The 72,089-nt window shown below is 33.9% G+C and overlaps 2 protein-coding genes, 1 long non-coding RNA gene and 1 pseudogene across 5 annotated transcripts in view; 3 read left to right on the forward strand and 1 right to left on the reverse strand.

Moving 5' to 3' along the window:
- The first annotated feature begins 13,674 nt into the window (after positions 1 to 13,674).
- Positions 13,675 to 14,638, forward strand: LOC114376230 (annotated as a pseudogene).
- Positions 14,639 to 25,620: 10,982 nt separating this feature from the next.
- On the forward strand, positions 25,621 to 26,467 carry LOC114371681. The gene is made up of 2 exons (XR_003658069.1): positions 25,621 to 25,811; positions 25,998 to 26,467. It is a non-coding gene; the product is annotated as an uncharacterized LOC114371681 (long non-coding RNA).
- Positions 26,468 to 34,853: 8,386 nt separating this feature from the next.
- LOC114394144 (pentatricopeptide repeat-containing protein At1g08070, chloroplastic-like) lies at positions 34,854 to 38,614 on the reverse strand. Of its 3 annotated transcripts, none has more exons than XR_003662649.1 (2): positions 36,574 to 38,614; positions 34,854 to 35,549 (listed from the first exon to the last, which is right to left on the reverse strand). XR_003662649.1 is itself a non-coding variant. In XM_028355755.1 (1 exon), exon 1 carries the CDS (start codon positions 38,413 to 38,415, stop codon positions 36,694 to 36,696), a length of 1,722 nt encoding a protein of 573 aa, XP_028211556.1. In that variant the 5' UTR covers positions 38,416 to 38,614; the 3' UTR covers positions 36,517 to 36,693. The 3 variants fall into 3 exon arrangements, 1 of the variants encoding a protein (XP_028211556.1); XR_003662648.1 differs by having other exon boundaries at positions 34,855 to 35,549; positions 36,542 to 38,614; XM_028355755.1 differs by lacking the exon at positions 34,854 to 35,549 and having other exon boundaries at positions 36,517 to 38,614.
- Positions 38,615 to 70,827: 32,213 nt separating this feature from the next.
- LOC114394153 overlaps positions 70,828 to 72,089 on the forward strand; it is a 4,370-nt gene continuing 3,108 nt past the window's right edge. The window contains exon 1 of the mRNA XM_028355772.1: positions 70,828 to 71,620. Within this exon, the coding sequence (XP_028211573.1) occupies positions 70,892 to 71,620 (729 nt within the window). The 5' untranslated portion in view covers positions 70,828 to 70,891. The remainder of the gene's footprint in view (positions 71,621 to 72,089) is intronic.

A 72,089-nucleotide genomic window follows, 5' to 3' on the forward strand; every position in this document is an offset into this window, starting at 1 on the left:
CCTTTCCCTCTGCCATAGACGCGACCTCCCTCCTCCTCCCCTTCCCGCAACCTCCTCCTCCCGCGACCTTCGTTCTTGTTTTTTCTTTTTAATTTTCCATTGTTTTTTTGTTGTTCCCAGGGGTTGGTTGTTGGTTAATTGGTTCTGTTTGTAATTTTTTATTTTTTCTAACATTGTGTAAAGATCTTCAAGATTCTTCTACAAGAACCCATTCTCCCACCCCAGAGATCTCAACATTATCTTTATTGCAAGATCTTTGCAAGACTAGATCTTGAGCACAAGATCTTTGCTCAAGATCTGCCATTCTCTTAGAAGAATTAATTTTGAATTGTTAAATGTGATTAGGATATATATCTAATTAATCTCGGTCAAATAGGAACTTAGACCTATTAATTGCAATTTAATTGTACTCAAAATATTTTTTAATTTAACTCATCTAGTGATATAAAAAGTACATATAAAAGGACAAGTTGGGAAAATATGAATATATATATATATATATATATATATATATATATATATATATATATATATATATAATTTACTCATTATTATATAATTAGCATGAAATGGGGGGTGAGGTTTGCACATACCAAACTCTGGAGAGAGAGCTTTTTATTATTGGCTAAATCCACATCCACAAAGCCTGCAAATGATGGCTTGTACGATTCTCTCTTCGAAGAGGAACTATCGAGAAGTGTAAAATTAAAGTTAATTAGAAAACATGCACATAATTTTGAAAAAGCAATTGGAATAATATATATGGAAGCCCTCACCCCCATTTTAGTTACTCGACTAAATACCTTCTTGCATTGGAGCACATGAGAACCACATGCTTATTTGGAGCTTTGAAAATTCTGAAGAAACTGGAGTAAACTCCAATTTTTCTGAAGCCTAAGTCAAAAGCCCAAATGGCCCAACCCCACCTTGGACCTTTGAACCCTTTTGTGCATATAGATCTTGTGTGTTCGCCCACCTAGAATCAAATGGCTCTGCCTTGTCCAAGCTTGAGAGTTAGAAGGTAACTTCCACATCAGCCTGCAATACATATTATGTGCATATTATCTTAGCATAAATTATAAAGAAGAAAAAAATTAAAAAGTATATGTATTGTATATTGTAATTCCATTACAATTTATTATATATGATATGTTTTTATAATAATAATTTTTGATTATTTAATTAAGTCTATTTTTTTTTATCAAAGAACAATCCATAAAAATTAAACTCAACAATAGCCAATTAATTAGGAAGTTGACCTGAGCTGTAGTAGTCCCCTTAACTTCAACATAATGTCCCTTCTTAAGCTTTTGGTTGCTTATTTTAACTTCTTTCTCTCTGAGACGGTTTAATTCTTCAACAGGCCATTGCACCAACACTACTACAAAAACAACATTCTATGTCGGTTATGGACGACATTCTACGTCGGTTAATGACCGTCATCGTCTCCGACATCGTCAAAAGTAATGACGATATCAACGACGGTCGTCCGTAACCATCGTAGACAACAACAACTTCTAAGACGGTCACCTGGACACACCCGTCTTAGAATGCAGCGAAGTCTACGACGGTCATGGGGACAACACCGTCGTCAACTTCGTTGGATTCTACGACGGGCTTGTCCAGATGCCCGTCTTAGACTTTGCTGCATTCTACGGCGGTCTTGTCCCCATGACCGTCGTAGACTTCTTTGCATTCTACGAGTATCTCGTCCCCATGACCGTCGTAGACTATGTTGCATTCTACGACGGTCTCGTCCCCATGACCGTCGTAGACTATGTTGCGTTCTACGACGGTCGTCGAAAGAATCATCGTAGAATGATGATTTTTTTTATACAACTATTTAGAATGGTGGTTTTTCATTCAAAAAATCTGGAACATATAATAAATACGCTACATACAAAGCAATATCACAAGCTTCAGTCAAAAGCATTGACAATCCAATGCACAATTAGGTAGGTTGTAAAGCTCAAGCAAATAACACATCAATGTCAAAATTTGAAGACGATTAATTAGGTTGTAAAGCACAATCATTCAATTAATGCATCAGAAGTGCTTTATCCAATACCTAGCTTGAATCATCAAAACACCAAATAAAGCCATAAACACAATCCAATTCAATTGCAAATTAAAAGGTGTCACAAGCTTGTGTTGTATGACAAACCAAACATACAAAGCAATATCCAAGCCAAAGTTGATGGCTATTGAAGGAGTAAGTGCACCTTTGTCCTTGAATACATATAAAGATCACCCTAAAAAAGGAAACAAATATACATTTAGTAAAAGTTAATGTTAAGATTGCATAACTTGAGAGCATGAGAACCTAGATGTGTAGTTATATGCAAGCATTCACAAAGTTTGTTAAGAAGTATATAAAAATTTTACAACATGGCCACAAGTCTAGGGTGATAAACCTACAATCAGTCCTCTCTTTAATTAAATACTATACCCGTATACTTATCAGAATAGAACAATGAATAATCACTTCAGCTAATTTGTCATTATATTTTCATATTTTCATTTTTTCATTATCTTATAATCAAGTGATATAGCATAAGAATACTACTTAGCTAGTAAGAATAATAAGAGCATTAACTAAAAGAATTGCATAAAGGATAAACTCATTTTAAATCTTACAAATTTTTTCTGATTAAACCTTCGTTCTATGCTTTTGAAATGTTTAAATATTAAATGTATTTTCCTTTTATTTTATATATTTTTATAAATACTAGAAAAAAAATTTATAAGGATTATAGGATAATTAACATTACTCACCATCACTCAACTTTTGGGTTAGGGATCAATTCAAGCTTTTGACTACCTGTAAGATGGGACACCACCTTGCATTGGTTTCTTATTAGTCCGAATAAGAACTACAACAAGCACAAGATGGTGCCCTTGTTGTTTATGCATGTTAATTAATAGATATTTTCTTGTAGATTTAAATTTTAGGTGGCTTTGAAATTGAAGGTTAGTCATAAGCTTATGCTTATGCTTCATTCACTACAGAAAAGCCGCTTCTATGTTTGGTTCTGTTTGTTGTTATGATTGCATTACACTATACGTGCTCAATACGAATCATGATTCTTAGTAACTTAGTTTTTTTTTTGTAATTCTATCAAAATTTCAGAAGACTCATTTCCATTTTCAACTAAAACATCAACATGCACCTCAATTGTATTGGCCAATTTCGTTTCGGATATTTATGGATGCAGTTATAATAACCAAAATTATCGCAACCTCTTCAAAACTGAATGTTAAATACTGAATCAACTTTTCCTTTCTTTTTTAAGATTAACATTGCATCATACAAAATAAATTATGGATGAAAATGTCTTATCTATTTGAGCACTGGCCAATGTTCTTTTCTTCTAACGCTGCATCAAGATCCATTTTAGAATCAGAGACTAAGTCATTCATTTTAATATATACTAAATTTAATTACTCATTTGATTTCTATAATTTTTAAATTTATTCTTTTTAGTTCATATAGTTAATAAATGGATGTTTTAGTCCCTAAAGTTTAATAAGAGAATTTTGTAGTTCCTATGATTTATATTTTAATTTTCAAAAGATATATGCGATTAAATTTTTTTAACTTTGTTAGTGAAATTTTTTTAATGGTAGGAACCTTTACTGTAATGGGAGACAACCACTAACCTCAGGACCAAATAGAGAGAATATGCAAACCACACTACCTAGAGGAATGTGTGACCAGTGCCAATAACAAACGCTGACCTGGAATCCTCTCATTGGTCAAAGGTAATTCTGTTGCTGGCTAGGAATCATGGTCCAATACCATTCTGTTATTTTCCCTTTCGTGCACCTTAGGACCTGTAGAGGACATGCAATAACAGATTTTGCATTTCATTGCTTATATATATGATCGACATTGTAATGAAATGCAAGCAATGTAATGAGAAAAGTTCCTCTCCTTAATTCCCCCCTTTTCTAGAGGTACATAGACCTCAAAAGCTAGGATCCTTATGACTAGAATTTGTGCTCATAACAAACTATAAATCTGCGTACAAAATAGGAGTAGAGTAAATACTTATCAATGCTCATAAAACAGAACATCACTGATCCATAGTTTGATGCACTTTAGCTGTTCTGTTACAAAGAAATAGCAGCAAATAAGGGGAAACTACTATTTAATTATTACTACACATACTGTTTACCTGTGACTAGCTTCTCTTTTTGCTTTCCTTGCTGTGACTGGTTGCTTGCTCTATTGGATTGGCTGTCTTCTCTCTATGACTTGTGCAATCTTGCATGTGTTCCGCATCTGAATTTTGTTACATTTCTGAGTTTTGGATGCTATCTGTAGTGAAACAATTGAGAAGGATTTGGTTATCCTTCTCTATAGAAAATAATACTTAATAATTAATAACATCATCAGATCCTATTCGTGAATTGTTAAACCAAGAAAAATACAAAGTCTATTAGGAAATGAAAATGTTCTTACCCTGCATTGATCTATAAGAAATGACAAACATATGTAGTGCTTCAAGATGCATTGATGTATAAGAAATGACAAAACAGGTAGCATTTCATGGATTCTACCAAATGGATGGTTGGTTGTGAAGTTCTCAGGAATGCTCCTTTTCGGCAAGGAACCAAGCACCTGGTTGGCCGATTCCTCCGAGGTTGAAGTGGTTGAGTTGAAGACATGTCCTCCGATGATATTTGAAGTACCAACATGTAGAGGATCATCAGTGGGCATCACTGGGCAATTAGACCTGTTGTAATTGCAATTGGTCTATTCAGTATTGTCAAACTAAGCATATCACTTGGAAATAAAGTGAGGATCCATGGTTACAACTAATGGCACAACACAAAACAATGCAGAACAAGAACCACGCATAATCAAATGTGCAGAGCAACAAAAAGCAGGAACAGACCCAAATTCAAAAGCAATTCAAGAAGCAGAATGAAAGCCAAAAACATGGACCAGTAAAGAAGAAACAAGAACAAATGAAGAAATTACCATTCAGCGTACCTAAAGGATTTTCTGGAAAAATGAGCTGGCATGAGTGGTGCTCAGCAACGTCGCAATGCAACAAGTACGAAGCTGATTTTATTTTTGTTTTGTCCTTTCCTCTAAGCCAATATGCCAAAAGAATCATTACAACTTGCTAGTGGATCAAGCAATAATACAAACAGAACAATAGATAGAACAATGTATCTAATGGCAGAAATTCTATATAAAGAGGAACATTGTATCTCAAAACAGTTACATAATAATTAAACATGAATCTGTAATTCAATTGGATATATGAAAAATTATGAAGCTTCTTCCTCCTATTCCTGTTCCTTACGTTGTGTTTATCATTATGGTGGAACTGGCCTCCATTCCAGTGTTATGCTAACATTCATGCTCATAACCAGGACACCAAATCACAGGTTCTGAAACGCATTCCAGCTGTTGAAACCAGGACACAAATGCATTCCAGATGCTGAAACCAGGACACCAAATGACAGGTGTGGACAACAAACACGTTGAGCCATAAACATATGCAAGCAGGATGAACGAATGACCTGAAATAAGTTGGCCAAGATCATGAAGGTTGCAACTTTAGTGCAGGATAAGAAATGAATGACAGTGTTCATGCTTACCACAAATTGTACTGATCATGATGATGTTCCCTGCAGTGACCATATGCATTGTATCTGTAAAAAGCACAAGTAGAGTACAACAACAATTGTATATCCATTGGTTAGTTATTTGTATAGTTAATTCACTCCTGTGCTACATTGCTCTATTTCAAATGCAGCTTACATAGAGCCATTTAGTAGCTTATAAATCAATTTGGATATGGAAATAATGAATCATGATGTAATGTATTGTTCAAAGATATACACGCCCATAACATAGGGAACTCTTGAAAATTGGTTCCATGAACTCAACTTTAATCATAAAATAGCTATGAATGACGAAAATGTCATAATGAGTAAAAAAAAAGTTTTTTCCTTCAAAGAAAAATGTTCCTAAGTTAGCTAAATTTTTCTAAGTTCTGAGTTCTTCATTTGGAGAAAATATCCCGCCCATTTATGCTGCAGTGTTGTCATGTTCTCTGTTGTTAGCGTTGTTCCATCAGAAAACCATTGCACATTTGTAAATATCAAATTAGTAATTGACATACAAACAAGTCAATTAGTGAAGTCTAATGACATTAACAAGTAAATGAATAATAATAAACTTACGCGAATCCATTCATCCTTCAATCCGGCACTTACGATGCACCATATCCAGTGCATTACATAGTATCCACACTCGTAATTTCCCGTTTGAACATGACTCTACAGGGAAGACGTCCACATAAGGTTGTTATTTCATACAACCACAAATCATAGAAAGATATATATATCGATATGTTATTTTATTATAACGACGTACCTTTGCTTTAATCCACTGAGGCACAGGTTGGGGTGGCTTTCCCTCTGCACTTTTGGTTACTAGTTTCATTGCACTATTTTAAATTCAAATGCCATTAGAAATAATCATTGTTGGTGTGATGTACCATTGCATTAGGTGAGTTAATATGGCAGAGGCAACACTAACCTGTTGACTACAGCCTTGATGGCAGCATCAGGCTTCTTTTGCAAAGAACAAAACCAAACCACTGTATTCTCAGCTGGGCACAGAACAAGAAGTTGCCAATGGGCCCTGAAGACATAAAGGAACTTCATTAAGCTAATATGTTTGAGCTAACTGTAGTTCAACAACATTAAGTCAACTTACTCATTTAAATATGATGCTATGTAAAGTTGTTTTTGTGATTCCTTTATCCATCTTCCAATGTAATTTTCACAATCTTCACGTCTAGTCTTTGCATTGTGGATACATTGAGGTTCAGCGAAACCATATAGTGCTCCATAATCTATGTTTGCAGCCCAATCATGCATAAACCTGTTTCAAACATTCGACATAAAAGTAGTTAGTGGGTTATTTTAACTAACTTACTGGTGCAGTGTACATATGTTTGACCTAATAAACATATTTTACTTACATAAGCCACAGTTGTAGAATGGAGATGTTCAAACACTTGTCACCTAAAATTATCTCAGTGACATCAGCGTGTGTGACGAAAAAGCCATCTTTGACATTATGGATCCCAAATTTAGTGCCATCCCATGGCAACTCAATCGACTTTTGGTAAATTTCAAACAAGTTCTTCACCAACTCTCCAAATGGATCAACTGGCACCAATGCGTTGTCCTCCTCAGCAGCCTTCAAAGATGAGCTCACGAGCTTCTCTGGATCCTACAGGGATAACAAAACACAAACAATTGGTACGTAAGTAACAATTTTACAAACTCAATAATAATATTATCCATGACTATCATAATTACCTTATCCAATACAGGTCTCACCAAATATGTCGGTCATTCCACAAAACTCCCAACAACTTCTCCAACAAACTTTATTTCTGATGTTGGGAATGGGACCTGGGCATCACCTTCTAAAACTTTGACAACACTGACCTGAACCACATCATCAGCATAAGCCACGTTGTGGATGGTGCCAAAATTGTCGAATTGTTTGCCCAATGCCAATAATTTGGTAGACTTATCGGCAATTACATGCAGCTCGATGCTATCACCATGCATATCAGAGGTTGTTTTACCTATTGCATTTGTCTCCGGTGCTGCACAACTCCCCTTGGTGCTTACCCTTGCTGCTAATAGTTGTATATCATGTGCTTGAAGTGGGGGTGACTGTTGTGATGCAATTTGTAATAACTCCAACTTTATTGCTTGTTTTAGTTCTCCTTTAATTGTGTCCATAGTGCGTTGTTTTTCCTCTTCTACCCTCCTCAACCACGCCTCATCTCTTTTTATGTTTTCTTCTTCTACCTATCTTCACCATTCTTGCTGTAAGTTATCAATGATTTCAGCCAACTGTTCTAGAGTGATCGAGTTAGACAAAGTTGTAGAGTAACGTAATGTTGGACCAAAGTACTGGCTAATTGTGACACCTGTCCCAGCCACACGTACACGACCTGGATGCTCTGGTTTTCCAATAGCTGTGTTCAAAATATCATCACGTCCTGAAGGCACAAAGCTGCCCTGTGTGCTCTACTCTTCCAAAGAGTCCTGTTGAAAAAACACAAAAAAGTGAAAAAGGTACAAAGGAACTTGTTATTGGAAATAATTATTTAATTGTCACAAATTACATCACTAAGTTAGTTGCTTACAATTTTGTCAGCTATTTCTTTGGCGGCTGTAGACGGCATCTGCCCATATTGCTTTGTGCGGGCCATCTTCCACTTGGTGTGTCTAGAAATTGGGGATGGTGGGAGGTACAATGAAGGGTCCTCAGTGAATTGTGCTTGTTCTTCTGGTAACTTTCTTTTTTCATCCATTAATTTTTTTTTTCTAGCAGCTCATACCCTCCCCTTGACAACAAGTGCGGAGAGTCATTGTATTTTTGAATCTCTTGTGCCTTTTTTCGTATCCCCTTTGAAAAAAAATGAGCAATTGTCAATGATTAACAAAATCATTTGTTCAAAACAATTTAAGAGGATGTTTATACAACAATATAAGTAGTGAAATAAACTTGCCAACTAGGGGTTTGTCGGGTTTTTTCAAATTCAACCCAATCTTTTGCATCAATGCCATATTTAACCGAAGGATCATCTTTTGGTTGCCCTTCACTATTACCATAGACATATTTTGTTGTCAGCGAGGACTTAAATTGCCTCCATCACGTTGCCACCGTTGACATGACCTTTTTTTTTACATTATCACCCTCGGGGATGTCGAATTTCGCCTACAAAACATTTGTGTAAAAATAACATGATGTAACATATCAATGTTTGTAACAAATATTATATGCCCAAGAAAACGGACTTACCAAAATGTCACCCCATATCATGTTCTTTAGAGTTTCTAGTACATTATTCCAGCTAGAGTGCAAAATTGGAATCTTGTCTCCTACCACAACTCTAAGATAACTATGAAACTTATCTTTATGAGGTCCTGATCCTCTCTAGTGGCTAGACTGACGTTAACTGTTGGTCTTGGCTGATCCAAGCTTCTTGTAGTCAACCTTCTGAGCTGAGTGGATTGTCTAGTTTTCCTAGACGTGCCATCGAAAGGGATCTCGACCTGTGTAGGTGACGGTGGGGGTGTCGTCATTCTGTGCACACAACTAAAACAACCAAAATTGAGCACAACAATCAATAAGAGTAACATAAATGTTGGTTACACTCAGTATATGACATTTAGTAATCCACACAGACATTTAATAATGTTAAATGACAATTTTATCATATTCAAAAAACATAAATTTATTACTATCATGCATTTAGAGTGATGCATTACCAGAAAAATTCGAAGCAGGTAACTTCGTTATTCTCCCATAACCCTTCATGATAATCATGTCTAGTTGCATGTTCAACATCATCTTCATCGGTGGCCGAGATCACGAGTATTTGTGTAGTGATAGGTGGCATGCCAGTGACAGCAAATGTTTCACCATCACTATACTCGGTGATTTCAAATTTATGCCTTGTACAACCATTAACCATTTCGGGTCACACGGATCTTGGACATAAAAAACTTGTCTAGCTTGCACTGCCATAATGAATGGGTCGTCATTGTAACCACCCTTTTCGAGGTCAACTAAAGTAAACCCCATCTTGTCTTTGCGTACCCCGCTATTTGCATTAACCCATCGACAATTGAACATAGGAACTCTAAATTGATTGTAATCAAGCTCCCAAATATCTTCAATCACTCCATAGTACAACATTGATGCGTTAATCAGATTGTTATCACAAACACTAGTAAAGTGATCTGACTCACCGTCAACACTAACCCCACTATTATGCACGGTACTTCTTGCATCCTATGATTTTGTATAGAAAGCATAGTCATTGATTTCATATCCCTGCCACATGGGCACATTCATATTTGGCCCAATAGCTAACAATCGTAGCGTATTAGAAACAGTGTCATCAACAAAAATGGAGTGCTTGAACCACTTAACGAAAGTTCTATTGTGTTCCTGCAACAACCTCATCTTGTTCATTTTTAGGTTCTTTCAACCAAATGTTCTTTGTGAGAATATATGTACGACATAACCTCTGCTGTGTTGTTTAGGACATATAAATGAGCTTGGGACAGATGTTGTCAATCCATGGTTACAAAATTAAATCCTCGAGTTCCCCTACCTTGAGTCGTGGTCTGATGACGACTTTGCGGAACCACGACCGGCTGTGCGTTACTTATATAATCTAAGCAAAACTCTATTGCTTCTTCAACAACATATCTTTCAACAATGGTTGCTTCTGGACAATATTGATTCTTTGTATATCCTTTTAGCACCTTCATGAACCTCTCAACCAGATACATCCATCGTAAATAAATCAGGCCACACAATCGTATCTCGCGAACTAGATGAACAATTAAGTGAATCATTATGTCAAAGAATGCGGGGGGAAAATACATCTCCAATTGACAAATGATTATGACGGCTTCATTCTCTAGGTTATCCAATTGTGATGGGTCAATAACCTTGCTGCAGATAACATTAAAGAAAAAACACAACCGAGTGATGGCAGTATGAACTTTTTCAGGCAAGATTCCACGAATGGCCACTGGTAACAGTTGTTACATTAGTACGTGGCAGTCATGGGATTTCAGGCCAATCAATTTCAATTCCTTAATTGACACAAGACTCTTGATATTTGAAGAGTATCCTTAAGGAACTTTCACATTTACTAGACAATGACAAAAACTTTTTTTCTCAACCGTTGACATTGTGTAACATGCTGGGGGCAAATATGTTCGAGTACCATGTAAAATTGGATGTAGTTGCTCTCGTATACTCAACTCGACCAAATCCAGACGAGATTTTACACCATCTTTTGTCTTGTCCTTAATGTTAAGAAGGGTGCCAATCAAACTATCACACACATTTTTCTCCACATGCATAACGTCCAAACAATGTCGAACATCTAGATTGCACCAATATGGGAGATCAAAGAATATCAACTTCTTTTTCCATATGTTCTTCGCAAACAAGTCTTTTTTTTGTGTCTTACCAAAGGTAGTTACTATGTCTCTAACTCGATGATAAACATAATGTCCACGTAATGGTTCAGGTGCACTTTCAATCTCATTATCTCCATTAAATGCCTTTTTCAAACGCCTATATGGGTGATTACGACTTAAAAATCTTTTGCGCCTTGTATAGACTGTCTTCTTCCCATGGGTTAGTTGGACGTAACAAGTATTTTTTTCACAAATAGGATATGCGTGGTGTCCTTTGACACTATATCCGCTCAAATTACCATAAGCGGGAAAATCGTTAACAGTACAAAAGACCATAGCACGTAGGTTGAATGAATGTTTTTCATTTGCATCATAGACTTCAACCCCGTCTACCCACAATTTTCTTAGGTCTTCAATTAAAGGAGCCAAATAGATGTCAATATTATTTCGAGGTTGTTTTGGATCGGCTATCATCATGGACAATAACATGTATTTTCGCTTCATGCACAACCACGGAGAAAGGTTGTAAATCATTAATAATATGAGCCACGAACTATGATTGGTGGTCAAGTTACCAAAAGGATTCATTCCATTTGAAGCTAGCGCAAACCTTAGGGTTTCTAGGCTCCTGAGCAAAAGTTGGATACAAGGAATCAAATGTCTTCCATTGTGTACAATCAGCGGGATGTCTGATCAGCCCATCCATTCTTCTTTCATCTACATGCCTCCTTGAGTTTTTTGAATCTTGCACACTGGCAAAAAATCACTTCAACCTAGGTATTATTGGCAAATACCAACAAACCTTTGCTGGATGAGTACTGCTTGTGCCCGAACCTTCACTGCCTTCCCCATCGTTGGCCTTGTATCGCGAAACTCCGCACGTGGGGCAGAATTGCATGTCAGCTAACTCATTTCGGTACAGAATGCAGTCATTCGGACATGCATGGATTCTTTGGTACTCCATGCCAATGGGACATAATATCTTCTTTGCTTCGTAGTGACTCTTGGGTAAGGTGTTATCTTCAGGAAGCATATTTTTCAACAACAAAACCAACTCAGTGAAGCTTTTGTCACTCCACCCAAATCTAGCCTTCAAGTTAACCAAAGCTAACACAGTTGATAACCTACTGAAGCTTTTGCATCCAACATACAATGGCGTCTGCGCATCTGTTTGAAGATCATCATAAATATGTGCATGAAAATCCTGAAAGCCCTCTTGCCCAAGATCATGTATCATGTCTTCCATTCGATCTCCGCTTTCTACCTGAATCGGCTCAGGTTGAGATGTTGTTGTATGACCATGCAATTCACCATGCCATATCCATTTTGTGTAAGTCGGGCTAAACCCATCACATATCAGATGCGATCTAATGTCATTCAAGGACTGCCGCCTCCCGTTGACACATTTAACACAAGGGCATAAATACTTTGCATCTATAGCTGGTGCATTTACTTGGGCAAATGCCAAAAACTCTTCAACCCTGTTTTCATACGCTTTGTTTATGCGAGGTGCTGTAATCCAACTTCGATCCATGGTCGATGTTCTGTAATACTACCTACGTCATACTTAATGCATGCCAATCTCTTTTTTTTTTGTCATTCAAAGGTGTGGTCCTATCCCATTCAGGAACACTTTATTTTTTTTACTCATTTTTATGTACAAGTTAAGTACGATATGGTAAATTTGATTAAATTTTGGCAACATTTTGCATTGGTCTCCAAGTGCACAAAATGAAACAGGTCATGTGAGTTGACCATGTTTAAGTATGCACCCGGAGAACAAAGCCATATGCAGTCAACCGAAACTTAATCAAATATACCAAGACATACATAACATGTAACTGTGAATGAAGTAAAAAATATAGATGCTCCCAAACTGTCCAAACGAACAGTTCAAGATCCAATAAAGTGATTAATCCAAATTGTCCGTATTAATCCCTTTTTTGAATCTTGAACGGGAAACTAAGGGTCTCTCAGCATGCACTACAAATTACTAATCCACAACTTAGATAATGGTATAACAATATAATTAGCTTATGAACATAAGTATGACATACATACCTGGAAAGATACGTGTAAGAATCCTAGAACTGCGATGATGGGAGGGAGTAGAGCACCAGCTTATTACCAGAAAACCGCCTAAAATTCCTTCTTTGCAAAACAATTTCCTACAACGAATCAAAACAGAACCAATATTTTTAACAAATGCACAAAAGGTTAAACAATATCAAGGTTCAAATTATAATAGCAAATGATAAGCATGTATTGGACATCTGTTTTATTTGCTGCTATGACATCAGTGTTTTCCTATAGGACTATTTTAAATTTTCTGCCCAGTTGATGTTCAGGTTTTTCTTAAAGCTAGGCGGGCAAAAATCCAGATACCAAGCATACATATATAGATGACTCCAAAGCACAGTAGCTAGTAATAGCCTGCTAAGGTAGTTTTGAAGGGGATAAACACAAGCTTATGTGAATGTCATTGACCTACTGTCATCTACATTGCCAATTCTAGCGCACGTTAAATTAACTCTTTATGAAGCTCAATATATTTTCAGTTGAACTTAATTTAAACATTATCGTCATGACAGCAGTGGGAAAGTGTTTGGAGGGAGAAAATAACGTAGCATTGCTAGCATTGGTAGAACCTGCCAGTTTATTACAATTGTCATAATGAGCTGGCTTGGGAGGAGAGATGCCTTGGACTAGATGCCATTTTGTGGTTGCTCCATAGGAGTTGTTGATGGTTGCATCTATGCATTAGAAGGATTTTCAAGATCTTCAACAATTAAATATGTTTGGCAGTATGATCCCATTAAAAACTCTTGGGCTGAGGCTAGTCCAATGTCAGTTGGCAGAGCCTATTGCAAGACAGGTATATTAAATAATAAGCTTTATGTTGTTGGAGGGGTTACTAGGGGTCGTGGTGGACTAATCCCTCTGCAATCTGCAGAAGTATATGACCCTCATACATGCATGTGGTCCCTGTTACCTAGCATGCATTTTGCAAGAGCTCAAGTGTTGCCAACTGTTGTTTTGGCTGACTTACTGAAGCCTATTGCTGGCTTCATACAAAGGAAGGTTATTCGTTCCTCAAAGTTTGTATTGCTGGCCATTTTTTGTTGATGTTGGGGGTGAAGTTTATGATCCAAATTTAAATTCATGGCTTGAAATGCCAATTGATATGGGTGAAGGCTGGCCTGCAAGGCAAGCTGGAACGAAATCGAGTGTTACGGTCGATGATGATCTATATGCACTTGATCCTTCAAATTCTGTTGACAGTGCAAAGATCAAGGTATGTGATTATGAAGGTGATACTTGGAAAGTTGCAGCAGGAGATGTTCCTATTCATGATTTCACCGAATTGGAATCTACTTATCTCTTCACTAGATTACTTGAAAAACTTCATGTAATAACTAAAGATGCTAATCACAACATTATGGTGTTGCAGGATGACATGCAAAATGAACATGTTGAGTCAGCTTTCTCTCAATGAATATTGTCATCACCAGATAACTCATTCAGTGAAGATGCTGAATCTTCTGCAGAAACACAGGGAGAATTTTGGAAGGTTGTTGCTTCTCCCCCAGCCTGGTTTTTAATTTCTAGACCATCTCTGGTATTTTCCAGTACCTAAGATTGTTGCTTCTCATCTTGGACCCACACTAGTAGATCTAGATCAAGTCTTAGTTGGAACTCTTTGAGAATTGCCACCGTGTTGCACTTGGATGGTCCCCTTTCCACCCAAACCACCAAATAAATGCACATGTCCTCACATAGCCTTTCCAATCAGCTATATATTTTCTTCCTTGGTTATTCCTGTGGCCTCAAATTAATACTACACATTAATCAGCCACATTCAGCCTTGTTTTGCTTAAGAGTTCTAGAATTAGCTCAAGTTTTAATACCCACAACTTCAACATTGGGGTTCTCATACCAGCTGACACAAACACCTGGTATCTTTGAAAAAAATAAAGGACTTTCCCCCTGAATACAGAGCCTAATTGCAGAACTTGGAGGGTCTGCACCTCCCAATGCCCAAAAGGCCCAACCCTCTAAAATGAATAGATATCTCTCCCTCTCAACCTTTTGTTATTAATAATTGTCAAAATCCGAAAATAGCAACCCAGAAATTTGTGTTCTACTGCTAGAAAATTCTCATATAGTATTTAATTACAAGCCGACATGCTAATTGTTGCCCAAATTATTAGCTATTGACATGATTTTGGGAATAACAAAACTGATGATCCAGTCCATGACTTTTGAGCATCTTTTACAGCCTATTTAGAATGCTAATTTTTGCTCTACCTTTTCTTTTTGTGCAAAACCAGACTCCCAAAAATACCCTAGAAGTTTGTCTTATTTACCCGTATACTCAAGTTTAGAGATCAATTTACTAACTGAAATAGTGGAACCTTATACCTGAAGCCCATGCCATTGTTTCACTGTGAAATTATTTGTTAACAGATTATTCATGACAAATCTCTAATTAAGAAATACCAGAAACAAATTTCAGTCCTCAAACTAGAACTTGATCAACTAAGGAAGGGGATGCTAGTTGGTCTCAATCATGAGGAAATTTTGACCTTAAAGCAAAAGGTTTTTAGCCTTCTCTTATATTCATTTGAAGATTGTTGTTGTTAGTTGTTACACATGCTTTCTGTGATTGTGTAACCATATTTGCTTCTGTATTATATAATATAAGAGTAGTTAGAAGAAGGTCAACTGAAAATGCAATCAACATTGGAAGAAGAAGAGGAAGCCAAGGCTGGTCTTATGAGTAGGATCCAAAGGCTAACCAAACTCATTATGGTTTCATCAAACAATGCAGTGAGATTGACACTAGCTGTAACAACTTTTTTTTACTAAATCAGCCCCGTATGAAGGCAACCCCTAAGGAAATATCTAGCTTTACAAGACCTGGGTACAACAGGTTACATATTGTCGAACAATATTCAAATATCATCAACTAAGTCTTGAAACTAGACCTAGGTCCCAATATCAGATTGTCGAACAATAACCAAAGTAACAAGCACAATAATAGAAGACAACAACATCAACCTTTGAACTGTGCACAAAGTCATAAAAAACTACAATGTTATAGACGTTACCTTTAATGGGGTGCAGCTTCACAACAATGTGTGGCCGAGACGTAGTAGACCACCAACAAGAACTAACAACCTGAGATGAGAACAAAGCAGAATTAATGAATGAAGGAATATAAGCAATGCAAATGAAGCTATATACAAACATTACCTAAATGCGGCCTGAGCTTTGTCGGTGGCGACTGCAAACGGAAGAAGAAGCAACGCAGAGCTCTTTGTCGGAGACGATGCTCTAGGGCACGGAGTTCCTCTGTAGGTAGGGCACGTAGTTGTGAGTTCTGTGGTAATCAACCTTACTAGCGCACGACAATGTTAGAAAGGAAAAAGCACGTGCCCGCAACATGAAACCATTTAGGATACAAAGACGGGTCTTAGTCAAGACCGTCTTTGTATGGCAATAAAGTGGAACTCCGCTACGTGTGCCCAGCAAACATACAAAGACGAGTCTGAGTATAAGACCATCTTTGTATTTCAAAGGCTCAAATCACGTGGCCTCCACGTGAAACCACCAACGATATAAAGACGGGTCTTTGTATCCCAATGACGAAAATGATGACGTGTCTGCACCCTCAAATCATTAATGATACAAAGACGGGTTTGAGGATAAAATCGTCTTTGTATTTTAAAGCCTTAGATCATGTGGCCGCCACGTGAAACTACTAACGATACAAAGATGGTCTCACGACACGACCGTCTTCGTATAGTTGTCGGGTCACTCACGTGTTGGGCACGTGTAACCACTAACGATACAAAGACGGTTCTCACCAAGAGACCGTCTTTATATGTTAACCACATAATTACAATTTGCCACGACGTCTGAATGTCTACGACGGGTATCTGCAAATGACGTGATTCTGTTGCTTTTAATTACGAATATGCCATTGCCTCACCTTCTAAGAAGGTTGTCTACAGCCGTCATTGAATCAGCGATGTAGAAAGCACGTTTTGTAGTAGTGCAACTGTCTCCCACCAGAATCAAGCTACTGTTCTTGGAATTGACTGAAATTTTAATATACACAACATAAAATAAGTACACAAAAAAAAGTTGTGTACACATGCAAGTTATGATGTTAAAAAGAAGTAACAAGTAATAAATCATTAGGATAAAGATCAAATCAAAATATATAAAACAAAAACGTATAAATTTAATTCCATGCACATAAAGTACCTGAATCCCTGCCCATCCTTTCTTAACATCGTTTTCTTGGAAATTTGATTCGTTTGCCCAAGCCCACAAGATCCTTCGATTCTTGCTTGGGTCAAAGAATGACTTGAAAGCATAAAAGTTACCATAATCATATCTAAGTCCACCCCAACCATCCTCTGAAGTGTTGTTATCTGGGATATACTTACCCTTATTTTTGAAGTATGTTCCAACCGTATAGTACTCATACCTAGTAAAGTCAAGGCTATTCTTGAGAACATGCTTAATACTACTCCTAACTACGGATTTGTTTTCAGGTATGGCATACAATTGGACCTAATTGCTTTGCTTGTCAATGATTCCATCAGTATAAAGGATCACAGGTCCTTTACCTGGGAGTACAGTGGCTCACCCAGACCAACACCCGCATTTGTCAAAGGGTTTTGATGGGTATAGAGCAGGTTCAAGTTCTTTTCAATTGATGAGGTCCTTTGATACTGCATGCCCCCACACTATGTTGCCCCAAACTGCTCCTTTTGGGTTATACTGGTAAAATAGATGGTAGACTCCATTGTAGTACATGGGCACTGTGGTATTGGCATTGAAAGGGGTTATTGCATGCATGGTACAAGAGAAAGACATGAAGAATATTAAGAATTAAATTTGTACATTTTCTATTGATGTAAAAAGCTGTGCAATAAAAATGAGATAATTAGAAGAGAAGAGAGAAAATTATGAATAAAATGATGGATGTAATGAGAAAAAATATAAAAAATTAATTGTTGTATAAATAATATAACTCAATGAATATTGATCATTTGAAGATTCAAAGCAAATACAAAAGGGAAGACAAAATCAAAGTCAAGGGAGAACTCACTCACCATTTGGATCTGCATGTGGCGATGATTTATATCCGATCCACTGGACAGTACCGTGAAGGAATCTGAAAGCAAAGAATATCAGAACTCAATCATGAAGGAAAAAGGTTTGTTATGAATTTTAACAGAAATAAAGACTCAATCCTAAGATGAGGAGTGGACATAAATAAGAAATTAGAGTTATAATTATATTAATTAGAAAATTAACAGATAGATAACAATTTAATTATTTGTCATACATATATATGCACATTTTGTCACAAAGTTCAGCTATCAATTTTCATGCAATACCGAGTTTTCAACAAAAAAGGGTTAGTTTTCTTAACCTATAACTCAAGTATATATTATAGTGCGTTCGAGAGAAATTCTTCAATGTGTGTGACTTATAATTGTTGCAAATTTAAATAATATAACCTGTCACATGTTAGATGATTAATTGGAGGTTCTTAATATATTTTATCGATTACTTATCTCAATTTTTTGGTCGGTTACTTTCTTGTATGGACTTGTGTATACAAGTTATGTGGACTTTTATTTTTACCTCCTCTTATGAGACTCTAACTATTTAAAAATTACTTTCCCAATAATTATTATGAGATTAAATAAATGAACTCGTTTGTAAAGATTGTTAATATCTCTTTTCTTCAGTTTTTTTATCGGGCTCTTTTCTTCATTTTCACAATACTTAAATCCGACATAACTATTTAAAGGAACCGAATTCTTTTTTACCTATAGACCCACAAAGTTTATTACTAATGAAAACTAATTGACAATATACATATCATTATCTTAAATAATTACATGCACCCTTAGGTCATATAATTACTTTACATTTTAAGTGATAATGTGTTTGTAATTGATTTAATTAGTTTAATCAATTCATGTGGTCAATGTTGTTATCTTTTATAATATGAGAATATTTATTTTTTAGAGTAAAAAAATAGTAGAATAACTAGTTTTTATTTTTAAAATTAATCGTGGCTGAATTTTGTTATCTGCACTAATTACTTTTAGAATGACGTTCACTTGGGCTAACTATATTTATCAACGTGATATCAAATTAATTATCAACTATCAATTGTAAGGTTTAAACTACCCAATTATAATTAGATTTCATCAGAAAAAGAAAACGAAAACTAAGAAAATTCAGGGTTTGCTTCAGAAAATGGTTTTAATTAGTTTAATTTTATTTTTTTTATAATTTTTAAAACAAAAATAAAGTGAAATAAATTGACATTTTTATAACTTTTCCAAAATAGAAAATATTTTCTCAAAACCAAATAAATCTTTATATACACAATGCTATATTTATATTTGTAAAGAATAAAATAATCTTAGATCTTTTAATATAAAAAAAAGAAGAAGTAGGAATATGATAAAAATAAACAAATTAAAGTGTTTTGAATAAGAAAAAATTTATGTTAAAGGAGAATAAATTGTGAACCAGGACTATTTGCGTTTCTCATCACTGAGAAAAGGCACTGCATGTGCCCTGAGTCGTCCAAAATCAACACGTACGTTTGTATGCACTTCCATATGTTGTTTCGAATACAATATGATAACAAAGCAAATAAGTTCGAAAACGCAAATCGTAAGACTGAGGTAACATTTCAAATGACCAACATATATGTTTGTGAGGCAAGTTATGACAAAGCATATGGTGTTATTTTTCCATATATATTAATGCAAGTTAGTCCTTCATCTACATTTGTGAGTGGTCCATGACTTCAAAAAAACATTGGGAACATGGGGGCTATGGAACTAATTAAAGACAAGAAGGTTACAACCACTTGAGAGAGGAATAGGGTGAAATAGGCCACTCTTATTTCTATTTAAACATTGCATTTTGGAATTTTGGTCACTCCCATCCTAGTGTTATTGGGATTTATAATTACTTTTTTTTAAGGAGAGATTCATAATTACTGTGAAGTTGGTTTCTATATTAGCACAAAAATGCACAAAGATAGGAAAAGGTGTTACATGCACTAAGTGCATGCAATATGAAAAGATAACAAAGGGCAAAGAAGAGAAATTATTATTTATTATATAGTCTCAAATGACTATGTTTTTAACTATTTTTTTACGTGGCATATAGTCTAATTTATTTATTTTTTAAAATTAACTACGTATCATGTAAAAATTAATTGAAATCATGAATATGTGATAGTCCAAAATTACATGATAATTTCTACCTAACCATACCTCTCGTCAATTAAAAAAGGTAGCCCCAAAACCCCTTACTTTTTCAATTTTTTCAAGCACCTGACTAGATAGGTGCAAAAGAGTCCAATTACTATATCAGTGTCACTATCTTCATTTTCCCAACAAAGTCTGGGATGCCACTACAACCTATTTCATGAAAAATACATATTGTCCCCAGATACTCAAATCTACACCGCACTAAAACACAACTACACAAGTTAGCTTGATGTATATATAAAAGAGTTCCGCTTTCATGATTGTGGAATCAACTAGAAGTTCATGCAGAAGTTATATATATTATGAGCTTATTAGCCTCATATATTTTTAATCCGGCCGATAATATGTGTTTCTTCATTACTAAGTGTTAAGGTGTTAATAATTGGAATGTAAACAACGTGATCGAGCGAGGGAGAAGAGAGAGATCAGAAAGAATTTAGAGAGTGTGGATTTTTTTCATAATTAATGAATCAGAGTTGTCCTCATTTATACATAATTACAGTATTTATAGAGGCGCAAGAGATCTATTGACGGGTAAGTTTGTTATGCCACATCTACACCTATTATTCGTGTTATATAGCCTACACCTTTAGTTATATATACATATGTCGGTTTCTCATCATACTTCAGCGTAGTTTTTTCAGACCCCGACCTATTGTGCTTATCTTTGGGATAATCCCATAAGAGTAAGCAAAATTATCTTAAGCCTAATTATACTAAGCAAAAGGTACTAAGTACTAACGATATTGTTTGGGCAGTGTATTATACTGTTATAGTCATAGTTGTAAGACAGTTATAATTAACAAACTATATAGAGAGAACAAGAATCATAGCGAGGAAAATTAATTGTACTATTATTCGGGTTAGGGAGGTGGAAAAACTGCATGAGTAAGAAATTAACTGAAAACGTTACCATATATTGATCCAGTTCTTACGAGGTTGAAAATGGTATCCAGTTCTGTGAAGTTTGCTCACTGAAGGCGCTGAAATGGATTGAAGATCCGCGTATATGTAATGAAACGCTTCAACGCCATTGTTACAATTAATCACACAACAAAGGGTGAAAATTGCCATAACGGTGAGATAAATTGGAAGAGCCATTAATTAGAATGAACCACGAAACAACAATATTATATGAAAACGGAACGGGAGATTGTGAAGGAAGAGAGGGACCAATTGCTGTTATTTATAGAGTGTAAAAGGTATAGGATAAAGGTAGTAGATAAAAATTAGGCCATATGTGTATACGTACGTTTTATTTGGTATTATTAAAATTAATTTTTTTATATATGGTTTGAATTAATTTTATATGATTAGAAATTAATTCTCATGTGTAGGTTTTATTAGACAAATCTACTACTATGTTATTAAGTCAGTGACTCCATCAAGCTAAATACCTCATGGCACCGAAATCAGATTTAAGAAGTAAACTATATATTCATTTATTATTTTTTTAAAGATATTTTCTTCAAAAATTGAGATTATTCTTATTGGTCACTAAGGTTGTTTCTTCTCATGAACACTTTCTTAGCATTAGAGAATTTAGTTGTTTGTAACTTACAAAAATATTGTAAATTTAAGTGATTTTATTTTTATAACAACACTATAGCTAGTTTTGTTGATAATTAATTTTGTTGGAAAACATTATCACTTTTAGTGATATTTTTTTAATTACGTTTTTTTTTTCATTTATAAAATTTGATTTGAGGCTTTACTTAAGAAATCTGAATTTATTTTTACTTAGATCAATGAAGTGTTAGTTAAATTTAAGTGATTCAATTTTTAAAAGTGAATAATTTGTGGTAAATGTTTATTTTTTAAATAGTAAAAATACATTTGTAAATCATTAGTAATATGATTAAGGCATGTTAATTTTTAAAAGAAAACGATGAGAATGGTGACAATAAAAAGCATAACAATGCTATTTATTGTTTTTTGTTTTTTAAGATCATATAATTGTTGGGTTTTTTAAGCTTCCTTCCACATACCCAAGTGAGAAGACCTATTTTGTCTCACTTATTTATGTGAAGAGGGATCACATTAAGTTGAAAGAAATTCATTTGTAAGGAGAAAACAGTTACAAAATCATTGAGAGAGAAATGAGAGGGAAAATTATTATGATTTTTGCACACTCACCAGAGAGTGTTTTCAGATTGTAACTACAGATTCGTTCACCGTTGGATCGGGTTATTGGACAACAGGTTCTACACACGTGATACTTCTTATTCTCTGCTCTGCATTTTGAGGTTTCATCTTCTTGTCTCTTTATTGTAAGCATTGGTACTCTGTTTTGATTTTACTGTTTGTAACATATTTCATTGTACTTGTTGGAGATTCTCTTGTACCTTTATTGATTATAATGCAGTTATTTCTTTAGTTTGGACGATCCTGATTTTTACCTGGCATTAAGGGATTTTCTACTTTAATAAATTGTGTCTTTCGTATACTCTTGATTTCTATTTTGCGTTTTATTTTTATTGGTGCTCCTCATATGTTTTTACAAGTTTTGAAAAATTTATTTTCGTTGCCTATTAATCTGTTATTGAATTTGTTATTGTATTCACCTTTTTTTCCCATCAAGAATTTATAGAGAACATCAAAAGATAACATTGTTATTTGAATTTAAATGTCAATATAAAAATCGCACATGAAAAGACAGTCCTTACAAGTAGCATGTGATGATAGTATTAGTATGTACAAAAATTGTCTTCAGAAGTAAAATTGACAAAGTTGTACATATTAACAAGGGATTTTGCTATTTTTGAAGGGAATGAGAGTAAAATAAATAGTTTCAATTGTTGATGGGAGAGATCAAGTTAATGTAATATATAGTGAGAGAATAACAAATATAAGTGCTTTTAATAATTAATTGGTCTAAATCACTGTATTTTCACTAATTAAAAAATTTAATAAGAGTAATTGGTTCAATAATTAATTATTGATTATAATTTGTTATATATATATATATATATATATATATATTTATTGTGCGAGAGAGATTAACAAATAACTCCAAAAATAATTCTTCATAAATAAGTTACTATGTTCAATAATTCTTTTTATATATTAAATTTTATTAATTTAAACGTTAAATGTTTTGATATTACGTTAACAATATCTGTACACCAATAAAAAATCTCAGTGATATGACTTCATGCGAACATTCATTTTTATCTGGTGGAGGACTAAACGGCTTTCTGGTTAAACTAACCACGTATTTGTTTTTCGTTTCCTTCTTTCATCTTACGAATTCATGCATCCCCTATTCCATATGTGTTGATCAGTCTGTGGCTGCAGTGTGTCAATGTCATTTAAGAGATGAAACAGCCTTTGCCAAAAGCAAGATATTGTGTAATACAAGTTTGGAAAAAGCAACATAATGTGAGGTTTTTATCATTTAGTCTTATACACTATGAACATATTAATATTTGTTAGTAGTATTTGTGTGAACACAATATATAAGGTAATACTTTATTGAATATATTTAATTTATCATATAATATATGCTTAATTTTTTTAAAGTATAAGTAAAGGTCGTTTATAAAATTACATAGTTATAGATATTTGATTTATCAAAAATTCAGTATGCATGATCGTTGAGTTAATATAAAATATTTAATAATTAGATTAATAAAAATTAATAATACAATTCTTTTTAAAATGTAACTTTAATTTGATGAGTTACAATTGGAGTAACTTAGTTTTATCAAGCCTATGTGATAACTTATAAGGATTCTCATGCTGAAGTTATTGAATATAGAAATGATAGAGAATAAAATGAGAGTAAATGTATATTTTTTTTTAATTATCTCTTATGTTTGTCCTATATGGTTAATTTCATGTGACGTTAGAGTTGACAATTTGAATTTGACCTGATGCATACATGAACAGCCAACAAATAAGATTGGATTTCAAAAAAGGTGACCTAAAAAGAAATGGACTTTCTTGGCTCAGCTCAACACACATATTAGATTGACTTGCCAATCGAGCATGGACTAAGTTGATCCAGTGTTTTTCAAACTAACTCAATCTCTCCTTGATCATAGGAGAATTTAAGTAAAAATATAACCATAATTATACAAATCTTATGTTACCAAAAATATCTCTATCAATGTAATTAAACGTATATCAATAGCACTCAAGTTGGTACATGGATGTCACACATTTCTAACTTGATCAGATATTCATTAAGCATCGATTTACTATTCCTTTAGTAAGAATATCAACTAACTATTATAATGTTTAGATCTCAAAGCAAAAGACAATTGTTTCAACTTCAAACTTCTCCTTGATGAAATGTCTAATAATTTCCATATACTTATCCAATCTTGTCAGACTAGATGATGAACAAGCTATGTAATTGTTGTACTATCACAATACAAACTCATAGCCTCTCAAGGTTCAAAACCTAAGTCTAATAGCCCAAGTCTCATAACCGATGTAAAAAGATGTCCTTGTTAAGATATATGATCGATGTTTTTATTTAGAAATGACTTGTTTAATATTATTGTATTGACAACATATGTAAAAATATTTATTTACAAAACTTATGTTAATCAAACTAACGGAGTTGATGGAAAGAATATGATTATTGTGTTTTTAATAATTAGAAGACCTTATAAAAAATTTTCATGATTGAGGAATCCAATTAAACTTTTACAAAGAAATAAGGAATCAGATATACACTTAAGCCTTATTCTTTTCTCCTTTAATTTACACGATTCTCTCCTATGTGCAAAGGTGAAGTATCCAGATGTGGAGGATTACTGTGATAAAAAATAATTCATGCTCATGCAATGTGATCATCCATATATATATATATAAAGAGAGAGAGAGAGAGAGATTTTTTCCTCTTATGATGGATGATAAGCACGATAATCCTTTTGAGTTGAATCATACCCTACAAAGACACAATTAACAACCCGTTCTTCAAACTTTGAACATTGATGTGGAGTAGAAGAACATACATAAATGAACAATGGAAGGAAAAGTGTAATGATCTAAAAGTACATCGATCTAGAAGTCTTATAAGGTAACACTACTACAAAAATTATATTTTAAGACGTGAAATCGACGACGGTTCTTAAGAACTATCTTAAAATTAAATACAATGACAATTTTGTAAATAATAAAAGATATACAAAGACGGTTTTATAAAAACCGTTTTAAAAATTGAATGTTTAAAACAGGTTCACTAAAAATCGTCTTTAAATATACATGTTCAAATACGGTTTTATTAAGACTGTCTGGAAAATTAGCATCCTTTTCCATTCCTATTTCTCGCATATATATAGGAGATCCTTCACCATTGTTCATGAACCTCCTCCTCCTGACCAACGAAACCCTATTTGGGAAACTTAATTTTGTGCTGCGATTCCAAAGTTCGAATTCAACCAAGAAGAAAGCCCCATCGAAGAGCAACAGAAGCTTCCTGAACTCTTTGATTATCAACATGGACTCGATGGCGGATTTGGGGGTTTCATTGTAAACAACAGACCTTCTTTTTCCCCATATCTTTCAATCCCGTCTATTTTTTTTTCTATTTCGCTTTCCTTTCTCTCGATCTCCTTTGTTTATTTGATGTTCATTTGTGTTTTCTGTTACGTGGCAGTTCTGCGTTGTTGATGTTCATTTGTGTTTTTCTGTTATGTGCGTTGTTTGTGGTGACAGGTAAGGGGAGGAGAAGGGGTGGCGGTGTTGCATGGTTTATGGTGATGGATTGATGGTAGTCGAAGGAGAAAGGAAAAAGAAGGTGGAGGAGGACGATGACGACTTGTCTGAGTTACACGACTCATTGACTCACTCGGGTGAGGGAGGGACAAGGGAGAGAAGCAAGGTGCAGAGCTTAGTGAGCTTGATGCGGAAGAGGAAGACACGACGGTGGAAGAAGGTTTCAGGCGGCGGCAGCAGCGGCAGTGGCTCCTCGTCTTCGTTGGGGAACGATGAGGTGGCAATAGTATTTGATCTGAGTTTATTATTGTGTTTGATGGTGTTAGGAAAGATTGAAGAGGCTTCGATTCTTGCATATTTTTATTTTTTTTAGCTTTGAAATATCTACAATATAAATTATATATATAAAGTGTGTCACAATTTTTAGATACAAATCATGTAAGCTTATATATATGGTTCACAACGCATCATCGTTATGTTATTATATTATATTTGTTATTTCAAATTTAATTTATTATAAATTATAAATAATGTACTATGAAGTTGGAGATTTTATCAGTATTTAACTGAGTAGGAACTGTTGTTTGGTGGAACAGACCTGCCCACAATGATGAAGTGTTTCTTAGTGTCCTTAGCCTCTTTATGGGTTTTCTCAGTGCCCGACATAGCCTATGTTGTGGGATTATTATGCAGGTTTACCAGTAGACCTAGTATGGAGCACTGGCACGCTATTGAAAGGGTAATGAGGTACCTTAAAAGAACCATAAATCTTGGATTACATTATAAAAGGTTTCCCGCTGTACTTGAAGGATACAACGATGCAAATTGGAATACTCTTTCAGATGATTCCAAAGCAACCATCGGCTATATATTTAGCATAGCTGGTGGGGCTGTTTCTTGGAAGTCAAAGAAACAGACTATCTTAGCTCAATCCACTATGGAATCTGAGATGATAGCACTAGCAACTGCTAGTGAGGAAGAAAGTTGGCTAAGAAGCTTACTTGCAGAGATTCCTTTATGGGAAAGATTGATACCAACTGTGTTGATCCATTGTGATAGTATCGCGGCTATTGCAAAAATTAAGAACCGTTATTACAATGGTAAGAAACGACAGATACGTCGTAAGCACAACACTGTTAGAGAATTACTCTCAACAGGAGCTGTTAGAGTGGATCACGTACGCACTGATGATAATTTAGCAGATCCTTTGACGAAAGGATTAGCTAGAGAGAAAGTCCATAACACTTCTAAAAGAATGGGACTATTGCCCTTACTGCGATGATCATTCATGATGGTAACCCGACCTATATGACTGGAGATCCCAAGAACTAGGTTCAATGGGTAATAACAAGTTATGAAGTGATATGAGATGAACATGCTGTTATAAGTGAAAGCAGCATGATTCCTGAAGTAACAAGAGGATGAGTTATGGAAAAAATTCATAATTCTTAATGAGATCTATGCTCTACATTGAGTGGAGTACCTAGGCTACAGGAGTACTCTTGATAGACTCACCTATGTGAATGTTGAAGTGGGGGCTGCTTCATATGAAATTTTGGGCAAAAATTTCTAGAGCGTTCACTATACCGGGATAGACGTGCATGACCTTTAACGCACGGACTTTATAGAATACACCTATGAAAAGGTTGTGTGTGGTTTGATGTCGGAGATAGAGTTCAAGATTTCGAGTCACTCTAATAAAATCTGAATCTTACTCACTATGCAAATGTTCAAGTTGTATGACACCTTTGTTTATGCACAATTTTATGAAATCCTCGAAAATCTTCTTTTCAAATTTCAAGTGGGGGATTGTTAGAACAAATGAAAGTTTGAAAAAAAAAAAAGAAAGAAAAAAAAAGGAAAAAAAGCTTCAAGTCCCACATCGCTCAGGATAAACACTTGAATAATGTTTCACTCCCTATATATAGAGAGCTCATTTCTTCTTTTTTCCTTGCCCCAGTTGAGAAGCATTTCCTCAACTTTTCTTTCTCCCTCCCATATTTCAGCCGATGCATTTCCGGCAAACTTCTCCCTCTTTCTTTCTGTCGCTCTAAAATTTTTGGTTACCTTTAAGAGTAACTTTGTAAGTCATATTTTTCGGTTGCCTTTAAGAGTGACTTTGTAAGTCATATTTTTCGGTTGCCTTTAAAGAGTGACTTTGTAAGTCATATTTTTCGGTTGATTTTAAGAGTGACTTTTAAAGTCACATTACTCGGTTGCCTTTTAGAGTGACTTTTCAAGTCATACAAGAGGGTGTAATTCTAGAAAAGGTTTCCTCAGTGCAGTGAGAATCTTATACAGTGATCTGAGCTGTTTTATCCTGGGTACGTCATGGTTGATAGTCTGCTTGCACAATTTTTGGCAGTGCCACGAAACGTCTTAAAGAAAGCGACATTGTCCGTGACTCAGCCAGTAATTTTTTCGGTTTGCCATAAACTATTGTGACAACATATACCCATGCAACCTTTAAAATCAGTAAAATAATAATGTCACTATTGACTTGGGTCCTCAATGTCAAATGCAGGAAGCCCAAGTCTGGTTAATTTGGAGAAGTAGACTCGAAACTCAGCATAGGTTTTAACATTAATGATTACTATTGCAAATGTGATTTTGAATTAATATAGAATATAAACTAGCTTCAATTAGAGCAGTGTGTGTGGAATGACTTGTAAACCTTACAAGCAAGCTTCAATTTTGTCCAAATTAGTTGCAGAAAATATAAATTGAAAGTATATTAAATTGAAAGATATAACATAATAATATACATCTGAGTGTGTCATTTCAGTGTGTCATCTCAATATATATCTGAGAGTGGGCTACAGCAAGCTAGCCTCCCACCAAGAGGTTGGAATTCCTATGATTCCTTTTGCTGGACAATTTCTGAAGAAGAATTCTTACAAAGTGCTGAAATGGTTTCTCAACGTCTCAAGGCTCACGGATATCAGGTATAGATACTGCAAAGAACAATAACTTATGGAATATTTTTCTGTATTAGCAGTGTTATATATCCTTCCACTTATTGATGCAAATTGTTTACAAGATCCAATTCGAGTTGAGAAAACTAATTTAATAGTGTCGATCAAGATCTTTATGTTCTTGTTCCCCTTTATGTGTTGGTTTTTCAATTATGGAAGTCTCCTTGTATATCTCCCTTGGTATATTATACCCAGAAAAAAAATCTGCCTTAGTATTTTTTCTCTCTACTTATTTATTATGCATATGTTTAATATGGAAATCACTCTATTAATGTTGTTAGCTCCTTGATATTTTAATTGTAGTCTAAATTTTTCTACCACAAAATGGAAATGCATTTTTTACTTGATAAATAATGATCATGAGAGTTCTGGAAGCCTTTGATTTTGTGTGAGGTATAAGCTATTCTTACACCTCAATCTTTTCTTCGTTACAACTTTTGTCTCCCCCTGGTTTTAATTTATGCACAGGAATAAGCTCTATATAGGCTTGACTAGGGTCTATGTATGTATATGGATAAAGTAGCGCTTCATAATTTATTTATTTATTTTGTTGGTAAAAAGTACTTCATAAGTTACATATTAGAGAAGTATACATTCACGAGAAGTATACTTTTTCGTCCCTACCTTTGTCGGGTCTGAAGAAAAAGGGAGCGTCCATTATCTGAGTTTTGATCCATGAAATAATGTTTCACATTGGCGCCCGGCTCTTTATCCTATGCACCAATTCATGGAATAATGTTTCACGAGGAGTATACTTGTAGTTATTCTTTCCTTAAATCATTTTAATTTCTCCTACAATATTCTCTTAGTAGGTTATATTATATTTTATTTGCTAAATATTAAGATTATATTATAAGATTAATATTAAATTAACCATCCATCTTGGTGCTACCAAGATTTCTCTTTAACAATAATTTAGTGACTCAGATTTTTATATTGATTTAAGAATTTAGTGACTCAGATTTTTATATTGATTTAAGAATTGACTGGATTGTTATTTCATGTTACAATATTTTTTTTCTGTTTTTATTTATTTCTCATATGTTTCTATATTACTTCATGACATCTTTAAATATATATATATATAATCTTATTTTTTTCTTCTCTCCATCCTTTGATATTATCTTATCATTTGGTTAGAAGCTAACTAACAATCTTCTTTTATCAAATAAATTGTTTTAATCGTACTTTGTTGCTAATATAGTCGGTCACACTATTATTTGAGCATTGTCAATACTTATTTTGCATTTGGAGTAAGGAAAATAAGTTATGATGTTACCGATTATACTAATATGTTGGTGCAAGAAGCCTTTTCTTTTGTAACGGTAATGGAGTGTTTTTACCCTCTAAGTCTTGATTTTTGTGTACAATTTTATTGCAATTTTTATAGGAATTAGTTTTTGAAAATATTGGCTTGTTATTTTTAGGTAATGTTAACTATTGGTCATAGAATTAAATTTCTTTTAGAACACTATGGATTAAGAAAGTTCTATAAGATTTTTTAATTGTCAATGAAGCTCTAATATGCATATAAGAGGACCTGCAAGATACAATTTATATTTTTGCTTACAAATTTTTATTTTTTATTTTTAAAAAAGTACATTCTAAAACAATTTTTTAAAAAACTGTTCTATGCGTTAGAAAGTATCATTTTAAAATAGTTTTTAATTAAGAATCGTCTTAGAAAGGTACCCTTCTAAGACAGTTTTCGGTCAAGAATCATCTTAAAATAATATCATTTTCTAAGACGGTTGATTGTGGAACTGTCGTAAAAAGTATAGATTTTTTGTAACATTTTTTATAACGATGGTTAATAATTGACGTAAAATATATAATTTTACCGATGTAAAAAATACTTTTTATAGTAGTATTAATCACTCAAACAGTTGACCTCATAACCTTACCCCATAAATGAGATGGATAATTGTTGTACGTTAAAAGTGATTTGCTCATCTTCCAAATTGTACTCTATTTGCCATTAGAGCTCACATAGAAACGAGAGCTAGCTTAGACGTTTTGTTCGAGTTGGACCGTATTTTTTTTCTTCGAGTTGGACGGTTTATAGAAAACATGAGTACACACATTTTATAACGAAGGTGCATTAGACGCCTTAGTTTTTTAAAACTTTTGGACACTTATTTTGGATGCCAATATTACAAAAACATTTTTAGCGCGTCTAAGATATAAATATATACCTTTTCTCCTTTGAACTCTCTATTTGCATACTTAACAACTTCATTAGCAATTCAAACTTTAATAAACTTTGTTATCATAAATTTTTTTGAGGAATCTGCCGTTATTCAATACGTCTTTTTTCCAACATGTATTACTATCTTCATAAAAGATGTTCATGTATTATAAGCGAAATAGTGTTTCTTAAATATGCATTACTAATCTTTGGCCCACGAGCTATCATGGGTATGTTTGGCGGGGGATCTAAAAGCTAAGCACACAATCATCATGGCACATTGGTGTGTTGTACTCTAACGTTAATCTCTTTTTTTTTTATTATTATTATTCACTTTCATTTCTTTGTGGCAATCTTTATTTCTTTCCGCCATTGTTTCAAGAAACATGAAGAAAAAAGTTATTTCCAACTAATCATTAGTGATTAACAATTAGCTTAACGAGGAGGTGTCCCTCCAACAAAGGGCATGGTTAATTCTGCAATTAATTGGCTAGCTCCCATCCCAAGTACTATTATCTATCTTTACACATGATGAATACTCTATCTGCACTCATAAACAAAAATAACTACTTTATACTTATTAAGAAAATTAATTAAAATCATTTAATTTTATTAATCTCAAATAAAAAATAAAATCATTCTTAAACTGTTCTCCATTGAAACTTTATATTATAAATAAAATAAAGTCCTTAAATATAAATTTTCAATTAAATAAAAGATGGTTTAAGAACGATATCATTGAATAGAGAAAAGAAAATTAGTTAAATTTGTTTATATTTAAATTCAAAATATAAAATATTTTTTTTATATATGAGTCTAAAGGGAGTAATACATATTATTATTACTTTTAAGGAAAAACCGTTGCTTCGGTGTAACGTGACTTATATTGTTACGTCACATGATTAAGTTTAATTTTTTCATTTTTTATAATTAAAATCAAAGAATCTTTTTATAAATTTGATATTTTTTTAATTTTAATTTTATTTAATGTTTTTTAAAAAATTCTTTAATCCAATTAATTCTTAATCTTCCTAATTCTAAACCTAGTCTTTCCTATATTCTATAAATCTTTGCCACCGTCGCCACCTAACTACCGACTCCACAAGGCAAACAAGCATAAGAGCTCTCATATCCTCCTTTTTTTGGTTGTCACACTTCAAACCAAGCATTTCTTCATACACAGGGTCGACTTAAGGCCCAAGCTGTCCAAGCAAGGGCTTTAGGTTCCAAAAAAAAGGTCCTAAATTTTTTTTAGTACTAATATATCTAAAAAAAATTATTGTAAAATTATATTTAAAAATAAATTTTAATTAAAATATTATAAGTAACTATCAATCTTTTTATTGATACCATAAATAACAATTAATGAGTAACAAGATTTAATAGTTAATAGCTAAAAAAACTCAAAAACTTTTCTTTTATTTTTATTCTCTTCCTATTCAATTATTCAATTCTAATTCTATCTTCTTTTCTCAGTGTCTATCTTCTTTATTCAATTATTTCTATTCTTTTTATTCTCTCATACTTCTCACCTACTTGATTATTGTTTCACTTTGACATATTAGTCAATAGTTTCTCAATACCTATTTGTTTATTTTCATCTTTTATGTGCATGTGTCTCTATTTGGAGGGTAGAGGGAACAATTGGTATTTTTTTTCTTTTAAGTGTGTCAATTTTGCATCACAAAAAGTCTAAAAAATTAATTTTAAATAAAATAATGATAATTTTAATAAACTATTTTATGAGTAAATAAAATATCTCATTCTTAAATTTACTTTAGGCCTCTCAAGTCCTTGAGCCGCTCATGTTCATACACTACACTAATCATATGTGTTCTTCATTGCTCGCATGTTCTTCATTGCTAACACATCGGTTTGAATCTATACGTTCTATAATCTTCTTCCACTGAAACGGCTAAAAGTATTTTTCTTTTGTTTTAAAACCTCTCACACTTCTTTAAATATTCCATGTTTTTATTATGTCCTTCGGTAACTATAACCGATGAATGAATCCCTATAATCTCCCAATCATAATCACATATTAGCAAACTACACTAAATTGCCAAACTAGTCACCCAACTAGGTTAAATGAGAATATATATTCTGCTTGTTGGCCTTGTGGAGTCATTGCTCAGATAGGTGATGGCGCCGTGGGAAAAATTGAGAGAATGTAGGGAAGGCTAGGTTTAGAATTAAAAAGATTAGGAATTAATTAGGAATTAAAGTGTCTTTTTAAAAAAAAACATTAAATTAAAAAATAAAAATATCAAATTTATAGAAAGATCTGTTGGCTTTAATTGAAAAAAAAAAATTAAAGTTAATTATATGATGTAACAAAATAAGTTACATGAGATTATATAATATATAACATACTGATGTGATTTATTTTAAAATCATACTAAAGTGAAGTACCAGCCTTAAGATAACACTGCCAATACATTACATTATATAGAAGTTATAATTAAGGTTGACTTAATGAAGAAGAAATAGTTCGTGGATTTAAATTTTTCATTAATAAAAATTAACAATTAATTGATTAGCAATTTACTGATAAAAAAAACAAAAATACTGCATCCCTGAGGATTGACGCAGTGCATGTCAATTCACAGTGGTAAAAAGGTTCTAAGACATGACAAACTCGTAGTTGTTGGAATGAAAGTGGGATGGCAGTGAATGTGCCATATGACGGTGCCCCCACTACAGTATGAATTGCGCATAATCTTTTAACCATTAACCAACATGCATGCGTACAGTGAAATTGTTAGTTTTCAACCCAGAACATAAAGAACCAACCTCTTCATGCCCGAGTTGCTTTCTGAACACATGCATGCCACACACAGCACTTTTTTTTTAAAGCAGAATTCGTATATATTATAGGTGTCTTGTAAAAAATATATAAATTATGTGTGACAGTTAAGTTTGTGAGACCATTTTATCAAAAATATTGCATAAGGATTATCCTGATCCAAAAACTCTTGATTTAACATAAGGATTGTTGCTAACTCAGCTCAATGTTATCATGGATCAATAGTCTATATTTTGAGGTCGTCAAGAATGGTACTTAGTTTTTTTTTTTTTTTTTTTTTTTTTTTAACAAGAGCATGGCACCTAGTTTTTTTTTTTTTTAACAAGAGCATGGTACTTAGTAGTCATTCAAATTTGGAAAGTAGATATCATGATTCGTTTTGCTTTTAATCAAGGTTTTAAAATCTAAATGTGGACTTTTTTATGCACACACTTGTTGAGGACGTTCAAATCACAAACTGATCAATCATGAAAGTAATCTACAAACATGTATGGTCATGAATAAACTAAGTCCAAGACGTGTACACTATCCTCAAGGATTTATTCATATAAAGTGCAAATTTCCTAAAATTTAATAGGTTCTTTCCAATAAATTGAGATATCAAAACTAACAATTTTTAGTAAGTTTAACCCAAGAACTCACAAAATGAAAAAGAAAAGAGAAGAGAGGTGTGTGAGGAGTTCTATAAAACCACAGGAAGCATATATAGATATTTACAATGAAAAGATAGTGTTTCTAAAATCACCCATGAGCAAGTAATGCCATTGGGCTTTTTTATGTGTAGTTTGGATATTTATGAAGTGCACGAAGTAACAGCCCTCCCTATTTGGATTATTGGACTTGGGCTCTCAGCTCAGTGCAGAACCCAAACCCATACTTTTATGTAATTTGTGACCCTAAATTTAATTATAAGACACGTGAAACTGACAGCATAAACTAGACATCAATTGAGCAATGATTTGCAAAAGTTACACTAAATTTCATACTCAAATAGTAAATTGGTTCGGTGAACTAACAAATCGGCAGCAATTTGATTCACAGGTTTTCCAGAACAAGAGAATCAGATTTTGACAAAACGAAACTTGGTTTCACAGTAGTGATAATAAATTCATCCTTGCCGGTCAATGTTTCTCAAATTTATCGGTCATACTCGAAGCAGTGGTAGAATGAGCACAAGTAACCATGCCTTGTTCATGAAAGAGATGAGAACTTCTTCCCTAGCAAAATATACCATCAATATTGAATTGCATTACTAGAGCAAAATTCACCAACAGATTATACAGTGGCCCAAAATTTGAAATTAAGCTTCAGGAATTATAATTAAGCACAGTCATTGAGTGAACCATATTCTGATGGCACATTAATCTTGTGGAGAGAATCAATCTGAGAACTCTTTTTCTTGATATTGAAACATCTTTCTCATTCATATTTCTGATGAGACAATGATTAATAGTAAGACACCAAGCTTCCATGCAGATTATATCAGCATGTATTTTTTTTCCATACATGCTTGTAATAACTACTCAAGTTGGACTGATGTTTTACACGCACAAATAGTCATATGATATCTCTTTGGTGTGAACCTGGTTAAGGAATGAAACAAGAGGTTAAGTCACTACATGTTGGAATAATAAGGAAAAAAAAAAGGAAGAAAATAAGTTTGGGGCGTGTCAAATGACACAGTCATTAAGGATTATTTGGCTACACAAGATAAATTTTAATAATATGAAACCCTGTCAAGATATTGTAGGCACCAATAGGAGGAAAACAAGTATAACTTCAACTTCAAGAGATCAATATTCCCGAAAGGCATGGCAAGTTGCAATTATTAGGAATTAGAGGTGGAGGCTTGATGAAGGGAAAAGAAGCTGGAGAGTTTGAAGAATGAGAATAATCAAAAGGTATCATATTAAAGAAAATTGTTAAGATGAGAATATACAATGGAGGCTCTTATTTATAGAGCTAATTGGATTAACCATTCCTAACTTCCTAACTGACTTACTAACTTTCTATAACCTCTGTTAGCAATTACCCAGTGAACCATGATATTATCATCATAACATACACTCAATACATGGCATGTTGCATAATGTCAATAATCCAAATATATGTCAAAATAGAGCCTGAAGCTCGGCCTTGCAACATACAAATATAAGGTGCAGAAACAGTGTAAAAGAGTTTGTATCCACAACAAAAATACCAAGAAAAAACGGAAGTTAGGACTTTTAGGAGATTTAAACCCATCAACTAGGAAAATAAAACAGATTTCTACAATTGGAAAGTACAAAGCATTTCATTAGCATTTTTTTCCAAGCTCTTCTTATCAGGGTGTTAGTGTAGCAGTTATCTGAAATCATTATAATTAATTTTGAAAAATTAAATTATATTAGACACCCTTAACTAGGTTCCAAAATGTCACTATTTTTTCTCATATAAAACAATAAAACATCATATAGATTCCATAAAAGTTCAGCTGAATTTAAATTATCTATATATAAAGTTAAAGAATAAGCAGCAGCTAAGTTAGAGCAGGCAAAAGGGAGTAGGGTATATTGCACAAAAAATATACTGATACCTGCAAAAGACCAATATGAACACTAAACTCACCAAGTACCCATCTGTTGTAGTCAACAAATACATTTCAAAATTATCATATATCTTCGGTACTTGGTAAGCATGATAGTATTTTGTTGGACACAGGAAATTAACCAGTACTCTGTCATCATGCTACCAATAGTCCCCACATGAACAAGTCCCATCATTAAAATGGTGAAAGCGATTTGCATCCCTAACGATTATGGACCTTCTCATAATGGATGAAACCATCTTACTAAATGTGTGACAGTCACCACAGACCCTCAAATTTTTGGAGATCCTAATGGGTTCACCCTCAGGGATAGCAATTAGGCCAAATGCAATAGCTAACTTTTCACTATGTGTGTACAACATTTCTTGCTTAACTTCCTCCTCAACATCTTGCAACACAAAATCTGTATCAGGTACATATCCAGCCATCTCCAACTTCTTAATCAAACTCATCAACATCTCATAGATCTCCTTGGATTGAGGATGGGATCTGTCTCCAACACTAAACTGATAGGTTTTATTATCCACTTCAATCCATGTCCATCCAGGAATTTTTTTCAGCTTTCTTTGGGTCATCATATCCCTAAATTTTGCAACCTTTTCCCACTTACCAGCTTTTGCATAAATATTAGATAGTAGCACATAGTGTCCCGGATTTTGCGGCTGTAGTTCAAGTAGAGAATTAGCAGCCTTTTCTGCCAACTCCATCTTGCTATGAATTCTACATGCCCCAAGCAAAGCACTCCACAGCCTTTCATCTTTTTCAACAGTCATGGCCTCAATCAATCTTAAAGCCTCATCTAGCCTCCCAGCACGGCCCAGAAGATCAACCATACAGGTATAATGTTTGACATCAGGTCTAACGGCATGTTCTTTCCACATCGAATTGAAAAACCGAAGCCCCTCTTCAATAAGTCCTGCATGACTACATGCATATAAGAGGGACACAAAAGTGACCCTATTTGGCAATATTGCACAGCTCAACATCATATGAAACAAATCAATGGCATCCTTCCCCCTCCCATGATACCCATATGCAGCAATCATGGCACTCCATGAAATAACATTTTTTTCCTTCATTCTATCAAAAACCTCTCTTGCAGACTCAACACTCCCACACTTTGCATACATATCAATCATTGCAGTCCCCAATATCACATCCAACGAGAAACCATTTCTCACAATGTAATCATTAGCAAACCTAGCTCTGTGCATAGCCCCCAGTTTAGCACAGGCATTGACAACAGTCACCATAGCAACCTTGTCCGGAACAACACCTTCTTCCCTCATCCGATCAAACAAGACCAATGACTCGTACGCATTGCAATCTGCATAAGCACCAATCATCACTGTCCAAGTCACAAGGTCCTTACTGAGCATTCTCTCAAACAACCGCTGAGCATCCTCAACCACTATGCACTTGGCATACATGTCCACAAGGGAGGCACAAACAAAATGATCCGAAAGCAACCCATGTTTCAAAACCACGTCGTGGATCACGCGACCAATTTGAAGGTCCGTTCTGTCTCTGCAAGTTCTTATTACAAAAGGCAAAGTGTAGTTATCAGGCGTTACACCACACCTCAGAAGCTCCCTGAAGGTGGCATAGCAACCTGCATGGTCTCCAGCCTTGGCAAACCCACCAACCATGACACTCCAAGTTTTGGAGTCTCTCATTGTCAATCCATCAAACAGGGAATATGCATCATCAATGGCCTTGTGTTGGGCATAGGTGTAAAGGAGCTTGTTTGCAATAACCAAGTCTTGGAGAGTTCCATTGGCTACAACATGGGCATGAACTTGTCTAATATGGAAAACGTTTCTGCATCTCAACAACAGATCAATACAAGACTCCGCTCCCATTGATTAATGTTGGTTTTAAGGGTTTTTTTTTTTTTTTTTCCCTAGTAGCAAGAAAACAAAAACATCACTAACTAAAAGCTTGAACTTGGCAGTGACTGTCGAAGGAGCTTCCAAGTTTGTGACTAATTGCAAATGTCCTAAATCCCTCTACTAATACAAATTAATACAACACCAACATTTTGCAATGTCTATAGTACCCTCTTCAAATTTCACTAATTTACCCATCATTACTTCATCAAGACCATAAATAAGAGCAATTTCGTCGCCTACTTGAAGTACCGTATCCGTATTTACAAATTTTACTTCCATATGATATTGCTCAATGCGTTCTTTACTAATTTCATTTGCACGATTCTGCAAAATAAAAAAAAAATACAGAATTCTCCACCATACAAGTATTTTCACGGTTTCAATCAAAGTAGTTAATTTTAATTAATAATGATATCAAATTTGAGTTTTATTTAAAAAATATCCATAAAATTAAATAACCTTCGTGGTAATTATATATACAGTGTGTTTCGATTAGATTCAATTTTTTGAGAATCAATTTCAAGTCTCCAATGAAAGCCAAAGCAACAAATAGTTGATTCACTTTTTCAATTTTTTGCCATGATTTTAGGAACCAAAATTGATTCTAGTAGCTATCCAAATCATAGTTGTGAAATCCGATTCGGCCGGCCGGTCGGACCAGTCCAATCGGGACCTGGTGGTATAACCGAACTAATTTTTCTATTGGGCCGTTCATGTATGTGACACAGAATGGTCCAGCCAAACCCGACCGGTTTTGTAGAAACCCGGTGACCCGGCTGTTTTTAAAAACCCGTACTTGGTTGTGCACATTAAAAAAAATAATGGGAGTACAAAAAACAATAATGGGAATGCATAAAGTTTATCCGCATTCTTTTCATTTATTAGGAAACTGGGTTTTTGACTCATTTTATTTATTGAAAACTGGACTTTGTTTTAATTTAGATAGTTGCTATTTACACTCTCTTTATTACTAATACAGTTCACTAATGTTATCAACTTTAATACTTTAATTGTTATTTTGGATTTTGGAGTATGAAATTATGGATGAACTTTTCTTAATCAAATAATGTTAGTTATATACTTATATATAATATATACATATATAATTTTAAAACTTTTAATATACACCAAGTCAAACCAGGCCAATTACTGGTCCACCGGTTAATTGATTGACTTACTATCTCGACCGGGTCAATAGCCAAACCGAATTTCACAACTATGATCCAAACACACTATTAATGGTTCTCCTTGTAATTTAAGAAATAACTTTTCAATTAATGATTACAATTTATGGGTCTTATTACTTTTAGGACATTGATTAAGGAATTAATATGAGAAAGTATTTATTATGAAAATGATAGGAGAACGTAAAATAAGTCATAAAAATTATGAAGGACTAAAAGAATTATTCAAATTTAAGAGACTAAGAACATATTTAAGTTTCTATTCAATAACTCAACAATTTATCCAATAATTTTCTTTATCTTTCTATTACATCATTCATTGTAACTTGTATCATTTTGTTTTCTTTTGTCTCTTTCTTTTTTCATTGTTGTAAAAATTATTATATAAATTATAAGATTGACATTTTTTAGTCCATATAAATATGTTTAACCCTTCTTTTTTAAAATGATCCCTTTTAGTCCTCCATTTCATAAATTGTAACAATGAACTTTTGTCACTACGTTTTGGGAATTAAAAATGATGTAATTATTTTGTGGCATTTGAACTCCACAAAACATAAATTATGGATTCTTAATTTGTACCAAGCTTTTTGTGATTGCCACAAAATTTCCTTACCCCTTGGGACCAATTTCTGCCATAATCATCTCCTTTTCTCTCTTAAAGGCACAATCACATCGATAAAAGACACATAATCACCCAAGAAAAAATGAAAATAAAGATGCATGCAGGTATTCCATTTATCCGACACAAAGATCACATGAAAAACTCCCTTAACAATTCATTCAGATCTAATCTTTTGAGATTTTTGTTCTTCATCGTTATATAAATAAGAGTAAAGTTTCACTTTCACCGCAAATTTAAACAAATAGCAAAAACCTTCTCTCACTCTCTGCCTTGTCACTACGCGACTCCTCCCTTATGCCTTCATCCTTTCCTCCATCCTGGTGAGCCGCCACGACGGCAACGCCACAACTCTCATCTCGTTGTCTTCTATGTTTTGTCTCTTTCTCATGTTCACCCTTTCTTTCTCCCTTGGTTGTAATTAACAAAAGTAAATGAATCCATGGAAGGAGAAGAAGAATTTCGAATAGCAGATGACCAATCAACAACTTGCTTTATTGATGAATGAAAAAGGTTTTTATATACAACAACAAAACAGTTATAAGCAGTTATAACATAAAATTAGTTATAACAGTTATAACAGAAAAATAAAACTAAGCTATGAACAAAATACAAGCTATGTTAAGAGCCCCCCTCAAGCTGGGAATGTATATTCATCATTCCCAGCTTGGAACAAAGACCTTGAAAGATGGATGGAGATAAGGCTTTAGTAAAAATGTCGGCAAGTTGCATGCATGGAAGATGAGACAGGAAGAAGCTTCAAAAGGCCATTGTTGACTTTCTCATGAACAATATGGCAATCTATATCAATATGCTTAGTGCGTTCATGAAACACTTGATTAGAGGCTATTTGTATTATTGATTGATTATCACAGTAAAGAATAGCCAGTTGGACAAAAGATACAAGAAGATCTTGAAGAAGATAAGTGAGCCACTGAAGTTCATAGGTTGTTGAGGCTAAAGCTCGATATTCAGCTTCGGAGGAGCTGCGGGACACAGTAGATTGTTTCTTTGAGCGCTAAGAAATGAGCGAGTGGCCAAGGTAAATGGAAAAGCCTGTGATGGAGTGTCTAGAATCACAGCATCCGGCCCAGTTAGAGTCACTAAAAGCTTTGAGTTGAAGAGTACCAGTGGCAGAAAGAAAAATACCTGAACCTGGGGTACCCTTAAGATAATGCAGAACGGGGAATGTAGCTTGAGAATGAGCAATAGTGGGATTGGCCATGTACTGGCTTAGTTGCTGAACAACATGTGTGATGTCTGGTCGCGTGTTTGTTAGATAAATGAGTCGTCCAACTAAACGACGATAAGAAGATGAAGATGAAGCAGATAGCAGGGTACCCAAGGTGGCATGCAAACGGGTAGAATAATCCATAGGAGTGGAAGTGGGGCGACAACCAAGCATACCAGAGTCAGAGGGGATATCTAATGTGTATTTCCATTGACACAAATGAATGCCTTTGTGGGATCGAGCAACTTCATGGCCAAGAAAAACTTCAAATTGCCAAGATCTTTTATTTTGAAGGTTTGACAAGAAGAGTCATGATATGACGGATTTCATCAATGTTATTCCCTGTTAAAACAATATCATCAACGTAAACAAGAAGAACTGTAGTTGTGTTACCATTGAAACACATGAAGAGGGAATGATCAGTAGAAGATTGTTGATAGCCATGAGAAAGTAGGAAAGAAGATAAACGAGTAAACCATTGTCTGCTGGCTTATTTTAGCCCATACAAGGACCGTTGAAGACGACAAACTTGATGGGGATTATCAACGGAGAGGCCCAGAGGAATCTGCATATATACCTCCTCTTTAAGCTCACCATGAAGAAATGCATTGTTGATGTCTAGTTGTTTCAAATGCCAACCATTAAGAGCTGCTAGGGCTAGCAATAAGCGAACAATGGTGAGCTTTGCCACTGGTGAGAAAGTATCCAGAAAGTCCAAGCCCTTCATTTGTGTATAACCTTTAGCAACTAGGCGCACTTTATGTCGCTCAACAGAACCATTAGAATTTGTACTTAATTTTATAGACCCAGCGACACCTGATGGCAATTTTATGAGGTGGTAAGGTAGTGAGAGTCCAAGTGTTGTTCATTTGGAGAGCATGTAATTCGGCTTGCATTGCTTTAATCCAACAATCATGACGAGAAGCCTCAACATAAGAAGTAGGTTCAGTAGAAGCAAAAATAGACATAATAAAATGATGGTAAGATGGAGAGAGATGAGAATAAGACAAGACTGAATGGAGAGGATACTGAACATTCATCGAGGTGGTAACGTTGGTTGAAGTGAGAGCGCTATGGTAATCTTAAAGATAGGTGGGTGGATGTCTGACTCTTGTCAAACGACATAAGGGAGGAAGAGAATTATTATCAATAGGGGTAGTGGGTAATACTGGTAAGGAATTATGTGAAGCTGGAAAATCAAAAAGTGTATTATCGTAAGTGAATGGTACAGGAGATGGAGAGGTATTATCAATCAGTAATGTTTTTATGAGTTTCAGTTTTTGTATGCATGAGATATATCCATGTAAAACGTGAATGATCATCCACGATGGTGAGAAAATAACGATGACCATGCATGGAAAACTTCGAGCATGGTCCCCATATATCTATATGCAAGAGATCAAAACATCTGGATGCATGTGAGTTGCTAGAAGGAAAAGATAACTTCTTGTGTTTTGCATAATGACATGTATTGCACACAAAATCTTTATTATTTCGTAAGAAAGGATAACAAGACTGCATGAGTTGTAATCGTTCAACAGATAGGTGGCCCATGTGAAAATGCCAAATGTCTATAGGAATTATGTTACATTTTGGATGAACAATAGTGAAGTGTACGACATGTGTTGTGATGTGGTTAGGTATAAGATGATAAACCCCATCTCTCACTTCAACTGTATCAATCCTCGCTTGAGTGTTCGTTTCCTGCAAAATACATGAAGTTGAAGAAAAAATTAGTTTGCAGTTAGTAGAGGAAACAAACTTAGAAATTGAAATGAGATTAAAAGTGAATCGGGGTATATAAAGGACATCAGACAGAATTATGGAGGCAGAAAGATATATGATGCTTGAATGAGTAGCACGAACATGATGATCGTTTGGTAGTTTGACCAAGATAGGTTGATTTGGTTATAGGAATGGAAGTAAGTTAGTGAAGATGAGACATGATTAGTTGCTCCATAGTCTAGTATCCAAGAAGTGAGTGTGTGTGTGTGGTTTACAGAAGATGGTGATATACCTGAGGTTGGTGCTGGATTAGTGGAACATGAAGAAATAGAAGCAATTTGTTTGACATGAGATGAGGTAGATGCTGAGTTTCCAGGAGATGGATGTTGGATTAAAGCGAGCAATGCTTTATACTGCTCGGGTGAGAAACGAACCTCTTGAGACTCATGGTGTTGTGTTTGGTCATCTGTGACTTCACTATCTACTATCACTATGTTTTTCGAAGTGGTCTTCGCATTATAGAATCTGTGGCCAGGAGGAAATCCATGTTTCCTATAACACACATCAACAGTGTGACCATTCCTTCCACAATGAGTGCATGTCTTTCCATTCTTGACTTGTTTCCTTTGTTTTTCCAACCATAATTGGAAGGAATTCCGTGTTTTCTATAACAAATGTTCTTTGTGTGCCCAGCTCGTCCACAAAAGTTACAAATGGATTTTGCAGCATTAATCGAACTTCCTTTGGATTCAAGACTAATATTTGTCATGAGATTGTTACATAACAGTTGTCGTTCTTGCTATGCCACATATGAAAAGATCTTCGAGATTGTAGGCATGGGATCCATAAGTAAGACATGTGATCAAACATTGCTATATTGCTCATTCAAGCTACGTAGAAACTGCATAGCTCGATCCTCGAGTTTGCGTTGTGCAACGGTAACAAGAACATCTCATAGCGCAAGAACATATAGGATCTGGCCTGAAAATTTCTATTTCATCCCATATAATGCGTAATTTTGTAAAATATTTTGTAACATATAGATCACCTTGCTTCATTGATGATGCTTCTTGCTGAAGATCCAAGATTCAAAGAAGATCACCCTGTGAATATTAGGACTTCAAATCATGCCAAATTTCTTCTGCTTTATCCATCCATAAAATGCTTTGTCGAACGGAAGTGGATACCGAATGAACAATCCAAGAAACAACCATGTTGTTGCAGCAACGCCATGTACCATGCATCTGATCTGTCTTTGGCGGTTCAGGTGCACTACCATCTACAAACTCCACTTTTTTCTTGGCACTCAAGGTTGTTATCATGGATTTGCTCCATGAATGATAGTTGGTGGAATCTAAAATGGGGGAGACGAGAGTAACTGCTGGATTCTCGCTCGGATGAAGATATAAGAAACTATCCATGCTAGGTGTTTGTTAACTGCCCTCACTCATGATTAATAAGAAGGAATGGAAGATGAAGAAGAAAAATTGAGTGTGCAGTAGAGCTTTTCATATGAAGTGCTCTGATACCATAACAAAAGTAAATGAATCCATGGAAGGAGATGAAGAATTTCGAATATCAAATGACCAATCAACAACTTGCTTTATTGATAAATGAAAAAGGTTTTTATATATAGCAGCAAAACAATTATAAGCAGTTATAACAGAAAATTAATTATAACAGTTGTTGGATCGAGTGGCCTCAGAATAATTAAGAAGGGGGGGTTGAATTAATTATTCCTAAACCTTTACTAATTAAAAATTACTCTTTTAAGGCTTTTACTAAATTGTTAAGAGAATGAGGAGTAGAAGAGAAACTTAACAGCAAGTAAAAGCGTAAATTAAATGCACAGCGGAAAGTAAAATAGTAGGGAAGAAGAAGACAAACACACAAGAGTTTTTATACTGGTTCAACAACAACCCGTGCCTATATCCAGTCCCCAAGCGACCTGCGGTCCTTGAGATTTCTTTCAACCTTGTAAAAATCCTTTTACAAGCAAAGATCCACAAGAGATGTACCCTCCCTTGTTCTCTTTAAACCTAGTGGATGTACCCTCCACTAGAACTGATCCACAAGAGATGTACCCTCTCTTGTTCTTAGTCAAACCCAAGTAGATGTACCCTCTACTTGTACCACAAAGGATGTACCCTCCAATGTGTTAAGACAAAGATCTCAGGCTGTTAAACCTTTGATACTTTGTGAATGGGGATACAAAAGAATTCTCAGGCGATTAGTCCTTTGAACACTTTTGTATTAGGAAATGGGAAGAATCAAAAGAATTCTCAGACTGTGTCATTTTGAATTCTTTGACAAGGGAGAAGGGAGACACAAAAGAATTCAGGCGGTTAGTCCTTTGTTCTTTTGGAAAAGGGAGAAGAGAGACACAAAAAGAATTCAAGCGGTTAGTCCTTGGCAAATTCTTTTTGGAAAAGGGAGAAGGAAATGAAAAGATGAATAACACAAGTTTTCAAGGTTTATAAAACCAAAAAACTTTAGAAAGCTTTTGGTACAAAGAAGAAGAAAAAGTTCAAAGAGATTCAAGGCTTGTAAAGGATTGTATAAAATAAGTGTAAAAGTGTATTGAAAAGCAAATCAAAGCCTTGCTTTTATAGACTCTTCATGTCTGACCAAGAGGACCATTTAGAAGAGTTATAACTTTTAGAAAAACTTAAAACCAATTTGAAAAAGTCAAAAACCTTTTGAAGAGTTACATCTTTTGATTTATTCAAAAACAAACACTAGTAATCGATTACCAAATCAGTGTAATCGATTACACGAGGCTTTTATGTGAAAGGATGTGACTCTTCATATTTGAATTTGAATTTCAACGTTCAAAGAGACTGGTAATCGATTACCAAAACATTGTAATCGATTACAGTTTTTTGAAATTAATTGGAACGTTGTAAATTCAGTTTGAAAACTTTTTCAAATTCATTTTGCTACTTGTAATCGATTACAATAATTTGGTAATCGATTACTAGAGAGTAAAAACTCTTTGGTAAACATGTTTTGAGAAAAATTATGTGCTACTCAATTTTTGAGAAAAACTTTTTATACTTATCTTGATTAAGCCTTCTCTTGATTCTTGAATCTTGAGTCTTGAATCTTGATCTTGATTCTTGAGATCTTGAACCTTGAATCTTGATTCTTGAGATCTTGAACCTTGAATCTTGATACTTGACTCTAAACTTTCTTCTTGAGTCTTGAATTCTTCTTGATTTACTTGAGTTGTTCTTCGATTGATCTTTGATTCACTTGAGTTGTTCTTTGATTGATCTTTGAGCTTTTTGTCATCACCTTTGTCATCATCTTTTGTTATCATCATTGTTATCATCAAAACACCTTTGAATCACTCTTGATTCATCATGAAACTTTGCTTCTACAACAGTTATAATAGAAAAATAAAACTAAGCTATAACAGAATACAAGCTATGTTAAGAGTAATATCCTAAAAAATTACAAATTAGTAATTGTATGTTTGTATGATTTAATTATGATTTATTTGTGTTAAATAAAAAAATATGTGTTTTGTGTGAATAAGTATATATGATTAAGGACTAAATGTAGTGTAATTATGATGGCAACAATTAATTTAAACTAATAGTCAACATAAGAAGAAAGAGTTCATTAATGATATTGTGATAAATATGTGAAACTTTTTACTAAAATGAAAAATTAAAGTTTTAATGACACAAATAGTTTAATAATGAGTATGTAATGACTTCAATTAATGAAACTAAGTGTTCTAAGATAATTAGTGATTTAAAAATTTAATTAAGGAATTAAACTTGGTTAAGCTAAATTGCATTGATTAAAGCCTAAAATTTCTAAAAGAGGAATTAAATTAGATGAAACTTAATTAAATAATTAGTAGTGTATGATTTGAGATTAAAGAATTTAAGATGACATATGATTAAGGACCTAATTAGATAATTAAAGAAGTTTAAATATAACTAAAATTGCTTAAATATACATGAATGGACCCAAATTGATCCAAGGGCCCATGACCCAACACAACTAGTGTAGCTGCTGGTTGAGAGGAAGAAAGATAGAGTGAGTTTTCAAATTTTCTCCTCCTTCTCTCTAAATATATTATATAAGGATACATATATAGAACGTCCTGTAATTTTCTCGTATTTTTAGAAAGTGATTTGATATTTATTTGTAAATTTTTAGTCAAAACTCTATTCTCTATCCATAGTCAAGGACAAATCCAGGAGTGTACTAAAGGATGGGATTGAAATATTTTTAATACAATTACTTAAATATCCAATTTATTTTTATCATTGACAAATTAAATTTAAATATAGAAAAAAAATGATAAATTGAAAAGGATAAGTAGTAAAAAAGATAAATAAATTAAATTGAATATAAGGTTATTTCTAATCATTGATCAATTAAATTAAACTTAGGAAAAATGATAAATTGATAAGTAGTAGTATAACAGAAAAGTTAGCTGTATATATATATATATATATATATATATATATATATATATATATATATATATATATATATAATATGAAAACCAATATATAATTTACAATATAAGAAAATATTTATATTGGATATCGAAATCAATAACAAAGTAGTACCATGTTATTCTCACCCTTAATTTGGATTAGCATACTGTATTCTATTGGCACATGGCATTCAATGCTAACAACTAACTTTCAACAGTAAAAATTGAACGCATGTGCATGCATCGATGATAGAGCATCGAGTGTAAAAAAAATGACCAGACTATTTTTCTTCTTCTTCTCTTTAATCTTGGAAATTAAAGATAAATACAGGATTTACAGTAATTTACATAATTTATTAAATTAACTGAATTAGATTTCCTTTTGAAAATACAGTTCTAGTCTCAAGTTAATGGAGTAGTTATTATAGTTTGTCACTTTAAATATAACTTACGGATCTATTGGTGCTTCGTGCGTCACTATTCAGAAATTGTGAACTACAGCTAAATACTCGCAGTTCATAGGTCCAATCTTTTACCTGAAAAAGCTAGGAAACCCGCGTGGAATTTAATGTAAACCGTGAATAAGTAGGGGCCAGGTCCACCACGTTACTGTAAGTTTGGTCTCAAAATCTGAAAGTACTAATCAGAAGCACATGGATTTTAGCTGACTTTTCGCGATTTAGTGAAGAACATATGGTTGATAATAAAGGATGAGAGTTTATGGTCCAACAGCAGATCCATAAATGACGAGTTGCTACACTTTTATCCAACAAAACTTGAATCAAAGGTTTGGCAAATGGGTCGATTGTATTAAAGATAATACTCCAAGGACATTTGGTTTTCTTTTGAAGAATTCAAGGACAGCTGATAATTTACACTCTCATTTTTTTATTATTGTTATAGGTTATTTTATGCGGATAAACAAAATAATTTTATAAAATTAATCTTATATTATTTTAATTTATTTATAAATTTTGTTGTTTATCATTAATATTATAAGAAATATAAGTGTATAAAGGTAACTAATATTACATTGAAAAATTAAAATGGTTTTCATAATTTATTTCTATTTGAATGGACAAGGAACTAATGTAATAAATGAAACAATTTATTTTGATCTTTTATCTTATTTTTTTTAATTTAGTTTGTTCATTTATTTTTTAAAAAATTTACTTTAGTCCTTTATCCTCTATATTTGATTCATAATGGTTCTTCTCTCCACTTAAAATTGATTCCATTAAAAATATAAAAATATCAATGACTAAAAAATACTACAAAATTTATATTTCTTTGTTTCTCTCTACTTCCTCCTTCAGAAGCCAAACCACTGTGTTCCCCACATCTATGACATTCATCATTTGCCCCAACTTCCCAATCCTAATGTTGCACCCGTCCTCTAGTTCCCTTAACACATTTGCCACTTTCTTCCACTTCCTCCGGTCCTCACACCCTACCTTGCCACCGTCGCAAATGTCACTGCTGCAAACGCCGTGGCTGTGAATGTCGTTGCGAACGTCACCACCTTCATCCATGATTCCAAACTTTTTGTTCTTGAACCTCCCAAATCTTCATTTTGATCTTCTTCGTGTTGCCTCCACCTATTGTTGCAAACATTGCCACCTCCACTTGTGCGTCATTGTCATGAATGTTATCACCTCCATGCCATACAACAAAATGTTCACATACAAAATCACCCTTTCTCTTTGATCTTCTTCACATTGCCTCGCATCATAAAAGAGAATTGAATTGAATGAGTGAGTGAGAGTCAAGCAAGAAGTGTGCATATTGATTGAGATTTAAGTTTCAAAATTGGAAAAAATAGAATTAGGGTTTAAGATTTTCAATTTGAGATTTTTTCTTTTGTGGCGGCTAAAAAGTCATAGGTATCTAAATATTATTAATGGCGCTATTTTTAAACTAATAGAAGAACCAATATGAATTAGTTTAAAATGATAAAGAACTAATATGAATTTTCTAAAAGATAAAAGACCAAACTAAATAAAAAAATAAGATAAGGAATCAAATAAGTCACTTGGAGTAAATTATACTACTAACTATTTATATGTTTTTACACTTTTTCAATTAAATGATGAAGAATGAATTATGAAGATGATTAGGGTCTAAACCTCGGTCTTTTTCTATAATTTCATCCAATCTAATTCAAGTTCATCAACGAATTTGAAATAGCTAAATTAGGTTAATTCTAATTTATTAGCTACCAGGCTTAGCATATTTTTCTTAATGAATTTTTCTTAACTTACTAAATTGAAAGTTTAGGATGAAGGAAAGATATCTCTTGTATGATAAATCTTTGTTAAATAAGCGCTTCAATGTAAATTTATCGTATGTGTGACTTTAATTTAACAAAAACATATATACTAAACAAATTAAATAACATTAAATATTTAATAAACCTTGGTGATTAAAAAATATTTAATAAACCTTTACATACTTAATATAAATATTTTAGGTTGAAAGTAAATGATTATTTTAATTCACACAATTTTTATATACTAACTACAAATAAGACATTGACGTGGAGGGTGGTGAAGGAGTGCCTTGGTAGGGCCATGGCCAACCCAAAGTGGTTGGAGTTGTTCTCTGAAGCTTACCTGATAAACTTAGTGGCATCTATTTTTGATCACACCCCTCTGTTGTTGTGTAGTGATTGTGGCCAGTCTCATGTTTTCAATAAACGCTTCTGATTCGAAAAGGCTTGGCTTGCAAAGAAGGATCTACCTGATGTGGTGAAAGCTGGTTGGGAGAAAGAAGAAGGTGGGAATTTCTTGTCTAAAGTGAATTCTTGTGTCTCCGAACTTTCCCATTGGGGTCGTAGGCTGAGCCTGGGTTTTCGGGCCAAGATTTCTCGATACAAGGCAGATTTAGAGAGGCTGTGATACTATCAAGATAAGGAGTCTATTGATGAGTTTAATAAAGTGAAAAGCCAACTCAAAGGTTTTAGTCCAAGAGGAAATGTACTGGAGACAGCGGGCTAAAGCATATTGGTTAAAGGATGGCAACATGAATTCTAAGTTCTTCCACACTTTTGCTTCAACAAGGAAGAAAAGGAATCAAATTGATGCATTGATGAATGTTGAAGGTCAATGGATTGATGATCAAGAGGGGATTTGTGAGCTGGCTCGGTCTTATTTTGAGGATCTTTTCCATCTTGATGAGGGTTCCTATGACCCGGTGGTGGATTTGGTTCATCCCTACTTGAGTGAGGAGGATAATCATCCCTTGCTAGCCCTATTCATGAAGGAGGAGGTCAAAGCAGTTCTTTTTGACATGCACCCAGATAAATCTCCGAGCTCAGATGGCCTCAATCCAACCTTTTTTTTAAAAAAATTGGGACATTTGTGGTAATGACATTTACAATGCTTGTTGTTCTTGGTTTTTAAAGGAAACTATACAACCCTTCTATTAATCATCTCCTTTTCATAGATGATTGTTTCTTATTCTCTCAAGCAACCCCCCATGAAAGTGCAACCCTGAAAGATATCCTTGAAGTGTATAGGAGTGCTTCAGGACAAGCAATTAATCTCCACTAATCAAAAGACTCCTTCAGCAAAAATTGTAAACCTGAGGATAAAATGCTGACCATCAACACGCTTGGGGTTCAGGAACAAAACGTGGTTGATCACAACCTGCCCTTTTCTTGGCGAAGCATATGGAACTCTAGAGTATTGTTGCATGAAGGATATATAGATGGATAATTGGGAATGAAGGTTCGATATATGTTTGGCGTGAGCCTTGGATTCATGACTTCCAACCTCGCATTCTGAACATGCCCCTAGATGAAGAAGTTATGAATAATTGTGTCTCTGACCTTATGAATCTTGGAGAAAAGTGCTGGAACTCTAATGAGGATGTCGTTGCCTCAATTATGAATTAATACCCCATTGATTCATCCTGTTAATAAAGATAAAAGGGTCTGGGCTTATGAGAATAATGGAGAATATTCGGTTCGGTCACCATACATAATTTTATGAACAAAGCTAGTTATCAACACAGACCACCTAAAATGACCTGGAGATTAGAGTGCCATATGGAAGATTCGAATTCCACCCCGAGTCCGATTGTTTCTATGGCGGGTCTGTCGTAAATGTCTTCCTATGAGGACAAATCTGAAAAACAAAGCTATGGACTATGAGCTGCATTGTGATCATTGCCTTGATGCATTGGAGTCAAAATGACATATTTTCTTTCAATGTTCTACTAGTAAACAATGTTGGATGGAGGTTAACCTATGGCCTCTCATACAACCATTTCTGGACAATGCATATAGTTTTGAGGATGCTTGTTTTAAAGTTATTTCAAATTTGACAGACTCCCTATCAGCTAAATTTGTTATGGTTCTGTGGAGTCTTTGGAAGACCATAAACAAACAAACGGTGGAATGATACAGGTCCTAACATATATTTGACTGTTTCAAGAGCCATTCAGGTGTTGCATGAGTGGATCAATGCTAGAAATTTGCAACAACCAGAAAGCACTAGTCTAAACAATGAGGACTTTGCTTGGTGGGAACCTCCTCCAAGTGGTTTTCTAAAGTGCAATGTAGATGCTAGCTTCAATACACAGGAATAAACTACAAGTTGGGGGGTTTTGTTTCAGAAATGTCAATGGTGTGCTTGTAAGTGCTAGAAAAAAAAATGGATGAAGCTTAAGTTTGCAAATTCTCGAAGGGGAGGCTCTCAGCCTGCTCCATGTTATGAAATGGGCAATTAACTTGGGTTATACACGAGTGTATTTTGAAGTGGATTGCAAAGGAGTTCAAGACATGATTCATAGCAGCAAATGCAATACAACATAGATATCTTTTATAATTCAAAGCTGTAAGCAGTTGTTGCATCAATTTACTCAATTTAAAGTTGAGTTGGTGAGACAAGCCAATGTAGTGGTTCATTCCCTTGCAAGGGTAGCTAGTGTCTATTTTAGTCCTCGTGATAATCTTTTCATCCCTATTTGTATTCAGACTCTTTTTTTATCAATAATATGAGTTGAGTTTGCTTTGAGTAAAAAAAAACTACAAATAAAAATTCTATTAGAGTGTGTTTTGTGAGATGATTTAAAATTTTAAAGAATTTTTAAATTTTTAAATGTTTCAATTGAAATTATTTTATTTTTAAAATTCTGTGTTTGGATAAAGAAATTAAATTTTCTCATTTTCAAAATTTTATGTTTAGATAAAAAAAATTAAATTTCTTCATTTTCAAAATTTCTTATTTTGATAAAATAGTCAAATACATTCTTTTTTAAAATTTTATATTTGAATAAAATATTTTTTTTGAATAAAATAATTATTTTTTCATTAATAAATTCTATGTACTATTTGTTGAGTGTAGTATTCCAATAAATATGTACTATTTTAATATCTTTCAATTAAAAATATATTAATTCAATTATTTAAATCATTATTTCATTTAAAGTCCACTACAAAGTTCTATATCAAATGTACATCTAATTTGGCATCAAGGCATAAAATACGAGATGTAATTCTCCTTCTCATCCAATGAAAGAGCTTTATAATCACAAACATAACGGGATTTTCTCTCAACCAATCGATTGCTTTATGTCAAAGTGCACCATTAAAATTAGGTATATTATCTAGCTCATTCACCACTTCAATGACTTGACTACTTCTTTCATTGAGGAAATCATTCATTCTTTCGATCTCTCCACTCTTACTTGGGCGAATGTTTTTTCTTGAGATAGAACTTGATCCCTCTAAATCAATACTCACATTGTGAGTTGCTTCTTCTTCATTTGCTTCTTTGCTTATGATATCATCCGCATCTAATGTTTTTTCTTCTTCTAGTCCAGTAACTCTATCCTTTGCACATAGGTCTACAATATCATCTCAATTAGGAATGACTTTGAATTGAAATCGTTTAACCTCTTCATGTGACTTGAAAAAAATAGAAACATGTTAATAACAACACAAATAATAACTACAATTGAATAATAAATAAAATTAAAAAGATGATTGACTACATTAACATATTCATTCCATGCAATTTCATTTTCAACGGTAATCATGTACTTTGTGCTATCCCAGTCAAATCCGCTTTGAGTAAGAATATCACTAATAATTCCATACCATAATCTCTAAAGCTAAAAATGATTTTTAACATTATCTGACATGAGGTGAACTCCAAAATGCTTGGACAAAATTTAAGTTGCAGTACTTTATGCTACTGCTTTCCAATTTCATCACCTTTATTGCCCAAATTTCTTTGATTTCTAAACACAAATAGGGATGACAACAAGAACATGAAAGACTAATTTGGCAATTGAAATTTTTGGAAGACTAATTTTGTGATGCATGTGACTTTGGAAAAAACCACATTGAAGATTTTCTCTTAATTTTGATGGGTATATTAAACCATTTTCCTCCCTTCAGTTTTAAGGCCTTGTTTGGCTTCCTGTTAGCACACATTCAGTGATGGTTAAATAAAATTGAATACACATGCTGTTAAAAATTGAATCAGAATTATAGAAAAAAAAATGTTCCATTAACAGGAAATAGTAGAAATGAGTCACAGTACTTCAAAGAGGCCTCGGCTCTCCCACAATAATTTGAACTCCTCATAAATCAGAAGATAAAATCTCTGTCTCAACCCCTCTTGTGTATCGACAACTTCTAACTAACTAATAAATAATTAACCTATCATAGCTAATTGCATAATTAACCTCAGTATATACCACTTCAAATAAACATTGGAAATAATCTTGACCAATTCAGTAACCAACATGGACTCTAATTCTGCATAATTACCTTGATTCCTCTGAATAAGTAAATAAAACTCGCAAAAATAATTCATATTAAAACTCAGTAAAATCATCACAACCCAAAAATTATTATAAATTTATAATTGCTCTCGAGTACTGTAGCATTAGTGTCATACAAAACTTGATGAAAAGAAGGAATTGGATAATGTTCTGCAATTGGTCATGCATTCCAAACATAAGATAAATCAGAACAATTGGTTATTCCACCAACATCAACATTCATAATATATATGCATATTCAGAAACAAGTATAAATTTTAGTTCCTATTATAATTTTTAAATTTTATAACTTACTATTACTATTATTATAGTCCATAATGCAACTAACAACAAGACCCGATAGGACTAATAAATTTCAATTTTAGAAATTTAGTTTTCTAATTTTAAGAATTGCTATGATAATATCTACATTTTTAAAAACTAATTAGTAAGTGGTTACAAAACACATTATGAGATCTGGAAATTACAATACAGTTGATCTACAAAGGTATATATGCAGGTGAATCATAATAGGAAGTGTTCACTCCCCATAAATTATCTCGAACGTTACAACTTTTTTTTCTCAGTTTCCTCAATGATTACAAGATAGTGATTGAGGCACATGCATATTTTCAACAAATGGTATTCCCTTAAACTAGGATGTTTTTTTCACACTAAAAGGAGGAGCAAGCAAAAAAAAAAAAAAGACAAAAGACAAAAAGGGTGTAGTTCTTAAGTCTTGGGTATATTGGGGAAGGTAGATAGCAAAGAGGAACAATTAAAAAGCTCCCTTGGGCAAAAGTTCATTAGATCAGAGAAAATCATTTGACACTCTTGTAGAAGCATATGTTGTATAAAGCTTTTGATGATGCCAAAGATGAAAACTATTCAAAATTGATCAAAGTCAAGATCAAGAATTCATGAGAAACGATTAACAATTAGTCCATTGTATGTTAAAAGAATCCCTTAAAAGAGACTGCAAAGGTTTGGCCTTAGGTAAATTCTTCAAAACATCTTACAAAAGTTTTTAAGTAAACTCTTTTTGAAAATATGAAGCTAAAATAAGTTTTTAATAGTTTGAGAAAAAAATTGAATTTGAATTTTTGAATGTGTAATCGATTACAAAGAGATTGTAATCAATTACCAGAGACAAAACTGATTTAAACAACTTTTAGAAAGTTTTGAATTTAAATTTTAAATCTGTAATCGATTACAACAGTTGTGCAATTGATTATCAGTCACGAAATTTTGAAATTCAAATCTGAAGAGTCATAACTCCCCAAAATTTATTGTGTAATCGATTACCACATATCTGTAATCGATTACCAGTGAGGAAATTTTAAAAATAACTCTGAAAAGTCACAACTGTTCACAAGTTTTTGAAAGGCCACCAAAGGCCTATAAATATGTGATTTGGGTTCGAAATTCTTTAGAGTTTTTCAGAAAAATAATTGTCCTATCCTCTCAAAAGAAAGCCTTGGTCAAACACTTGCAAAATCAATAAGGATTCTGATAAGATCTTCATCTTGTAACATTCTTCTGTACAAGAGAGAAATATTCTTCTTACTTTAAAGCAAACAATTGTTGTTCAAGAGACTGTGGGTCTCTTGATTGTTAAGGATATATGAACACAAGGGAAGGGTATCCCTATGGGATTCAAAATTTGTAAAAGGAATTTACAAGTTAGTGGAAATCTCAAGCGGGTTGCTTGAAGACTGGACGTAGGCACAGGGCGTGGCTGAACCAGTATAAAAACTGAGTTTGCATTTCTCTTTTCTCTAAAATTCTTTAATTTATTGCATTTTATTTTCGCTTTGCTTATTTTAAAGAAGTATCATTTGAATTGCTCTTTATGTTGGATCAAGTGGCCTCGAAATAATTAAGAAGGGGGGGGTTGAATTAATTATTAATGTGTCTTGACTAATTAAAATTTATCATTCTTAATATTACTAGATTCAATTAGGCTTTACTACTAAGTTATGAGAAAGTAAAGAACAGAAACAATAACTTAGACAAAAGTAAAGCGAAAATAAAAAGTGTACAGCGGAAAAGTAAAGAGTGTAGGGAAGAAGAAAGCAAACACAAGATTTATACTGGTTCGGCCACAACCCATGCCTACGTCCAGTCCCCAAGCAACCCACAGTTCTTGAGATTTCCAATAACCTTGTAAAATCCTTTACAAGCAAAGAGCCACAAAGGATGTACCCTCTCTTGTTCTCTTTGAACAACCAAGTAGATGTACCCTATACTTGAAGCGAACCACAAAGGATGTACCCTCCCTTTTGTTCACTATTACAACCAAGAAGTTACCCGTTTCTTACACAGAATTCTCAGACGGTTAGTTCTTTGAATTCAGTGTTTGGGCAAAGAATTCTCAGACGATTAGTTCTTTGAATTCTTTGTTTGGGGAATCAAAAGAATTTTCAGACGATTAGTTCTTTGAATTCTTTTGGCAAGAGGGAGAAGGAATGAATCAAAAGAATAGCACAAATTTTTGACCAATGAACTTTTCTTGGCAAATAAAGTATTGAACAAAAACTCTTAGAAAGATGATGAGAACTGAATTAGAAAAAATCTCTTCTTGAATGAAAGGAATCTATTTTTTAAAATTCGTGTCATGGTCACATATTTATAGCCATTTGATGGCTCTTGAAAAACCAAGTTAAAAGTTGTGACTCTTGGCAATTTCTTCAAAACTAGTCACTTTAAAAGTTGTGACTCTTGAAAAAACCTTCAGAAATTAGTCACTTTAAAAATTGACTTTTGGAAATTTATTTTTCAAAATTAGTCATTGGTAATCGATTACCATCATAGTGTAATCGATTACACATCAACAGATGTGACTCTTCATGTTTAAATTTAAAAATCAAAACGTTTAGAAACACTGGTAATCGATTACACAAGTTTGAAAATGTTTTATCACAAGTTGTGGCTCTTAAAATTTAAAATCCAACATTTAAAAACATTGGTAATCGATTACATGCCCATGGTAATCGATTACTACTTTGTAAAACAGTTATAAAACTGTTTGGGCTTCTGGTAATCGATTACTGTCTTCTGGTAAAAGATTTTTCTTTGAAAAATTCTTTTGGACAAATTGTGATATTCAATCTTTTCTTTTGAAAAAATACTTTTATACTTATCTTGATGTTTTTCTTGAAGTTCTTGCATATCTTGAGTCTTCTCTTGAATCTTCACTTGAATCTTGATTCTTGATTGAACGACTCTTTGATTCTTGAAACTTGTTTAACTCTTGATTCTTGACTTGAGTCTTTGGCATCATCAAAATAAACTTGGAAAGCTTTGCTTCCACACTTTACTTCATTCATATTAAGTGTGTATATTCTATTTCAAGTGAGAATTAAAATTTGATTAGGGGAAATTTTTAAACTTAATTCACACCCCTCTTAAGTTATTGAGGCCACTTGTTCAACAAGTGGTGTCAGAGCTTAATTCTTGTACAAGAGGTTTAGAAACTTCAAGAATATGGCCTCATCAAACTTTTTATTTCCCGAAGGGAACTCTATAAATATGCCTCATATTTTCAATGGTGTGGGTTATCATTATTGGAAAACTAGCATGCAAATTTTCATAGAGGCTATAGATTTAAATATCTGGGAAGCCATAGAAATTGGACCTTACATCCCTACTATGGTAGCAGGAAGTACAACCATAGAAAAACCTAGGGAACAATGGGATGAGGAGGAAAAGAAAGTAGTACAATATAATTTAAAAACCAAAAATATAATTACATCTGCATTAGGAATGGATGAATACTTTAGGGTGTCAAATTGCAAAAGTGCAAAAGATATGTGGGATATTTTACAAGTAACACATGAAGGAACAACAGATGTGAAAAGGTCTAGAATAAATATGTTGACTCATGAATATGAATTCTTTAGAAGGAATCCTAATGAAACTATACAAGACATGCAAAAGAGATTTACACACATAGTAAATCATCTTGCATCTTTAGGAAAGACATTTCCAAATAAGGATCTTATTAATACAATTTTGAGATGCTTAAGCAGAGAATGACAACCAAAGGTGACGACTATTATAGAATCAAGGGATCTTTCTAACATGTCTCTTGCTACTCTGTTTGGAAAGTTATAGGAACACGAAATAGAATTAATGAGACTCAACCAGCATGAGGAGAATGATAAGAAAAGGAAAGGAATTTCACTTAAAGCTTCATCCTCAATCCAAGAAGGAAGTGATAAAGAAGATTCAAATGAAATAGACGAAGATGATGATTTCAACCTTTTTGTAAAGAAATTCAACAAATTTCTAAGAAACAAAGGAAATCAAAGAAGATCAAATTTCAAATCAAAGAAAAGGGCAGCAGATTCATCATCTCTTCCAAAATGTTATGAATGCAATCAACCAGGACATCTGAGAGTTGATTTCCCAAGTTTCAAGAAAAGAATAGCGAGATCTGAAAAGAAAACTTTCAATGATAAGAAAGCAAAGAAGGCCTACATTACTTAGGAAGACAAAGATATGGACTCATCTGAAGATTTAGATAATGAAGTTGTAAACCTGAGTCTGATGGCCAAGAATTATGAAAGAAATGAAGAGGTTTCCTTAAAGAAGAGTTGGTACATAGATAGTGGATGCTCTAAACACATGACGGGAGATGCATCAAAGTTCACTCATATTTCTCCCAAGAAAAGTGGACATGTGACTTATGGCGACAAAAATAAAGGTAGAATTCTTGGAGTCAAAAAAATAAGTATGAATTCATCTACCTCCATTAAAAATGTTCTACTTGTTGATGGTCCTAAGCACAGTTTGCTAAGTGTTAGTCAATTATGTGATAAAGGCTATCTAGTATCATTTGACTCTCATAACTGTGTCATTGAAAACAAACATGATAGAAATATAAAACATATAGGCTATAGAACAAATAATGTTTACATGATAAATTTAGATCAAACATCAAATCATGATCAATGTTTTCTTAGTACAGATGATGATCCTTGGTTATGGCATAGAAGAATTGCCCATATAACATGGAACATTTGAATAAACTAATTTCTAAAGATTTAGTTATTGGTTTACCAAAACTTAAATTTGAAAAGGATAGATTGTGTGATGCCTGTCAAAAAGGAAAAAAAGTAAGGGTTTCTTTCAAATCAAAGAATATCGTGTCTACAACTTAACCCTTACAACTTTTGCACATGGATCTTTTTGGCCCCTCTAGAACTATGAGTTTTGGAGGAAACTATTATGCTCTTATTATTGTTGATGATTACTCTAGATTTACATGGACATTATTTCTCACTCATAAAGGAGATGTTTTTCATGCTTTCAAGACTTGCTAAAATTATTCAAAATAAGAAAAATCTCAAAATTGCATCTAGTAGGAGTGATCATGGAGGAGAATTTGAAAATAAAGATTTTGAATTATTTTGTGATGAACATGGTATTGAACATAATTTTTATGCATCTAGAACCCCTCAACAAAATGGAGTTGTTGAGAGGAAAAATAGATCTTTAGAAGAAATAGCCAGAACTTTGCTTAGTGATACATTTCTTCCAAAATATTTATGGGCTGAAGCTGTAAATACTGCAAGTTACATCATGAATAGAGCTTTAATTAGACCTATCTTGAAGAAAACTCCATCTGAATTATATAACGAAAGAAAACCAAACATTTCACATCTTCCTGTGTTTGGATGTAAATGTTTTGTGCTAAACAACGACAAAGATAACTTAGGTAAGTTTGATGCAAAATCTGATGAAGGTATATTCCTTGGCTATTCATTGCACAGTAGAGCATTTAGAATTTATAACAAAAGAACTATGATTATTGAAGAATCCATCCATGTTTCTTTTGATGAAACTAATGCAATTTTGCCAAGAAAGGATATACTAGATGATATTTCAGAATCTTTAGAAGAAATGCATATTCATGGCGAAGATCACAAAGGCAAAGGAGAGGGAAATTATGAAGATTTTTACATTAATGAAACAAAAACAAGTGTTGATCTACCAAGAAAGTGGAGAACTTCTAGATACCATCTTCTTGACAACATTATCGGTGATATATCTAAAGGGGTAACAACTAGACACTCTCTCAAAGATATTTGCAAGAATATGGCTTTTGTTTCTTTGATTGAACCTAAAAATTTGAAAGAAGCCATAATTGATGAACATTGGATCATAGCTATGCAAGAAGAGTTGAATCAATTTGAAAGAAATAAAGTTTGGGAATTAGCTGAGAAGCTTGATAATCACCCAGTTACAAGAACAAAATGGGTATTTAGAAACAAATTAGATGAAAATGGCATAATCATTAGAAATAAGGCTAGGTTAGTAGCCAAAGGGTACAATCAGGAAGAAGGAATAGATTATGAGGAAACATGTGCTCTAATTGCCAGATTATAAGCCAATAGAATGTTATTAGCCTTTGCATCCATAATGGAATTTAAACTTTACCAAATGGATGTGAATAATGCCTTTTTGAATGGCTTTATCCAAGAGGAAGTATATGTAGATCAACCCCCTGGCTTTGAAAACTCAGAAAAGCCTAATCATGTTTTTTAATTGAAAAAGGCTTTATATGGCTTAAAACAAGCCCCTAGGGCTTGGTATGAACGTCTGAGTAAATTTCTTTTAGAAAAGGATTTTTCAAGAGGTAAAGTTGATACTACTCTTTTTATTAAAAGGAAGTTGAATGATATATTATTAGTACAAATCTATGTTGATGATATTATTTTTGGATCCACTAATGATTCTCTATGTAAAGAATTCTCGCAAGATATGCAAAATGAAAATTAAATGTCAATGATGGGTGAGTTGAACTTCTTTCTTGGGTTGCAAATTAAGCAAACCAAGAATGGAATATTAATCAATCAATCAAAATATTGCAAAGACTTGATTCACAGATTTGGGATGGAAAACGCTGAACATATGACTACTCCAATGAGTATTGCTTGCTACTTGGATAAAGATGAAACCGGTCAATCAATAGACATTAAGAAATATCGAGGTATGATCGGATCTCTTCTTTATTTATCTGCTAGCAGACCTGATATAATGTTTAGTGTTTGTATGTGTGCTAGATTTCAAGCAAATCCCAAAGAATCACATCTTAGTGCAGTTAAGAGAATTATGAGATATTTATTAGGCACTATTAATATAGGATTATGGTATCCTAAAAATTCCACATGCAATCTAATAGGATACTCTGATTCTGATTTTGTCGGTTCCAAAACTGATAGAAAGAGCACTAGTGGAACCTGTTATTTCATTGGATCTACTCTAGTTTCTTGGCATAGTAGGAAACAAAATAATGGTGCTTTATCCACTGCCGAGGCGAAATACATTTCTGCTGGTAGTTGTTGTGCACAAATACTTTGGATGAAACAACAACTTTCTGACTATGGAATAATTCTTGATCATATTCCCATTAGATGTGATAACATGAGTGCTATAAACCTATCTAAAAATCCTGTTCAGCACTCAAGAACCAAGCATATTGAGATAAAACACCATTTCTTGAGAAACCATGTTCAAAAAGGGGATTGTGTACTAGAATTCATTGATACAAAGAATCAGTTAGCTGATATCTTTATAAAACCTCTCCCTAAAGAAACCTTCTTTGCCATTAGAAGAGAATTAGGACTTTTAGATATCAATGACTTAGATAAATAGTTAACTCGGTTGATTAATATTTTCTTTCTTTATGATTGAGTTTGTTTCTGATGGTTATTATTGATTATGGCTTAATGATTGTCTTTGATTGTCTTTGTTTGTGTTTTGATAGTCATATTAATTGTTGTTTATAGATTAATGATTGTCGTTGATTGTCTTTGTTTATGTTTTGATGATTATTTTTGTACTTTTGATTGTGCTTGATAAATGTAGTTAAGAAGTTTATGATGCTTGTTTTCAGTGTCTATTTTTGGATCTTTGATTGTTGTTGATAATAGTTACAATGAGTGTGTAGATTTTATGAGTAAACAATAGTTAGTTATGTTTTAGGGTCTGGTAATCAATTACCACTCCCTGCAATCAATTACCATAGAACAGTAGGCTATAATCGATTACACAAGGCTGTAATCTATTACAAATCATCCTTGCCTATAAAAAGCTGCACTTTCGCATAACCCCCACTCTCATCTTCTCCTTGACGATGCTCAACCTCCTCTAAACTTCAAATCCTCATAACTTTCTCATTTCGTGGACAAATTACTTCAAGCAAAGCCCAAAATTCTTCTTTTTCCATTCTCTATAAATCCCACTGATCAAAATTAGCTGAAACACACTCCAATGGCAGAATCATCGAAGAAACAAAATGGATCCTCCTCTACCACCACCGTTGGAGGCCACCGCCGCCACGGACCATCCAGTGACCCACCAACACCAATTCCTCCTCCTCTTTCATCTCCCAAGTCATCCACCTTGTTTTCTTCCGATGACCAACGTTAGAGGTATTATTCATAATTTTGCAATCGCGTCATTCTTGACCCTAAGTACTTAGATATTGAATTCTTTGATGGTGAAACATTTGATTGCTACCAAGTGTTTCAAAATTTTGAATCGGTTGACTTTATGTCTCTACAATTGCCTTATTTTCCTAAATTAGTTAGGGTCTTTTATAAAAATTTGAAAATTCAAGATGGAGTCCTTTATTCTGAGGTGCATAAAGTTCCTATTATTGTTGATCAAACCTTATTTTATTCATTAACTAAGCTGCTCAGTCAAAGTGTTCCTTTTGAGGGAATTCTTGTTGATGACTAGAAACATGATTATTCAAGTCATGATGCTCGAAAAATGGTCTGCAATGACAATGCTGACATGACCGACAAATTGCTTGCTGGGTCATTTACTTTTGAGTGCCACATCATGCACTATGTTCTTTGTCGTTGTTAGTCGTCATTTACGACTAACTTTTGTATAGAAAATTTTTATAAAATGTTTATCTTTTCCCCAATTTATGGTTTGTACATATTTTTAGGTTTAGTTTAATTTAGTTTGGTAAAAATGCCCAACATTGTGAATTTAATGTGTTTCAACTTCAATTTCAGGTAAAAAGGATGAAGATTGTGAAGGCTAGCAGTTGGTGTCTCGCTAAGAGAGGCACTCAGCCCACTTAACGAGTTGGGAGAATCTGGAGAAGAATCTGAGAAGTATCTGCGCGTTCAGCGCGTCATCAGCTCGCTCAGTGAGGCGTTTGTCTCTTCCCACGCTAAGTATCTCTGTTGGGAAATTCTGGCGAAACTTGATGTAAATTCTTAACTATCTATTTAAAGTTTTTTATGTGTTCATTGCTTCTATCTGCACTTAATTATTGCATGCTTTTGGTCTGATCACCCGTTTGTGTGTAAAGTTAGGATATTTAGCATTGGAAAATGTATTAATCCTTAGAACTGGATAGAGCAGGGCTAGATAACTGCATTGCTAGACATAGAGTGCATGGTTTTAGTTTTTGATATGTTGTGATTGTAATGTTGTTCGATTAGGCTAAGTTCAATGAGACATCCGAGAATGAGGTTTAATTAGAATTTTTCCATTCACGCAAGGAATCGATGTTTGGTATTTTAGTCCTCAACATAGAACACAAAAATAATCTTAATTAGAGAAAAATCTTTTAATTACATCAAGTGTTCAGTAGAAGGACCTAATGTTTTAATCATTTGTTTTCTCTCCCGTTTTGTAAGCGTATTTGTAGTTATTTTAGATTTACAACATATACATCTTTGGTTTAATTCTGTTTACATGGCTTTATATCAATGTCTACTTGCTGAATGAAACTTCACCGAATGAAACAAGTTCCCTGAGTTCGATACTCAGTTTCTTACCATTTTATTATTACTTTAATGACTTGGTACACTTTCCGATAAAGTTCGGGGTTATGCAGGGCTCGAACAATTGCATTTTGCTTCCTAGGTCCACTAATCTTGCCCAAGCCTCTGAGGAGGATTTAATCTTGTTGTGGGCTCTTTAAAATGGTCATCAGATTGACTTGGCCCATCTTGTTCGGTATCGAATGCATAAGGCATTACGGGCCAATGCACCTCTCCCATATCCCCATCTTGTTACCTTATTTCTCCAGCATTTCAAAGTTCCCTTAGATGATGAACCTTTTGTCAAAGTTAAACGTTCTTTTACTATTGGTGTTGGTGTTGTTACATATTTTGGTTATCGAAAAGACATGGATGGTCAGTGGGTGCACAAGCAAGACCTGCCACCTCCCATTCCCGATGAGCGTACACCGTCTCCACCACCGCAACGGGATGCCTCTTCTTCTCGCCTGACTGAAGTTCTCACCGAGCTCTGCGATCTTCAAGAGTTTGTTGGTGATCGCTTTGATGCGATGGATTCTTGTATCATATGGCTTGAAGATGATATGAGTTTCATCCGGCGTTGCTTCGATCCACCGACAGATTCTTAGTTGTTTTTCTCATGTTCTACATCGTTCATTTTTTTTTGGATATTTTTCCTATTTAGCCTTGTATTTAGGCTTTAGATACTTGGTACTTTGGTTCACTTTTGGATATTCTTCTTTTGATTGCTTTTTGCATTGGATATTTTAGTTTATGATATTGCTTTTGTTTGGATATTTTAGCCCTTGCTTGGCTTTTGATTTGGTTTGGATATTTAGACTTTACTTGCCTTATAATTTGCTTGACTTATGTTGTGATTGATTAAGATTGTGGATGGTTTAAGCTACCTGCTCTGAATAGTTTCTGGTGTTGTTCTTTTCTCCAATCGTTTTGGCTTTTTGATGTTGCCAAAGGGGGAGAGAATTTAAGGGTATATTTTAATCTAAAAACTAGGCCATAAATTCCAATCTTAAGGGGGAGTAAGGATGAGTGCACGCATTACAAATTGTATATCATTTATCTTGTTTTCAAATTGTTGTTATCATCAAAAAGAGAGAGATTGTAGAAGCATATGTTGTATGAAGCTTTTGATGATGTCAAAGATGAAAGCTATTCAAGATTGATCAAAGTTAAGATCAAGAATTCAAGAGAAATGATTAACAATTAGTACATTGTATGTTAAAAGAATCCCTTAAAAGAGACTACAAAGGTTTGGCCTTAGGTAAATTCTTCAAAACATCTTACAAAAGTTTTTAAGTAAAACTCTGTTTTTGAAAATATATTTTTCTCTCTGGTAAGGATCTCTAAACACAAGGGAAGGGTATCCCTGTGGGGTTCAAAATTTGTAAAAGGAATTTACAAGTTAGTGGAAATCTCAAGCGGGTTGCTTGAGAATTGGACGTAGGCACAGGGCGTGGCCGAACCAATATAAAATTGAGTTTGCATTTCTCTCTTCCCTAAACTTATTTAATTTATTGAATTTTATTTTTGCTTTGCTTATTTTAAAGAAGTATCATTTGAATTGCTCTTTACTTTATTCATATTAAGTGTGCATATTTTATTTCAAGAGAGAATTAAAATTTGATTAGGGGGAAATCTTTAAACTTAATTCACCCCCCCTCTTAAGTTATTGAGGTCACTTGTTCAACAACTCTAATCATGTTTGAAATGTGCATCGCTATAACACACAAACACAAATTCAACGAGTCGCTCATAAAATTAGCAGTCAATGGAGAAAACCTTGTTTAGTCATACAAAGTTAGAGAGTGTGGATGAATAAAATGGTCCTGATTGGCTAAAATTAAATTGAAGAACTTGCCAGCGTTGTCTTCCTTAGCAATAGTTTCAAATGAAAGAAATAAAATAATTTTTCTCTTCCTCTTTCATGCATATTCATAAACACATGGTGCTCACCACCTAGCTCAACCCCAAACAGAAATAAAAATTTCACACAACAATAGAACCCAAGACCTTTCCCACATTCCAATAGTGGAAGAAAATTTATTTAAAATTCATATACAAATAACACGACAATGAGAACAAAGCACAAATCACAAATTAATGAAATAAAAAAGAAACCCTAGATAATAGAGATGAGAAACCAACCTTGTATGAAGAGAGTGTGCAATCTGAATCAAGAGAGAACGAAGGTCATAGCCACCATGAGAGTGTGCGATCTGAATGAGGTAATATCCACCGAGAGTGTGCGATCTGAACGAAGGTTGTCGTAACTGTGAGAGAGTGAGAACGAGGGTCTCGAAGCCGCAAGGGAGAGTGTATGGGTGGAGAGGAATAAGTGAGAGCAAGTGAGGCGTAGGTTGAGAGTGATGAACGAGACCGATCGAAGAGAGGAGAGGAGTTGCAAAGAAATTGAAATTCTCTCATTTTTGCAAAGAATTTCAATTCATACGTTATCTGTTAAATAAAATTTCTTATTAAAATGACGTAAACTTTAATTTTCCTTTAAATAATTTATCCAAACGTGTAATTTCACCTTGAAATATTTCAATTACATGATTAAAATGAATTACTTAGTTAAAAGTCATCATCCAAACACACTTTAAGAGTATTTTTAGTGGTAGATCCTAAATTGGGATCTTAAATTACTTTTTGGTGGATCTCACGACATCACGTAGGATTAAAGATTTGTTAAGATCTCTATCATTTTCTCCTTTAATAGTATGTCTCTTGAAGAAATCAAAAGTATGTCTCTTGAAGGTATGTCTCTTGAAGAAATCATTGTATGGCTTGAAACAGAGCTTGCGTCAGTTGAATAAAATTTTTAATGACTTTCTTATGAGGATAGGTTTTCTAAGGAGTAGTTATGATAGTTGTGTCTATATGTTGAGAAAAGAAGAACAATGTATCATTTTCTTGCTCCTGTATGTAGATTATATTCTTATAGCTAGCTCAAAAAAGGATGAGATTAGTATGCTCAAGAAGAGATTAAGTTCAGAATTTAAGATGAAGGACCTTGGAACTACAATGAGGATTCTTAGGATGGATATTGTTAGAGATTAAATGAAGGGAGAATTGTTCTTATCTCAACAAGGCTATTTGAAGAATATAGTGAAAAGGTTTAGGATGCATCAATATAAACCTGTAAGCACACATTTAGGACATCACATTAAGCTCTCAATTACTCAAGCTCCTAATACTGAAGAGGAAATGAGGAAGATGGATATTATTCCAAATGTTAGTGGAGTAGGAAGCATCATGTATTGCATGGTCTTTAGTAGGCTAGACTTGGCCCATGTTGTTAGCATTGTAAGCAGCTTTATGGAAGATTCAAGTCAAGCTCACTGGGAGGCTTTGAAGTGGGTATTGAGGTATGTGAATGGATCTCTGGAATCTGGTATGAAGTACAAGAAGGCAGCTCAAGATGGAGATGCTATTATGGGGTATGTTGATGCAGACTATGCAGGGAATGTGGATATTGGGAAACCCTTATTTGGATATGTATTTACACTATTTGGGACTACTATTTGCTGGAAAGAAAACTTACAGCCTATGGTAGCTCTATCTACAACTAAATCAAAGTATATTGCTCTTGTAAAAGGAGTGAAGGAAGCTCTATGGTTAAAAGGAATGATTGGTGAACTGGGAATTATGCAAAACTGTGTGACAATTCACTATGACAGCCGAAGTTTTATACACCTTGCAAATCATCATATTTACCATGAGAGGACGAAGCATATTACTGTAAGGCTTCACTTCATAAAAGATGTGGTTGAATATGAAGAAGTTAGGATTGTGAAGATTGCTTCTAAAGACAATGCCGCTGATGTGTTCACAAAGTCTCTACCAAGGTCAAAGTTCAAGCATTGCTTGGACTTGATTAATTTCTCTAGAAGCATAGTTTCAGAAGCAAGAGAGCAACACTATGGTGGAAGGAATCGTTTGTCTAACATTTGAAGTCAGGGTGGAGAATTTTTGTATGCGACTCAAACTCTATTGTTTAGTCTTATGGACGTTTGGTCTGATGAGGATTGTTTGTTGTGATCAAACTGAGAACAATTTGATGCTCAGTCAGATAGAACAATATGTTTCATTAATCTGATACACATTAGACTGTTGAGTGTTTTTTGTTAGGTTTATGTTGTTGAGTCTTAGTGATTTGGAGTCTATAAATAAAGGTCACGGGATCTCTGTGTAAGGGTAACTAATTATAATCATTGTGAGAGGTACTCAAATTGTTGTGAGAAACATACAAGAGGAAACAGTAGACACGTAAGGGAAGGGAGAGATGACAAAGTGTGAGACTTGGGTTTTTGTAGAGAGTTATTCTTGAACCAAAGGGGGCAGAACCAAGGGGGTTCTCTGTTGCATCTCATTGATTCTATTTCATAGTGGAGTTGCTCCTTCCCGTGAATGTAGGCCATATTGGTTGAACCATGTAATTGTGTTGTGTTCTCATTTTATGTTCTTGCTTTTGTTTTTTTGCGTTTTCTTCCTTGTTGCATGTTCCGGATTTATTGGTTTTGGTTTAGTTCTGTGCTCTGTTGGTAGTTTTTGTTTCTTTCTACTTATTGGTAATTAGAACCAACAAGAATGATGTAAAATTATATGAATGAGCATGTCCAACAGTGAATAGTGAGACAAAAAAATATACCTAAATATGTAGACAGAAAGCAACATTTACATAAAGTGGTAAAATTGAAGTAGAAATTAAATGACACAATGCACCATAGGAACAAGGCAAATTTTATAGATTGAGAAGTGTATGCATATTCTAGGTCTTTCCTTGTGATAAGGGACATACACACACCTAATTAAACTACACAGTAACACAGGATAAAATAAATATTTATGGGATTATAAACAACTGAGAAACATGATAGAAATAAATGGCATAGATTATTATAGAAGAATGCTTGTTGTACTGCTTAAGTTTAGCATATGACCACATGTGAAGTGAGGGAAATGATTTAAAATAGGAATTATGTTTCAAAAAAGTTTTCCCAAAAAATATTAAAAAATGATCATTTTAAAATAAGTCAATAATGAAATGCCCTAAGAAAGAGCATAATACCTTGAGAGGCATAGGAAGAGGCAGATTGGCTCCCTGGCAAAGGCTGTTTGCCCATTGTCATAACACAATCATAAGCAATCATAAGCCAAGGGAAGGAAAAAAAAACATATAAACCAAACAATAATTATAACAAATTAAATACCAAAAAAAATTCAATAATAATTCGTCCAGCAACTAATACGGTGCTACATTAATATTCAATTTTTTCCTGAGTTAGAAGTCACGAATGTCTCCTATAGACCTACTAAATTGAAGACTAATCCACTCACAGTGCGTGATTACTGTTGGCACAATAGAAGAATCAAACATGGTTCATCCGTATAGATTGTCTCCTACATGTGAACACAACAGAGCATTACACCATTAAGTCAATCCTCCAATGATTTACATTTGAATTAATTAAAAGGTTTAATATCTTTATTAATCCTTGTTACAAATTTTCATTTTAGTTTTGAAAAAAATTTATTAATTTTCACACTTAAAATTCAAAACTTAAAATAGTCTACCATACTATCTATTAATGATGTGATAAATATTCTTATTTTAGAATAAACATATTTAAATATAGAAATCATTTTTAAAAAATAATAAATTTATCAAAACTTGAACAAATAAAGAAAAATTGAAGGATTAAGACAAATAATTGATCATATTCTACATGTAATAAAAATATATTTAAACCTTAATTAACATTCAATTATATTTTACATTATTGAAAAAAGAATGGAATCACATGTGTTGTTTTGTTAACTACCTGAAAGAGCAAGGAAGCGAATCTCTGAAGGTCGTTGTCCAAAGGCAGCTTCATCGTGCCTAATGACACTCCGTCGTCGGTGAGGCCACCGTTCCCCGCCGAAGCTTTGGGTAACGGCGCAGCCGCCAGATGAATTGAATTGCGAAGTTTTGAAAAGGAGTGGCTGTTGTTGTAAATAGGAACGAGAGAATGAGGAGATAGCGGAACGTGGAAATTCGCTCCACTCACCCTCGGGTACACACTCTGTATTGTACTACTACTACTTGCCATCATCACCATGCCTCTTCCTCAAAAATAAAAAATAAAAAACTCTCGGAAAGGTGAAATGAGCAGGCTAGCTAGTTTTGTAAGAATACTATATTAATTATAGCACCGATAAATCCCTATCATTATTTTAAATATTTAATCAAGACTTACTTCCTCCGCATCTAAACATATTCAAAAAAAAAAAATTTAACCTAAATAAAACTAAATATTAACTAACTTTTATCATATTTAATAATAATATTTTTATTAATTTTCTATTTAATAAAATCTTTTTTTTTCATCATTCATCCCTATTCTATAACACTATATAAAGAATATTTTAAAAAAATAAATCTTAAATACGATTTTTTAATTAAATATTATTAATTTGAAATTTTTAATTTATGTATTTGATAGTTAAATTTATAGTTTTTTTTTTTTTTTATCTCTCCCCTCCCAAACCTATCACATCATTATAAATACTCGATTCCATTCTCCGTTTACACACCCCAACACAACATTGACAGTATCAGAAACAAACCCACCCGGGACAACCTCCTCCTATCATTACACTACCGCCATGGTCGAACCAAAGTCCCGAACCGTGGGCAACACCGAGCGAAGCTGGTGCCAAGCCGTCCGCGGCGGCACCGGCATCGCCGTCCTCGCCCTCCTAACCTCAAAACCCCCCGATATCCCCAAGCTCCAAACCTCCCTCCGCACCCTCCAAACCTCCCACCCAATCCTCAGTTCCCGACTCCAAACCAACGCAACCACATTCTCCTTCCTCACCTCCCCAACCCCCTCCATCAAAATCTTAACACTCACGCTCCCTACTAACCTCACCGACCCCCTGACCCAGATCCTCGAACTCGAGCTCAACCGTAACTCGTGGCAAGATTCTACCACCGAAGAAAACGTGTTCTTCACCACCATCTACGCGGGCCCCACCACCAACACCTGGGTGGTGGCACTGAGGCTCCACGTCTCCGCCTGTGACCGCACCACCGCGCTGCTGCTGCTGAGGGAGTTACTCACTCTCACGGAAGAGAATAATAATACCGCCAGTGAACAAAATAATCTTGCTAACCAATGTCCTAAGGAAAAAGAAATGAGTTTGGCAATCGAAGATCTCGTGCCACGTGGCAAGGGCAAGAAGTCCATGTGGACGCGCGGGCTTGACATGCTCGCGTACTCGCTCAACTCCTTCAGGCTCACCAACTTGAAGTTCGTCGACGCAAAAAACCCCAGGTTTTCGCAAGTGGTTAGGTTGCAACTCAACCAAAACGACACCAAAGAAGTTCTAGCAGTAAGCTCTTTCGTAGTAATATTTTTTAATGTTTTCACTTTTCACACCTATATCAACCAAAACGACACCAAAGAAGTTCTAGCAGTAAGCTCTTTCGTAGTAATTTGTTTTAATGTTTTCACTTTTCACACCTATATCAGTATGCACCGGTGAGAGACGAGTAAAACCAAAAAAGAGAAGATAATGAACGTAATAAATGTGATTGGTAGATAATTGATTGTTAATATGATGAAAAAAAAAATAAAGGAACATCGGTAAGTGTGCAAAAATTAGAATTTATTTATTGCCTATAATTACTTTTCCAGGAGATAATTGTGCTGACTTTCTAACACGTTTTGGTTGGTTGAAATTTAACCTTATGTGAAAACTAATTAAGTTCTATGCTATGTGATATTATGTTTCTTACAATTAGGTATAAATAAAGATTCTCATTTATTTTTATATATGGGATTAGAAGTAATACTTGTTT

This window comes from Glycine soja, chromosome 2 (genome assembly GCF_004193775.1).
Source record: "Glycine soja cultivar W05 chromosome 2, ASM419377v2, whole genome shotgun sequence".
NCBI lineage: Eukaryota > Viridiplantae > Streptophyta > Magnoliopsida > Fabales > Fabaceae > Glycine > Glycine soja.

What these genes read in the sequence shown, in the direction of transcription:
- LOC114394144 (XM_028355755.1), bottom strand. Translation starts at nt 38,415, where the DNA reads ATGGGAGCGGAGTCTTGTATTGATCTGTTGTTGAGATGCAGAAACGTT.